The 72,089-nt window shown below is 41.0% G+C and overlaps 2 protein-coding genes across 3 annotated transcripts; both read left to right on the top strand.

The window, feature by feature from the left end:
- The first annotated feature begins 21,260 nt into the window (after positions 1–21,260).
- LOC308506639 (fatty acid-binding protein, adipocyte) lies at positions 21,261–26,324 on the top strand. 2 transcript variants are annotated; one of them, XM_081070363.1, is made up of 4 exons: positions 21,261–21,505; positions 24,285–24,457; positions 25,089–25,190; positions 25,624–26,324. In XM_081070363.1, the coding sequence occupies exons 1-4, from the start codon at positions 21,433–21,435 to the stop codon at positions 25,672–25,674; spliced, it is 399 nt and encodes a 132-aa protein (XP_080926489.1). In that variant the 5' UTR covers positions 21,261–21,432; the 3' UTR covers positions 25,675–26,324. The 2 variants fall into 2 exon arrangements, with proteins under 2 accessions (XP_080926489.1, XP_080926490.1); XM_081070364.1 differs by lacking the exon at positions 25,089–25,190 and having other exon boundaries at positions 21,314–21,505; positions 25,624–25,852.
- A 2,363-nt stretch (positions 26,325–28,687) lies between these two features.
- Positions 28,688–34,423, top strand: LOC308506640 (fatty acid-binding protein 9-like). Its single transcript, XM_081070365.1, has 5 exons — positions 28,688–29,915; positions 31,325–31,564; positions 33,360–33,532; positions 33,986–34,087; positions 34,236–34,423. The coding sequence occupies exons 2-5, from the start codon at positions 31,492–31,494 to the stop codon at positions 34,284–34,286; spliced, it is 399 nt and encodes a 132-aa protein (XP_080926491.1). The 5' UTR covers positions 28,688–29,915; positions 31,325–31,491; the 3' UTR covers positions 34,287–34,423.
- Positions 34,424–72,089: the final 37,666 nt, after the last annotated feature.

Genomic DNA, 72,089 nt, shown 5'->3' with positions numbered 1-72,089 from the left:
TTGTAAACACTGGGGCCTCTGGAAATCCTGCCCGCTTTTTGTTGAGCGAGTTCTCCACCTGCCATCCTGTCTCTAGATATTTCCAGGCATGGCTCAATCTGGCAACTGGACTACATCTGAGTCTATAGTGACAATAGGTGGAAACCCAGCACTAATCAGCATGGGAAGTGCATGGAACAATGTGGCAGGAGGTTTCCAAGAAGCAACACTTAAAATCCCAGGCGAGCTGGCGGTCAGTAGGAGAAGGTCTGCGGCAGGAAGCGGGTCCTAAGCAGTCAGGGATCCGACACAAAACAGCTGTATTTCAGGAAGAAAATATCTCCCAAACACAAGAAAGCACTGAGCCTCTTCGGAAGCGTTACCATGTAAGGGCTGAGCCCTCGGGAGGGGCGCGGGAGCTTAGCGGTAGGTGGAAGCCGAGCCTGAGGTATTAGAAGTAGGCAAATGCTAATAATCGAAACGGGTGTGTGTTTCAGGCCTGGACATGGTTGAGCTGCTGTTAAATCCCAGGCTTGTGGTAAAGAGCGGCAGTTTACAAATTTTACTCTACGTGAAACGATTCACCTGACCGATGCAGGTTCTGATTCAGCAGGTCCAGGGCGGGTTCTAACAATCTGCGTCACTACCGAGCTTCCAGGTGGAGAAGACGCTGCTGAGCTGGGGACCACTTTTGGGGGGGACTTAGTTTTTAAAAGCTTGGGTCTGGAAGGTAAAGGACTGAAAAATTGGAGACAAGTTTGGCACAGAGGAATATGGATGGACGGAAAGGAGTGGGCATGATGTGAAGATTTTTGACTCACATGTGAACAGACCTCAGATCAGAAAGCACCCATCACAAAAAGGCAGTGACCAAGTAGACGCAATGACTAGGCCCGTTGACATTAGCCAGGCTTGGAACTGACACAATGGGCCTCTGACTGGTAGGGCCACAGGAGCAGGGACAGAGGCCAGGCCCAGGCTCTATTTCACGGACACTCTGAAATCTAAGCCGCCAGTGACGGGAACCAACAATGACCCTCCACTGGGACATCTCCTTTCAGGAGACAGTTTTCAGTCAGTGATTTTCCTGAAGTGAGATGATGAGTGGGCACCAATCATATGAGGCAGAGATACTATAATGTGCTTTGTGGAATTCAACTGGGTATGAAGTCACTCCAAAGCTTGTTCTAAAACAATGGGAGTGAGCGGAATTCTCTAAGAATAGGGAGAAACGTTGGCAGATAAGTGTGTGATCATAAGTCTTATAAAATGTGCATACGCTGAGGAACTAGAGAATTAAGTATTGTCTTGCCTCATTCTTTGACTTGTGCATAACCCAAAACAAGCATGGTTTTGTGCAATGAAAGATGTCAACAGAGACTGAGGGCTGCTCACCGTGGGCCCCCTACCAGAATGCATTTCTCACTGTTTCCCAGATCCACACAACACAAAAGAGGGAAGAGGTCATTTCCACGGAGGATGCGAAGCTTCAGTGGTGTGTGCTTAGTGTGTGTACGAGCTGACACATGAGAAAAGACGAACATTTACCTCAAATCTTGATGTTGTCACATATTATTTACACAATCCTATCCTCATTTCTTAATGTAGGCATTTCAACAAGGAAGAGTGCATTTTCTCATAAAAAAGTGGAGGACTAAGGACAATTGATTTGATTGCTTCTGATAATGACACGAACCCCTAAGCAGTTAAGTTGTAGAGTTCACGAGGGAGAAGATTAGATTCAGAATCCAAACCGAGGATTTCGTCTCTGCCATTCAGTGCCTAGTGCCTTTGGCCAACTCATTCATCCTCTCCACGATTCCATTTCCTTGCCTTCAAATGTAGAAAGTGTTTGCATGATTTTTCCAAAAGAATTAAATACCATCGTGTGTGTGTGTGTGTGTGTGTGTGTGTGTGTGTGTGTGTGAGTGCTCGGAAAACCATAAAATACTAAGTTATTATTATAAAGTTATAAAATAATAAGTTATTATTATTTGAGTTATAAAATAATAAATAATAAAATAAGTTATAAAATATAAAATAAGTTATTATTATTATTTGAAAAATATGGAGTACGTAAAATAGTAAAAATCCTCCAGTGTTTTAAAAATGTTTTAATAGACTTTAAATTCCTACACATATGCCCTTTTGTATTTATACAAATATATACATACACACATTATATATACATATCTATGTCATATAAACACCATGTATCCCATGTATAATATATAATATACCATATTGTATGGCAAAATCAGCCAACAAATAAGGACTGTATGTATGGCTAGTACCTAGTTCGCATTTTTCTAAATGTAAATTGAACCAGCAACGCTAACATATCTCATTCTCCATTCATCTTCCAGGAAGGGGGCGTGCACAGTGAAACCTGCATTCGGACATAGGAGCGAGTACAGACCAACTCAGTCTGAAGCTCTTAAGCATTCCCAAACTGTGGTCCAAACTGCTGAGGTCGTTTAGCTGAAACTCCCAAGTGACCCCTCCTGACTGCTGGTATGAGAGAGCCTTAGCCAGGCATCAGCAACGTGAGCTGCTGTGTCCAGTTGGCCTGGATCCTGTGGCACTTGTCATTGCAGCAGTGACAGACCCGGATGGCACGTCCGTTCAGGGCTGCTGTCATATAATAATATATTCAGAGAGGCACTTGATGCTGATGTTTTCTCACGGGGCATGAGAGGTGATGTTTTCTCACAATCCTCTACATTCCACACGAGCTGCACTATATGGGGAAAATTGTATTAAATTTTTAATAAACTAGTTGGGACAGAGTGTGCCTCGCAGGTTACGCCTCAGCTGTGTGTGAAAAGATAGTAAACAGGTTTGGAGCTAGAACAATACCTGACAATCTAATACAATAGCAAGTTACTTCTACAGAGAAGATTGTAACCACCCCCGCCACAGCCACTGTTGCTGAAGGACAACACCCTGGTTTACCAGCAACAAATGTCACGTAACGCCACTCAGGCCTGCGAGAGGTGTTGGAAACCGTGTGGAGTGATCATTTTATCTTGCAGATGGGAAAACAGGCCCAAGTCAGTTAACCAGCCATTGCAGGATCAGCCCAATGGTTTCGGGAAGAACTGGACCCACAAGCCACGTTTGCTAATCATTAGCCTCACGACTACAACAAAGGGAGTTAAAGCTCAGAGGGTACACTTGTCTCTCCAGAAATCGATATAAGCAAGATTGGAGTTTCTGTTAGAGTCTTTCTATGGGTAAGAAGTATGATAAATAAATGCATAGTTAGAACCATTCACAGGAACTTGTAAAGCCTGAGAAACCTGCCCTGCCTAAACTCTCAGGCCCTACACTGATGCCAAAGATTAACTTTTGGAGCTGACGGTTTAAGAAGAACACAACAGCCAAACCATGAGTAATCTATCGCCTGGATGAGACAGAATTGTCCAGAATGTCTTGCTCAATGCGCTAAACCAAAGGAATACAATCTAAGAATCTGAGACCAGAGGATTTCGATGAAGAGAAACAGAAGGTCTTAGCACTGACTGATGAGAATTACGTTTAGGAATAAGTTGAGGATACTGTCACATGTTATGAATTTGGGAAATTCTCATATTGACAAAGTGTGGAGATGCCATGGAAATACACTTTTCGCACGAGGCCGGGCTCTGAGCATAAGATAGACTATAAATATAAAGAAATATTATTCCAATGTCTATAATAAGAATTGGGACTTGCTGCTTTTTTCGATGATGGTGTTTGTGGTCCCACTTGAACGCCAAACACAAGTTTATCACATGTGGAACACACGGGCTTTTACACGCAAGGTGGAAGGAACATCTTGTGTTTGGCAATCTTTATTTTGTCTGTTCCCTTGAGGACAGGCTAAAATGTGTTTCAAAATAGTAAAGTCCTGGGAGGCCCCCAACCTGCAAACACTTGGCTGACTTTGAACAGCTCAGGCCGGCATCGTTTTGAATCTAGTTTCCAGCTCCTTACTTCCCTTGCAGGGCTGTGCTTCATTTTTGCTTTTTCCTAGAGAGTTAGTCTTTCCTGTACAGATATGGAGGTGTAGAGTGTTAGCACATGTGGCATTGATGAGTATCAACATTTCTTCTCAATTCTCCATGCGGAGCGCTGACCTCCACTCCACTACCCAAGGACTGGCAAAGGGGAAAAGCTGTGCCCTCCCCCACAGTGGGACCCCAAATACGTGTTCTTGAAGAACGGTGTTACAAAAATGAGGGTATGCATTACTGAAATGAGCTTGTAGTCACACTGTACTGCACGTGCTCATGAGATAAAAAAGAAATTTGGGACTTTACTTCTAGCCAGGATGTACTGACGATAAGTACATCATAAATGGCTGGACCACTGGGCATGTATATGAAGCAGCAATTTTCAGATAGTGGAGTACAGGAAACAGAGGGTCACGGTGGCTTAGAGAAGTGAAACAGTTGCGTTGAACCCCATCATTGTCCAAGCCGTCTGCCTGGGGACATGTCCCCAGTGGTAAAGCAGGGGGGTGGATCCCAAAAGGAGCTTGGATCTGGATTAAAGGTCTCCTTTATTCTTGGCAAAATCTTTGGCCACACATGCAGAGTGAAACTTCAGCGGCCAGTGAGAGAAGGACCGGAGGGCTGAATACTGAACTATTCACAGGCTACACAGTGCAGAGAATGGTCTAAGCTCTCCACGAGCCAGAGTGGAGATCCTCAGAAGAAACCCCAAAAGGGTCCTGTTTTGGGGTAAGCTACCCCTGAAATAAAGGTGGGGTTAGATCCACCTTGACAAAACTTCAACACAAGCCTTGGAAGGATTACGCTGTAAGAACAAAGACCAATACTCATCTTTAATACTTTAGTCACAATGAGCTCCAGGTGGGAGCAGTGGGGAACAGTTTTGTAGAGACCCTGGATTGTAAATGAGAGAAGGGGCTGAAGAAGGGAATTTGAAGGAATGCAGTGCTGTAACCACAGGGGAGCAGGAATGAATCATCAGTAATGATTGATGAGAAAACTGAATAATTAAATAGCAAGTTTTCCAACCATAAGAGACAGCAAGGGATAATCAGATCTAGCCCCCAGCTTTAGGGAGCTCTTACTATCCCATTTTGCAGATGAAACAACTGAGGCCAAAGTGTCTGGAGAGGGTAAATGAAGTGACTAAGTCCTTAGTCTGGTGATTTTTTTCAGACTTTCAGAAGAGATTTTTAAACATGCAGGTTTCTGCGCTCAAATCCTGGGGAGTGTGACTCAATCAATAGGGTGGGGCTTGGGGATTCCCAGTTTTTTACAAGATACTTATATGGTCCTCAAATAAAGGAATCTCATTTGGGAGACAGTGCTTGGAAGTAAGAGGCAATCAGGGAACATCCTCTTCCATATTCTTATCTTAAGACTAATCCTGATACATTTTCATCAACTCTAGGTAGAGGGACAAATATTTAGTGTACCCCATACCTCTTTTACTCTTTACCCATTTTCCTAGTTCCCAAAAATTCCTTCACAGGAAGAAAGAGTCCAGCCGTCACTATCCAGAAATTTGAAAATATCTACGCATGAACTGGTTCTAGGCTCTTCAACAAAACTGTCATAGTATGTGTCCCATGGAAGACCTGGGAATGTCGGAGAGCGCAGAATGCTGATCAAACCTCAGGGTTTGGGACCTGGCTTGCCACTTACTGCTTGTTGGTGCCGGTGAAGTATTTTAACCCCCATTTTAGATGGTCTAAAGGGGGGACTCTTACTGAGGTCCCCTGTTTGTATTACAAGGTTATGGAAAGAACAGACAAAATCGTGAGGAAATTCTCTAAAATTATGAAGACCAACAGAACATTTTAGAAAATAATTATAATGTGGATTCAATTCAATTTATCGCAGATAATAGTAAAAGCTTCCATATCGATGATACATAAATCACTGTAGCAGTTACAGGGAAGTGTGGCCCCCAGCCCTGCTCCCAAGAAACCAAAAGTCCCATAGATGAGTTATCACTTTCTCATCCCTAAGCATCTTTTGGTCCCTGAGGTTGATCAGAAATTGGAGGCACCAAAAGCTGAACCCTGACGGTCCCTTCCTCCAAGGCTAGACCTGGAGTCATTAATGGGAGGGTGGAAGGAATTATAACAGTTGTAATCTTTGCTCCTTCTTTTTTCTCTTCCTCTGTAAGCTGAAGAGGTCTGGGGATTTGTGTGTCTTCTTCTTGGCAAGTTCTACACTTTGGGAAAGTTTTAAAAAGGCCGTGGTGGGGGCCTGGGGAAAGAAATGTGGAGTTGCTGGTATATCTCTCTTGGGGTCCATCTCCTTGGGAGAAGGAAGGGGTCTTTTGGAAGTTTTTGCATTTCATCGTTTATCTCATTAAGACCGAGTCATGGTGGGGATGGTGGACGGGAAGAATGTATGTTTGGCTGTCCTTAATGCACGTACCTTTTTGGATCTTAAGGAGAATGATAGTCAGCTGCGTTCAAAGCTAGATTCGAAGCAGGGTGGGACATTGTCTACAACAGATTTACAAACGACGCAGGTCAGAATGTGAAGACTGCAGTGGTACTTCAGAGACGGGACACTGCTATCAGCCTTGTGGGAGCAGGAGATAAGAGGACACATATTTTGGAAAAAAGCGAATGGCAGCAAACGATGACACAGTAGTACAGATCATAGAGCAGGAAAAACCACCGGGCAATCGACAAAGAAAGCCTCTCTCTCTCTGTGATCCTTGGGCACATGGCTTTAAATGTTGGTGCCCCCTTTCCTTCCCCATCCTAATTCACCCTCCCTTCGTTTTTTCTTTAATTAGCATAATGGCATTAGCCTTCTAATGATCTCCCAGTCACAATTACCAGTCACTCCCTAAACTAAGCCACTCAGCAACTGGAATGACCACCTTAAAACTTGAATCTGATTGCGCAACCACCTCCGCTACTGGAAAGTCCTGAAGGCTTGCCTGTTGCTGGCAAACACCTTCGTGTGACCTGCAGCTCCCGCCCTCTCAGGTCTGCCGTCCCCAAAGAGACACCTTACACACTCATCTCCACCCGCCAACACACTTTTGTCACAAAACCACGTGCTTTTTTCTTTTTTTAAAAATCACTCCACGTCTACGCCTAGTCACACTCCTTGAATGCCCTTACCCTACTCCTTTCTCTGGCAAACTTGCATTATCCTGCACTATTCAGTTCAACTGACACCTTCTTAGCTAGTCTTTCTAGACTCTGAGGATGGATTGGTCCTTCCCTGACAATTATGGACTAAGCACTTCTAGCTGGCCAATGGATTTTTATTTTGAAGATTTTTCTGGAATTTCTAGGCCAAATGGGTGGGCAGCCCTGTTATTGGCAGGTCTGTGCTTCAAAACGAATTCTCCTCGTGGTCTCCCTGGAGGTAGAAAAGATAGTTCATGTGTGTTCTTCAGCTATTCTCTTTACATGAATGATTAAACAGTAAGAATTTTGAGAAGGCTCACATTTTACCTTAGGCAAAAGCCTATCCTCTTTTGTACTTGCAAGTTCTTAAAAGACCTCTTGCTGGAAGCCTACCTACTTGTTCAACCATGGTAAATTAAAGCAAAATTTTGAGTTGTTACCAATCTTATGTCACATAAACTATCTCATTATACTTGGATTCTGATATGGTAGACAAGAATGACCCAGGATCCATTGTTCTATCTTTTTTTTTTTTTAACTTAGAATTATTATTGCATTCATCCAAATTCCTTACCCTATCTCAATTCTTCTCCCACTTCAAGCAGGCCCATTATTAGATTAGAGGGCGTTCCTCTCCATTCTCAGGCAAATGAGAGAGGAGCTGGAAAAGGGCTCTGATGCAAGTGATTAACTCAAAGGTAATTCTTTGTCACTCGTCTGGTGGTTTTCTGCACAAGGCACGCCTTGTAATGCATCAGGTAAGAAGTGCATGGCCGTCTGTAGCCAACCCTTCTCAAGGCCATCGCTTATTAGCGATAAGTTGTGAGAAAGACCTTCTTTCATCTTAGCCTCTTCGTTTTTCAAAGCCTTTCCACAGTCATTCAGTTCAATAAAATGGCAATGCAGCCATCCCTTTGTCATTACACCAGGAAAGGTTTGTGACTAATTCATTTATCCCAGCAGCAGAAGGCTCATTTACCAGGAAAATGATATAGGCAATTGTTTCCAAATCTGATTAGCATCCAACCCAGGAAAGGGTACTCGTTCTGTCCAGACTTCCGCTTGACCCAGACCTTCAGAGCTCTGGAGGGATGAGGCCTCAAAGACTATTTTTCAAAAAGTTCCCCAAGTCAGTTCGATGGTTAGTTGAGTTAAAGAACCATGTGTCTAGTGGTCTCCGCAGGGGTTGCCAGAGCCAGTCTTCCCTGGGGAGATTGTCAAAAGTGCAGAATTGACCTCTAGGGGGTTCTGATTGCTAGGTGGGGTCTACAAATTGGCGTTTTTAACCAGGCTGTAAAGGTGCTTATGAAACAGGTGGTCAGTGTACCTCACTTTAAGAAGACTGCTCCAGTCAGGGTTTAGCAAAAAGGGTGCGGAAGGGGCAAAGAACTCAGCAGTGGCCTGCCAGGGCCAGTTCCAGAGCTCTGCCACATAAAGTGTGTATTGACAACACCAGGACAGGAGAAGGAGAGAGCGGAGGTGGGAGAGCATGGCAGAGCTGGGATTCGGGCGTATCTTGCTCAGGACGAAGTGGGCAGAATCCCAGTTAAAAACCACAGAACCAGACAGCCGCTCCCCCCCTGCACCCTCTTCCTGACCTACTTTAGCAGTTCCTCATTGGCCCTTGCCTTTGAGGTCTTCCTGGCTTGCCTGCCTCAGTTTTCCCAATTGGGTTCCAGCTTCTACCGTTCTGCTAGGGTGATTTTTATAAAAGGAAGTTCTGTTAGGTTGGTGCAAAAGTAATCGCGGTTTAAAAGGTTAAAAATAATTGCAAAAACTACAATGACTTTTACACCAACCTAATATTTCTCCATGGCTTAAACAGCATCAAGTCTCCAAGATTAACAGTCTTCTCAATGACTTACCCCTTCCGTATCCTCTGCAAAGGGTCTCGCGCTGTGGGTCCTGCAGCCCATCACACGTCTCCAGCTTCTCCTTCCATCCTGATTCACGTGGGATGAAGAAAGCCTCAGCCTGTGGCATCCTTTCCGTGACTGTTGGCTGGATTCTTCATCTTTCAGCCTAAAGCTAAAACATGACTGGTCCTGCCAAGGCTTCTGCGACCTTTCCAAGCAAAATCACGGTTTCCTCTGAATCTTGTGCATAACTGGGCCACAGCATCTATGAATCGATGTTACTATTAATTTTAAAGTCTAGTCTTCCGCCGCTACTAAAACTGTAGCCATGTTTTGATGTTATTATCATTAATATTAATAAAAGTAAAAGTTACAGTTGTAGCTGTTACATATTAGCTAGTTACTGTTTGCAAGGTTCTGTGCTTTACGCTTTATGTGAATCGTATCTCAATCCTTTTAACACCCTGAGAAATAGGTACTCACTATAAAAACACCAAGCTAGTGTAGAACACAGGCTGTCTGAGAGTAGGCACTTTGCCTTCAGCAGGCAGTAAGGATTCGTTGAATGAATAAATCACAGACATACTCATACACACGGGCAAATATGCCAGCTTCTCAGAAAGGTTGCTGATGACTAAGTTATGGCTGCTGCCAATTACAAAGTAATCTGCAAAGCGTTTCCTGGACAGAGTTTCTGTTCATGGAGAGAGCAAAAGACAGTGCTACGAGTGTTTTTGATACTCTAAAAATTGCTTCTTTAACAGCAAGCCTCAAAACAAAATCTGGAAGACGGACATGAAAAGAAAATACATGTGTGAAGCAATACTCAGGAAAAATGACCTTAGAAGCCCAGCTGGGGGAGGGAGGGTGGGACCCGTGCACGGTCACGGTAACCTGTTTCGGCTCTGCTGGCTCCTCACACTCCTCCTGGGGGTTGAGGCCACTTCGCCTTTTCCCAGAGCCTCAGCTTTGCTGTCCCCACGAGCACGAGGTCCGTCTGCGTCCTCACTAAAGACGGCAGCCTCCCTCCCCCCAGTTTCGCCGCCCTGACTACAGAGTAGCCGTGTCCTTATGCTGGTCATGGGGCTTCCTTGTTTCTGGGACCCAGTGCCTACGTTGTGGGTTCGTCCCAGTGAGGAAATTGTTGTCTTACCCCCGTGGCTGAGACTCATTACTGTTCATCAGACTCCTGGTCAAGTCCCAAGTCCCCTGTCCTGGGGACCCTGTACCTGCCTGGGAGCCCCACCTGACAGCTCAGGGGGAGCCCTGCCTGTGCTTATCTGCTGCAGTAAAAATCCCACAGCCGGCACACCAGCCTTCTTCAGAGGGCTCACTTGTCCATCATCATCAGCCAGGGTCCAGCTGGCTTCTCCAAGGCTAGACAGGCAAGCGGGATAGGGATAGGGTGGGGACCCCTATCCTGCATTCTTTGGAATTCCTGCATTCTTCAAGTCTTGCATGGTGATACCAATATCGACAGTTATTCTAGGAACGTAGTGTGATTTATGAGTTCCTGTGTTGTCTGTTGTGGAAGCCGAGGCAGAGAAAATAGCTGAGAATCCAAGAGACCTCCCCACCCAGGAGATCCAGAGATGCTTAAATGTCCAGTCCTGAGGGTGAATATTATCACTACTAACAAGGTATACATTGGTCGATACTTCAGGTAAACTAGAATAACATTGTGAAAATACAATTGCAATATGGAAGACAGCATACATATAAAACGAAGTCAACATTGGTTTGGTGCTTGTTGAGTTTTTATCTGTGTGAATTTGGATAAGCCGTGTATATTGCGGACTTATTTCCTCACCCATGAAATAAACAGAATTCATTAGGGTTCAGTGACAGCCACACATTCTATGATTTTTCTAATTTTCTTGGGGTTGTAAAATCACAGGAATTGAAGGAACCTAGGAGGATAACTAAGAAGAGTAGATTTTTAAAGAACAGTATATCCTACATTTCATAAAGGATAAAAATCTATTTTTTGATAAAATTAATATCAGACAGTAGGGCCTATATACCACATGTAAAATTATCATATGCCTTCTTCTAGATACTTAGAATTTTTGCATTTGCATTTCCAAATTATGTCAGTAGGCAAGTATTCAACAATTAACAGGCCTAATGTACTTTTAAGAAGATTTGTTCACTAAGGTTTTATGTTCGAAACATGTTTGCAGCTATGAAAGAGTGGAGTTGCCCTCTGGACTACTACTAAAGAGTGTTGTTTTTGAGTAAAGACAATACATGTGTCAGAATGGAAACCATGGATGTGGGAAGTGAGACTGTCACGTTGACTTGATTTAAAATAGTCCGTTTTCTGTAGACCCGAGGAACTCAGAAGTGTGTCAAAGGACGAGAGGGGGAAAAGGACCTAGAAAGAAATGAGGGCAATGGCCCTGGGTGTGCTTTGGGAAGGAGCAAGAATGACATTTGCAGAATTTGGCAAGATAACTAGGAGAAAGGGCAAGAGCTGGAATAGCTGCTTCCAAGTTCTGGGGCTATCGGGAATCAGGACCCTGGAGAAACTCAGTGAAGGGAAATTCCATTCTGGCATCTTGGGAACGCTCGGGCTCCTGGTACTGCCCCCGATATTGTTGAAAGGATGCTCACTCCTTCCTTTGGCTACACCAGGAAAGAGAACACACATACATTTTATAAAATCAGACACATTATGGCAAAGCTAAAAGAAAAAAACAAACATATCAGATTAAATGTTTCCCCTCAGCCAGAACTCTGTTCTTTGAGGATCTGAGAAATAATTAGGGAAAATTTTAAGGAACGTAAGTATTAAAACTATAAACTCCGACGATTACTTGAAAAAACACAGGCTTCAAAGTATATCTATGAATTCACAACCACCACAATTTTTTTTTTTTGTTTTTTAACCAAAACATTAAATGATTTCTCCAGAGTGGGGACAAAAGAGATAAAGGAGCTCCTTGAAAAAAAGTCAACTCATGTCAAAGTAATTCATAATTCTTCACACACATACATACTGGTACATCCACTCAGAAGTCATCAAAGGTTTGACTTTATTTGTATTAGGTGAAACTATTGCTACCTGAGGTTTACTTTGCCAATACCTGACACCAGTGGTAACTTTCAAGAGTGTTCAAAGGGTGTCAGCATTTGCATTCGCTGATAGACCTCTGATGAGTGACCGGTGTCTTTGTGTAGGCAAAACAATTATTCTTGGATGAATCCTTGTTCTGTGCCATACGAATGGGGCGGCAGCTTTGTGGAGATACAGCCATGGAAGGTCACGAAAAGGGCAAACGGCCCAGTCCTGTACCCTTAGCCATGGAAATCACAATGACAACAGACGCAATCCAGTTTCCTGAATTTTATACCACCTTTTATGAGAGATTTTTCTCTCTGTGTCGTTTCACATGAAAGAAACTTCTAAGCTATTTAAATGAACTTTTAATTATCATCACATACTTCCTTCAGATCTGCACTTAATTTCCTTAGTCTCTCTGTCTATGTAGTTCTCTGTCTAATAAACAGATTCATGCAGCACAGGCTTTATATGTGCAAAGCACTCTTTAATATTTATACGTTAAAGAACATAAATGTTCTAAGGGAATTAGCACCACAGTAAGTCTTTTTATCCCCGAAAAGTACAAGATTTCAAACCTTCCTCTTGTACTTACTAATAAAGAAAATCAGCTCCGTTGAGAACTATAAGTGTAAATGCTCATCCCCCCAGAAGGCTCAAATGGAAAACCATATTTTGTAAGATCTTGATTGGTCTTAAGAGAAAAGATACGACCGAATTATGGTCACTGTTATTTTCTTTCTTCACCTCTCTCTAAACGAAATTTGAAAAGGTCCAATCGTCTCCCCTAAGCCTTCTCAAGAGAAGTTGCTTCAAGCTCTTCACTCACACACTGGTTTTTCGTTTGTTTGTTTTTCCAGCAGAAAACCATGAACACTAATGTTTGTACATAATGGCACTTATTTCTTCATTCAATTCCTCTGTCTTTCCTAAGCCAGGCACTTGATGATCTTGGTTAGATGGCCAGATACTCAGTCTGCCACCAAGTACGTGCTGAGTGACTAGTGACTGTGAGTTGGCCCTACGACTTGGGCCGTGTGTGGCGTCCTACCTCCGGTTCTAGTACTCCAGGCTCAGTTCTACTATCTACTTACCTTGTGCCTATGCTGCTTGTTTCAAATGGTAAGTTCCATTGCGAGCAAGCCCCATTATAAGCCAGTTCCACTGAGAGGAAATAGGTAACCTCATTCACTATTGTGGGAGTTGGCAGAAAAATTCAGGGATGTGTATTGACATTGAAAATGTGTACTCCTGCGGGCCCTTTGGTTTTGTCTTCAGGCATTTATTCCACAGACATATAAACACAAATAGACGAAAGTACGTATGTACAAGAATGTATAATAAAAATTTTCTTAACAATGAGAACTGGCGGTATTGGTTAAAATATGCCACATATGTCAATGGAATACTTGGCCACAATTTTGAAAAATTAGGTGTATTTGTATTCATTGACATGAAAAGAGGACATAGTGTATTGCTAAGGGAAGGTTAAAGTTATGGAAAAGCGTATATGTACAAAATCTTGGCATATTATACAATATCTTTCACAAAACTGTAGGTCCATACTCCACATGTTTGTTTGCATATGCAGAGGTAAAAGCCTGAAAGGATAGTCTCTGAATCACTGAAAGTGATTCTCTGGAAAGTGGAACAATTGCTTTCTCCTCTATGTCTCCAGTGTTTGAATTTTTGTATCAAGCGTATGTTAATTTTTTAAAAACATTAAAATATTACCATTTGGGGAGCGAAATTTTTCCACAGTGAGAGGAGAGAATATTAACATGGTATCATCTCTTGAGAAAAAATGTCTTGTTCTGAATCATGCATATCAAGAAAACTCATTGTGAATTTCATGAATTTCTATGGTCTCAAGACTAAATTTTCACTTCAAAATCATTGCTGGAGAAAGGTCAACCTTTTGAGAACTCAAAAACCAAAGATGATTGAGAGTAAGTGTATTCTACACGAGAGAAAATGTTCCAATTCTTCCCAGCCCAGGATTCACACCCTCAAAATATGGCTTATCTTCTGGGAGTATGTTATTGTTATTATTATTACTGCTGTTATCCTAGCTGCCACATGTGGTGTTTGGTACATACTAAGCAACATGAAAAATACTCAATATTCCAGATTGCTGATGTGAAATCAGAAATCATAGAAATTAATTAGCTTGCCAAAGGTCAGAAGCTAGCGAATAGTGGAAACAGAATTTCAGCGTCTTCACTCCAGAGCTCATGATGTTTCCATTATTAAATGCTGTGTGTAAGCCCACCACAAAAACGTCATGAGGATGTGGGTGTTCATCGAATAAAACTTTTAAAGTAATAGCAAAATGATAAAGAATGATAGTATCATTATAGCATAAAATCATCAGGAATCTTGCAGCAGGGGCAGAAATGTCTAGATTTGGAGAACCTTGGCAGGCGACCGAGTGCAGGAATGCACATTTCACCCAGTGAGAGAGGATTTTCGTCAAGAGGGAAGTTGACACCCACATGGCAAATATAATTCACAGATGCCTGACATTTGTGTTTTTTACTGGATCAGAGTTCACTGGGGGAAGTCCCATGGCAAAAGTGCCTCCCAGAAAGACTATTGTGTTTCCTTGGAATCAGAATGGTTCTTGGATTCACTGCCCCTGTTCTGTCTCTTCATCAGCGTCAAGGGACAGTGAGGGGCCTTGTGGCATCTGCTACTAACTACATGGTGTTTTCACTCCAGCACAAGGTTCTTACTTGTGTCTGCAACCTGGGGGTACCCATACATTCACCCTGAGCTCTCTCTCTCCTTCCCTGCTTCCCTCCCCCTTCTCTCCTTTATTCTTTTCCTCCTTCTTTTCTTATCCCTTCATATCCCTGACCTCCTTTTCCTTCTTCTCTCTCTTAAACATCGTTTCTGAAGTGCCCACTGTCTGCCTGAAACAGGCGGCACTTCAGAAACGATGGGGTTTCTGGTCTTCCGGGAGTCCTGGCTCTCACGTGCCTCCCTGCTGGGTTTACTCTTTTCTGTACCATCCAGTGCAGTGACCGGCACTTACAGGACATTTAACGATGACCAGGCTGCATATCTTCTTTGCATTTAGTTCTCCTGATGTCATTTAAATCGCACGACACGTGGGCAACTCTAAAAAGTATATAAAATAGAAGTGGGCCAAGACTGGTGAAAGCGAGGTTATGCACAGAAGTTTGGAAGAGGCAGGCGTGCTGGATCCTTGTGGACTGAGAGAGTTCTCGCAGGCACGTAAAGCAGTTTCCAGAGCACCACACCCTCGGGGGCCAGACAGGGTCTTCCATTCCACAGTGTAGCCCCCACACCTGAAGAATTTCCCTTGACTCTGTCACAAGCAATTTGGGGGGTTAATCAGGGTCTTTGCATAAAATGCGAATACTTCCAATAATACGATATTAGTTGTCATTTATGCCTTAATGTGACCTAAATCAATCTGGTTGATTTCCTCCTAATTCAACAACGAACAATACAGAACTACCATGTTGTGCAGAAGGCTACGTCGGGACTCTCCAAGCGTGAATGACACACCCCACCCCCAAAGACTCGTAGCCAGGTGTTAGAGGGGGAATGAGTCATGTAAAGTTAACACAAAGGAGAGAGCAAATTTGGTATGTGTATGTGTGTGTGTATGTGTGTGAGTGTGTGTGAATGTGTGTGTGAGTGTGTGTGAGTGTGTGTGTGTGTTCTGTCTGTCCCCTGGATGTTCTCTTGGTGATGTCTTCTGATATCACAACTGGTTCGTCTGTACATTCCTCTCTGGTTTTTCTAGTTCATTTTTTTTTTCACTTTTGCCAGTCAGTTCTTCATAACGATGCATCTTTTGTTAACTGACAACAAATAGAGCATTCGCTACATTCAGAAAGTGCTTTGCCTGCTCTCTTGTCAGTTCCTCCTTGCAAACCCTCCAACGTGGATGCAGAGTCCCCTTATGGGTAAGAGGGCAAGTGAAGAAGTTACATAACAGGCAGGAAACCACAACACAAGTCTGTAATTAGCCTCCACCTTTCCCACTGGCTTACTCATCCTTTCCAAAACCACCACCATTTTGAGGTCAAAGTGTTGGTGACCAGTTATTGTGCACATGTTTCATGAATGGTACACAAACGAACGTGACTTTGCCTCTTAAAACCAGGATAGGAAAAGGGAAACAACCCTCAGGTGCAATGTTCTCAGTCCTCCATGGGGGCAGAGAACCCAATAAACTGCCTGAATTTCCTGCCAGCCTTTCATCTTAACCCTCTGACAAACCCCCAAACCTTGGTAATAACATAATGCTTTAACATAGTGTCAATCCGAACAGAGCCCTGTAAAGAACCTTGACTTCACCCACCACACACATACTGTGAAAATACTTCCTCTCATCACGGCTTTGTCATTACCCAGAGATTAGGTATGTTTCCTCTTCAACTTAAAAAATTGTTAGAAAAATACCTTCATTTCCTCCAAAAGAAATAAACACATGCAAAGGTCAGGGGACGCATTCCATGGCGTCTGTCTGCAGTGGGGCAAAGAGCAAGGCGGTGGCCGGGACCCGAGCGAGCCTCTCCCAGGGTTTGCAGCCACATCTCCATTCTCCACGTTGCCAAAGCAAAGCGAGACTCTAGCCTCTGAAACCCCCTTCCCCACAGCTCTGGGGAAAGAGGCTGGCCTGGCATGTGCATTTTCATGCTGTATTTGACTACCTGTGAACAAAATTGTAGTTAGCCCTGTGGTAAGACGTACCTTGTGTAGGGGACCAGTTTCCACGTGAAGAAAGGAGCTTTCCATACCCTTCCTATACCATGGCCTAATTTCTTTCCCTCTTTCCCATCGCTCCCTGCCATTCTCTTTGCTCAGCCTCTCACCCTCTCTTAACTCATGCCTTATAAAAGAATTGACATCTGCGTGCTCTACCCTTTATCATCCACCATTCCTTGTGTACTCCATCTTTATCACACACGGATTTGTGGTGTGGCAGTGTTCGTGTAAAACTCATACATGAACATCAAGCATGATTATGTCCCCAAAACCCATATGTCATTCCTTCTGTGAATTAATGCATTAATCCAGCAAAAATTGGGGGAAATGAGGTGCTAAGAATTTTAAGCCATGGATGGGATAAAGTTCAAGATGGAGAAGGGAGGTCAGGAGTGATGGAAAATTGGGAGAAAGATATCTTTTATCCTTTATACATTTTATGCTAATAAAAGATACCAAAAGTGTGAAAAAAAATTAGGAGAGCAGCAAGTGCCCTTGTAGGGGGAAAAAAGAAGGAAATGCTTATGGTAAGATGACTGTCAAAATAAAACATCTGAAAAGGCTTTGTATTTTATTCTGGCCCCGAGCTGGTCACTAGACAAGAACTTGCGTCATTAAGGAGAGACAGAAATCACACATTACTTTTGATTATATTCTCTCACTGCACCTAGCACAGTGCCTTGGATATACAGTAAGCTTGCAAAAAAGATTTTATGAAGATTATTTGCCAGTGTGAGCTTTCTACAATGAAATTGGGTTTGAAAATGTATGCGAATAATGCCATTTCTACTGGTTTTCAAGAAAGGATGAGCACTCAAGTCTGAATTCTCTTCGTTAATATGTAGGGAGGATATTCTTCAGAATGTTGAAACAAGGTCGTATAACATTGAAGTATTTTTTCCTTAGTGTGACTTTTCTTATTATATTCCACCTTATTCACATAGCAGCCCACTGACACTGTGGTGAAAGATGGATATTTGATGAGGGAACATTCTCTCTTATCCGGGCAGTGAGATGAAGTCTTAGGAATTGAAATGAGGATAATTTATGGAGGATCTAGGCAGTAGCTTGTATTCCCAGTTGGACTGCAAAGCTGATGCGGGCCTTTGTGCTGAATTTCTGGACAGCTATTGTCTAGAAAAAATTCTCTCCCTTACATGATACTTAACTTAGTGGACTTGTACATGGAGAAGGCTTTAGCATTTCACAGGATGACCCATGTGTTTGGAACAAAATCGAGCTGCTTTTGACGTCCCTTTGAGTAAGTAACTCTCTGGTTAGCCTGTAGAGGTTTTTGTTCCTCTACACAACTGATCACACGACATTTCTTCATGTGGACTCGACTACCCTTCCATATCATGATGCGTTCATTGCAATTTATAACAAGTTACCAAGGCCCTTTCCTAGTGTCACGGTAATTCTCATTTACCTAAAATCGTTCACAGGCCTGTGGTTGTTTGTAGAAAATCTCAACTATGGCATTTCTCCAACAATGATCAGGTAGTAAATAATGCTGACATAAAAACAGGAGGCCACTGATCTGCAAACATAGTCTTGCGGAATGTTACAGGGGAGTTGGTAGACCCCCCTAATCCACCTAATTAGGATTTCCTCCATGCGTTTTATTGAATACTTGATTACTTGCTATCCATCAGTGAACAATCTACAGGCAAGCCCCTGCCTTAATGGAGCTTGGACACTGCTCAGAAGGAACACACGTTTGTTTGCATGTATGTGTGTGTGTATGTATGTATGTATTATGTATGTGTGTATATATACAAGTATGTATGTATTGTGTGTGTGTGTTTGTGTGTACATCTGTCATGATTTACTGTTGGAATCGAGTTTGGGTGAAATTGTTATAAACAGGAAGTGAACCGGCAACTCCTGCTGTGCCCTGTGTCTGGATACTCTTTTCTGATCCTTCCATGTCTATTTTCTTCTCATCACTCAATTGTGCACCTCCTTTGGCGGACCTTGCTGGACCGCCCCATCTAGAATTTTAAACTGAAAAATAGAGTCATAGATAAGCCCTAACACACAGTATGAGGAATATAGAAACACTATTGTGTTATGATCATCAGACTTTCTGAGACTAGAACTTAATTATTCCAACTGCTAAGAAAGGATAATTATATAATAATTATAATCATTGTAGAGGTGCTAATTATTGCTACGGTGGCAATCATATTATAATACATAAATGTATCAAATTAACACGTTGCACCTTAACTTTGTACAATGGTATGTGTCAAATATACTTTAATTAAGAAAACCTGAATAATAAGAAAACAAACTCGATCAAAAAATGGGCTAAAGACCTTCACAGACACCTCACCAAAGAAGATAAAAAGATGGCAAATAAGCACATGAAGAGATATTCCATATCACATGTCATCCAGGAAATGCAAAGTAAAACGACAGTGAGATCCCACTGCCCACCCGTTGGAATGGCCCAAATCCAGACACTGACACCACCTATGCCGGGAGGACCTTGGAGCCACAGGAACTCTCACTCAGTGCTGGTGGGAATCAAGTGGTGCAGCCACTGGAGGACTGTTTTAGTGGTTTCTAACAAAACTAAGCATACTCGTACCATATCATGCTCCTCAGTTTTCACCCAAAAGAGTTGAAAACCCATATCCACATGGATGTTTGTAGCAGCTCTATTCATAATCGCCAGAACTTGGACACAATAAAGATGCCCGGCAGTAGGTGATGGATAAACTGTGGTCCATCCAGACAATGGGATATCATTCAGCACTAAACCTAAATGAGCTGTGAAGCCATGAAAAGACAGGCGAGAACATTAAATGCATGTGACTAAGTGAGAGAAGTCAATCTGAAAAGGCCACACACTGTACGATTCCAACTCTATGACATTCTGCAAAAAGCAAAACTATGGGGACAGTAAAAATAAGTGTTTGCCTGGGTGAGGAGCGGGGGTGTTTGAGAGGTGGGAGGGAGGTGAATAGGCAGAGCACAGAGGTTTTTAGGGCAGTGAAACCACTCTTTGTTTGTCACTGTAATTATGGATCCATGTCATTATACATTTGTCCAAACCCACAGAGCATACAACACCAAGGGGAAATCCTCGGGTAAGCTATGGACTTCGTGTGACTGATGTGTCCATGTAGGTCCGTCCTTGGTTAAAAATGTACCGTTCTGAGCGACGTTGATAATGAGGGAAGCTGTGCACGTGTGAGTGAGGGGCAAGCGATGAATCGGAAATCTCTGGACCTTCTTCTCAATTTCATTGTAAATCTAAAACCTCTCTCAAAAAATAGCCTTCACAAAACAAAACAAAAAAGTAAACCATTAGTAATTTAGAACGTTGTCAGAGTTGTCCCCGTATGAAGATTGGCCATTTTTATTTCCTGTTCAACGGGAAACAGAGGAATTTATTGTCGCAAGCCTTCCTGGGCTTCACCCACCGGTCTTGTATCTGTGCAGCAGACCAGAATGCATGCACATGTCACTGTGCCATTAACAAATGCAACGATTAAAGATTACTATTGTATCCTCGGCCCCAAACATGCTGGGAAGGTCTGGGTCTGCCAGTCGATGGTACACTCAGCAGATACGGTGCCATGGGACACATAGAACTCATTCATCCTGCCACGACACTGCAGTTTTTCTTTCCTAAAATCTGGGTATGTTCACGGGAGTTTGCTGCACACGTGAACATTTTGATCATTCTGGAATAGAGGGGGTGCGAACCGAAAACCATGATTTCTTTAGAAAAGTAATCTCAAGAATTATTCACTATGGAAAAGCAGGAAATAAGATTTTGATAGTTCGTGACCAGATCACTTGTGATTGTTTTCAAGTAAAGTGGCCCCTTTAAGTTCTGGATAAATTTAGAGCTTAGAATATAATTTAGGAAATGAATAAATTGTCTCAGTATGAGGAGTATATTTTGGATAGGGGCCTAATTTTTAAGGAGTTTCTGGAAATCAGTTATCTATGCTCTCATCGAGGGGTTGGAAGAGTGAGGTTAAATTATTACTTATCAATTAAACCTACAGTCCAGATGCCTGAATTTACTTTTGCTTCTTTATTCATGCAAAACATTTTAAATGAGAAACCTGAGGTACTTTAAAATGCCATTAGTTATTTTGTTTTAATTGCCAGGTAATTCCTGAGACAGTGCTGTCCAAAAGAGCCTTTGCAATTACTTAAGAATCTCCAAAATAAGTCGTACATTTCTCTGTTTAAAATAACCACAGAACGGTAATTGTAATAGAAAGTCCAGAAAAAGGGATCAAAGTTCATCTTAAGATAATTACTCTCCTCTACACTGGGGTAAATATGTATGAAAATAATAGAGGGAAATTCAATGCACTGAGTCTCAAACCATCACAACAGGAATGTTTCAAATATTCTGTTCACAGTTAAAAATAATTTGTCATCTATGTCCAATGACCATTTGCCAGGGAGAACCAAAGTTGAGAGATTTCTATTATAAACATGACTCAGAGGAAAAAATGCAGAGGCTGGTAATGAAGGAAATGGTCTGATGTCATTCCCAATTGGTCATTCCTCAGATCATGTGTTTTGGGCACCTTTAAAAGGCAGTTATTTGGCCTGAAGACGGCAAAGCACCTTTTTGAAAGCTGCAGCTTCTTTCCCACCTTGAAGACTCATCCTAGAAAGCCCACAAAATGTGTGATGCATTTGTAGGTACCTGGAAACTTGTCTCCAGTGAAAACTTTGATGATTACATGAAAGAAGTAGGTAAGAAAACGCTTTGTGGGGAGCTGTATCTATGACTGTTTCTCTGGGGGCAAAAGGGCCTTATAGCTGTTTTTCATACTGGAAGCCCCAGCCAGATACGAAACGCTGCTTTCTATACAGAGGTTATAAAAATAGCACGTAAGAATCATTTGTTTGTAGAAACTTTCTAAACCAAAGTCACGAGTACAGGTGAACGATTATGAAAAAGATTCTAAATGGAATTTTTATGGTGTAGAGCAAGGACAAGATTTTATTGGATTGCTAAACTTGGGTATCTTGGGTTTACTTGGCTTTTTGCCTGCTTTTCTTTCATTCCCTCTTGCATATAAAATATGCAGTATTTATTTCCTAGCATACAATAATTTCCATTTGAAATGGAAAGCTTTATGCTTCTCATCTTTAATGTAATTTTTTTTCAGTAAACATATGCCAACTAATTATTTTATTGTCTTAATGTCAATGGATTAAAAATGTGTGGTTGTGGTATGGGAGACCAAAAAAAAAAAAAATCTTAATTTCAGAGAACTTGTTCCTTAAAGGGCTTAAATATTTCTTTGACTAGAAATTCCGTGGGAAGCTATAGAATTACTGAGTGATTTAAAAGGAGAATTTAACATATGTGACACACCCCCTCTCTGATAATGGAGGCTTCCAGGGTTTTAGATTCTGCTAACGTTGCTGAATCTTAAAATGTTCCCCAGATAATTAAGGAGGAAAAGCAGGAGTGTAGAAAAGCAGATTCTCACTCAGGCACCTTGTACCTTGAAAGCTCCTCTTTTCACAACCCCCATGCATGACCAAGTGGTATCTAGGGGAACGAATCAGAAAGGAGCTTTTTCACAACATCTTTATTAGGGGATATGATTTAAGCCCTAAATCGCAAGACTTAACTTTCCCCTAAATCGTGTAGCATATTTTTGCTTGTGTGTAACCACTATTTTTCTTGTTTATAGACAAGAGGGAAATCAGGGACCTCAGACGAGTGAGATCTAACTTTCTAGAATGTCAACTAGTTGCTGTTCTGTGACCTACTGTGTGCTGACATAGAAATGCCAGGATCTGAGGCGATTTAGCGATTGACTCTCAGAAATGCTTTACACTTTTAATAGTTACAGTTAGATTCTTGTACCACTGCATTGTAAAATTCTAAATGACTGAAGATAAGGAAAAACATAGGACGTCTCCTGAAATTAGATGCTGTAATTAATGAACCATAAGCAGGTATGGCGTTCAGCCGTCAAATAAGGAAGGAATCAAGCAAGTGGAGAATGTGATGTCCAAGGTGGTCCACTCTGGGATTGCACTGGACATTGCACCCACCTCTATCCTGACTCACTCCATGCATCTGAGGTTATTGTAACCGAGCCAGGACTCGAAGCTACGTATTATCTTCCCACTTGTGGCCACTTCTCAGACAGGGGGCGAAATCAGATCCTCGGCACCATTTGTTTTGTACAATATTTCTTACTCTGATCTCTTCTATACCTATATCTGGTACCTGTAAGTAGTTTTTTGTCAAAAAAAGTAGCTGAGATTTATATACGTGTGTTTTTCAAAAAATCCAACACATCTATGACAGTCGTAAATTCTGTACAACCTCTGCCTTGAGAGCAAGTTACTGTTGTATGTTGTAAATTGTTCACCCCATACCTTTCACGAGAAAAATGTATTCCTCTTCAAGGAAAAGAGGAGTTTGCAACTTAGGTGGTTGGCAACCAAAGTATTGATTTCTAAACTTACTAAAATGGTGATTTCTTAAGTTTTGAAGTTTTCACACTTGATTCCTAGACCCTCTTTAACCTTTCCTATAATTTATAATATATGAGCAATATCCTCATTCTAAAACACTGTGAATGTAGGAAACATTTTGCCTTTGCAGAAATGCAACAAAGTCTTCATTTCATCCTGGAGTAAGCTGGAAAAGCCAAGTAAATGAAACTGGGCAGCAAATGCTATAAAAATGTGATTTTTGTACACCCAAACAGATGATTTTTTTTTAAACTGGGTCACTCTATATTGGCCCCCAAATCCTACTGAGAATTCTGTCTTTGACTGTGGGTTAGATCATTTTTTAAAAATCTAAGCTAAAAGGGTCACGGTGCCCCAAATATTTCGTGAATTGAGTAAAATGACGGCTGCTGCCCTCATGGTTGAGGGTGGCCAGTGAATTTGAGAGTGCAGTGACTTTTTAAAAAATATGTACCTCCCCAAAGACTTAGCCGTTGCACATATTCTTGTTGAAAATTAACCATGGGTCTCCTGAGGAGCTGCATGTGAGGCCCTGAAGAGGAAATTCAAAGGACAGATCTACAGCTAGTTGTGCCTTGTGTTTCTTTAAATATTGGCCTCCCTTACTTGCCTGCAGGAGCTGTGTAAGTGAGGTGATAAGGGAACTCACCAGTGGCTTTCCCTTTAACACACACACACACCCACCTACACAAAAACACCTACACACACATATACACGTACACACACGTACACACGCGTACACACATGTACACACGCGTACACACACGTACACCTACACACATATACACGTACACACGCGTACACACACGTACACACACGTACACACATGTACACACGTACACACACGTACACCTACACACATATACACGTACACACGCGTACACACGCGTGCACACATGTACACACATGTACACACACGTACACACACGTACACACACGTACACCTACACACGTATGCACACCGCAGTTCTTTCTGAAAGGTGAGAGAGAACATTGCACATGTGACGCTGTTTTCTTTTCCCACCCGTAGGCGTGGGCTTTGCCACCAGGAAAGTGGCCGGCATGGCCAAACCCAACATGATCATCACTGTGAACGGAGACGTAATCACCATTAAGTCAGAAAGCACCTTTAAAAATACTGAGATTTCCTTCAAACTGGGCCAGGAATTTGATGAAGTCACTGCAGATGACAGGAAAGTGAAGGTGAGGAATAAGACACCGGAGCAGGTAAAAGCGTGGCTGTTAGACGACCGCTGCCTCCAAGAAGCCTTCTAGATCTAACCCGTGTGGCTTTCCATATCTAGTCAGCAAATTTCACTCCTTTTTATAAAGTTTTCCTTACTATTCAAAGAAAAAATTAACACAATTTATTTGCCATCCCATATACGACAGTAGGACAATTAAGTTTGCGAACTTTCCACTGTGCACTTACACTATCGAAAGTTCGCCGACTTCATTGTCTGACCTTTCGTATATAGTATTTGAAATGGACCAAAGCCATATAATGTTAGAGCAATGTATAAAAGAGCGGAAGAGAAAAATGGGGGAAAAAAGTCACCTATAGTAAGACCATCTCAACACAAACTTATCTATATTCCTTCACAATATTTTTTCTAATGCATGTTTGCATAATATTCTGACCACAACGCATATATAACTTTGCATGCTGTTATTTTTGACACTCATTTATTTTCTTGTTGCAATCTAGTCTTGCAACCTAGACTTTCCCATGACCCCACAAATGTTCCTTCAAACAAAGGCAGTGTACTTTTCATTTTATTTCCCTCCATCCACTGTGTACAAATTGTAATCATTTTTTTTATCGCTCCCACAGAGCATCATAAACTTAGATGGAGGAGCCCTAGTACAGGTGCAGAAGTGGGATGGGAAATCAACCACCATAAAGAGAAAGCGAGTGGATGATAAGCTGGTGGTGGTGAGTACCTTCTAGCTCCTCGATTCCACTGGTCGGCCACCTTACAATCATTACTCTACCTAAAGAAACACAATTGCTCTTGCTTCTGTAGAACAAACAGCTGATTCTGTTGGGTTATTGTTCCACTCTGGCAATTGCCCTTCGTGCTTTCAGCTCAGCCCTGGCGTGCTGCCCACCAGGAAGCATTTCCTGACCCCTCTCAGCATGCACCATGGTGTATTATGAATTTCTGTTTATATTTATCACTTCCCATATGGACTGTAAGGTTCCTCGAGGGAAAGGCTTGTCTCGTGTGGGTCTTCACAGCTCCCTAACTTAGTACAGTATTGGGTATATATAGGCGCCCAGAACAACTATCTTTCAAGTGAATATTGTTTCCTTCAAGCCAGTGGTTTAGTCCCTCGATTGACCAAGAATTTTTGTGTGTGTCTAGGAATGTGTCATGAAAGGCGTCACTTCTACCAGAGTTTATGAGAGAGCGTAAGCCAAGGGACACTGAGCTGGACTGAAGTTTGCATCGAACTCTATGCCATCCTGTTGGATGTACTGTTTCTAACATGAATTGTTGTTTTCCACTAATTAGCAAGCCACTAATTTTGTCACAAACTGATTTTATTCAATATGGTCGTGTTGGTTAAATAAAATGTTTTAGAGCTAGAAGGTGATGTAGTTAATGATTTATTTGTTGTGCCAGATAATTTCTTACTCCCAATTCAGTGGAGGAAATAGAAAATTGGATTATCGCTTTGTTTCTGGTATCAGTAATACAATTTTTTCTAATAATAACTCAAGGTAAACAAATTAACATTCATGTATTTTCCATGGTCTTAGGAGGAGTTGATAAATACACGTTATTACTGAATATGAAGTTCTCCTTTAGTGTATCTTTGGTCAAGAAACTCTCAGAGACCTAAGGTAATTTTTAAAACACAGTAGTTCCCTCTTTCATACAGAGGATACATTCCAAGACCCCCTCTGGATGCCTGATGCCACAGATAGTACTGAACCCTACATAGACTATGGTTTTTCCTATAGTACATCCCGACGAGGTAGTTTCATTTGTAAATTAGGCACAGTAAGAGAGTAACAACAACTACTGGTAATAAAATAGAAAATTGGTAACAATGTACTGGCAGAAGTTGTGTGAATGTGGCATTGTTAAGGAAAATAAGGGTCACCTGAACACAAACACCACAACACGGGGTCACTGATCTGATACCCGAGATCGCAGCGGCGTGACTAATGGGTGGGGAGACGCTGCACAAAGGGGGAGTCATGTCCCCCACGGGATAGAGCCGGAGGGTGGGAGATGTGGTCACGTTCCTCGGGACAGTACGCAGTTTAAAATTTAGGAAGTACTTATTTCTGGAATTTTCCTTTTTAATAATTTCCTACTGCAGTTGACCTTGGATAACTGAAACCGTGGAATGAGACACCATGGTTATGGGGGGGAACTACACGCATCCCTTGGACATGGTGTGGGTTCCGTGCCAGACCACCACCATAAAGCAAATATCACAAGAAAACGGGTCACAGGGATTTTTTATTTCCTGGTGCATATAAAAATGATGTCTACACATAATTGTAGTAGTCTAGTAAGTGTGCAATAGCATTGTCTGAAAAAACAATGCACACACCTTAATTTAAAAAAACATTCTTTTCTTGCTAAAAAATGCTAACGATCATGTGAGCCTTAAGTGACCTTGTAATCTTTTTGCTGGTTGAGGGTCTCGTCCTAGTAATATCAAAGATCGCCGATCACAGATCACCATAACACATACAATTATAATGAACTGGCTTGATGGATTGTGAGAATTACCCAAATGTGACACCGAGACAAGAAGGGAGCAAATGCTGTTGGAAAAATGGCGCTGATAGATTTGCTCAGCACAGGGTAAGCATGAACCTTCAATGTGTAAAAACGCAGTGTGTGTGAAATGCAATCCAAGGAGGTAAGCCTGTACCATTGTGGAATTGTTCACAGCCAGCTGCTCAGGTGCCATCATGTCACACCTAGGTACCTGCCTTTGAGTGACGAGACAGAAGGAGAGTGCATGTTGTAGGAAAAGATTTCTAACCTGAAACGTTATTGGTAAACCAAGCTCTTTCCGGAATCTCTCCAGAATTAAGTGCACATAAACCCGTAATTTTCACTCCAGAAAAGAGGCGACAGCCTTAGGAAGAGTCATAATGCAGACGTGTCCCATAGTGGTTTCCAAGTTCTTCTTTTCCTTACCAGGGGAACTTTTTATGCAAAGAAAATATTGCATATATTCTGGAACTTTTTCTCCAAGTGAAATCGCCATAGAATTTCAGTATATAAAGCAAGACAAAAATGATGGTGAGGCTTTCCAGGTAGGAGTGTGTGTGCGCGTGTGTGGTGTTTCTTCTTTCTCGTTGAAGCTCTGAAGCTCCTCTGTAGACGATCGCTGGCATTCCATGTACGTACACTGACATTTCCAAACCACATCCTTACATTTTATAGTAAGTCAAAATCTGTTTAAAGACTGTGCTGCAGGTGATATAATTGTGTTTATGTTGCTTCTTTCAAAAATAAGCCCATGATGTTCTGGACACTTATTCTATGCATAACACCAGCATAGGGAGAGACCAGAAGAGGTGGGCTAAGTGCCTGATCATAAGAATTGAGCTAAAATGTAGAGGCAATTCAGTGTCCATCGACAGGTGAGTAGATTAACAACAACAAAATGTGGTCTATTCATGCAATGGAATTAAGTGTTAAAAAGAAAGGAAATTCTGACACATGCTACAACATGGATGAACCTTGAGGACATGCTAAGTGAAGCAAGACACACACACACACACACACACACACACACCAAACAACAACAGAAATACTGTGTGATTCCGCTTATATGAGGTACTGAGACTAGTCAAAATCATAGGGACAGAAAGCATTTGTCAGGGGCTGGTGGAAAAGGAGAATGGGGAGTGAGTGTTTAGACAGAATTTCACTTTTGCAAGATGAAAAGAGTCCTGGTGCTGGACAGTGGTCAAGGCTGTGCAGCACAGGGAATGCACTTAACGCCACCCAACTGTACACTTACACAGAGTTAAGTTAATTTGATGTTATGTCTATCATACCACACACAAAAATTAGAAAAATATCGAATGTGGCTCCAGCTAAAATATTATAGGTACAGCAGTAAATTATCAGACGCAGTGCTGAAAACTTTTGTAGCTTCTGGTATAGGTTTAACTTGACCAGTGACCCTTTCCAATGGAGAAGGTAATATCTCAAAATGAAAATGTGTTAAAAACTACTTAACATCTAATGTCAAGAGAAAGTTAATATAGATAATGAGATACTGGAGAAGCATATACAAATGAGGTACTGGAGAAATAACCATTGAAACAGTCCTGAAAACAAGAAGTGTTACTTTACTGTTCTATATCACCAATTACTGTCGTCTAATTACTGGACGAGATTCACACTTAAGAACATTCTAACTTTAAACATTGTGACTTGAGAAGATGGTTTGTTTGGTTTGTTTATACTCACAGGCTAGTCGTGGTAGCAGCAGGGTGTCCTGGGTTGAGTGGGGAGACTTGCGTGGTCGTCATGAGACCTGAACAAAGGTGGAGAGAGTGTGAGAACCCCCTTCCATCTGACGACCAGAATGAAAGCCCTGTCATACAAGCAGGTCAGGAGAGAACCTTGTCTCTAGTCACGGTCAGTTAAAAAAGCAGTAAACACTGTTTGTTCGTTTTGTTGTTCACTCATCAAACATTTATGGAGCACCTACAATGTCAGGCACTGCCTTAGGGATACAGATTGTGAGTAAGAAATATTCTCTTGGCTTGGTACACTATTAAAATAGCTCAGGGGGCAGCGGGAGGATAACGAGTTGCAATACTCTGAGAAAAGTTCTCTAGTATACTTCTACTAAAGTAGAATTGTGTCACATAATAGGAATCAACTAGCTCTGACCCAGTGTCACAGAGGAGGAGATGTTTTTGTTGGACCTGGGAAGGTGGGAGAGGCTGTGGGGCTGAGCACACGTGCCCGATGTGCTATGTTGCATGTAAATCATTGCTCTGAGAGCCCAAATTCGTGATTCAGGTGAAGCTATTTACAAAGACATGTTGAGTACAAAGGCTTAAGCTGCAAGTCACAAAACCCTCAAACACAAAATTGGTTAAACAGTAATGGAATGCAGGAATTGACTAATAAAAATACCAGAAATGAAGGGGCCTTCAGGTTGTCCCCCCTGGCTGCCCTGCCATCCTCAGTTGTGGCTTCATTTGAGTGGGTTCACTGGTTCTAAATTTCATGCAAAAAGCTACCTGTTCAAGAGAAGCAAGACCATCCTTCTGGCTCTTTCTTAGGGTCAAGAACATTTTATAGAAGCCAGAAATTTGGCTCTCCCTTTTGTATCATGGGACAACTGAGTTCTGAAATGGAACAGAGGATTGATTCCTGAATCCATCAATGGCAGGGGAATTGGAACAGGATGGCTACAGTAATGGGTCGTTGTCACACTAGCCCACCGACAAACACGCACAGCCATGCATGAGTACGCATGCTGTCATCCAGAGGAGAGCGCATCTGCGTCTAGAACCGTGAAGCAAGATCCAGTCACGTGCTCTTCATTTGACCATCACCTCTGAGGACATTTTCAACTGCTGAGGCACTTATCTTGAGCCTGATCTCAGTTTCCTGAAACTGACTCAAGGGTTTTTGCTTCCCATTTTGCCTTCCAGGTATGTTAATAACTATTACACCTAAACAGATATTGCAATATAAATTTCCTCTTTCTATAGTTTCATCACAAGAAATTCTTTATCCCACTTAAGTTATTATGCTTCCGAAACATAAACCTCTTTTTTTTTTTGTCTTAGTCCACAAAGAGATAATTTGAATAAACATTTCTTTGAATTACAGGAAGATTTCACACAGGCAGATAATAGGATGAATATTCTTCTGGTGCCTGGCACTCTAATTTTCCAGCCTTCTTCAAAACATCTGTGGTTCAGAGCTATGACTCAGATCTACAGCCTCTGAATCTAATCCTTCTTAGTAAATACAATTCTTGCAAAGTCCACTTCCCTTACTTTGTTTTTTTTAAACATTTTTTTATTAGTTTCAGGTGCACAGAACAATGTAATAGTTGGACATTTATCAGTTATATCCCTCACACAGTGAAACCCCCCTCACCCCATCCACTACCCCTCTAACATTGCACACAGCCATTACATTTCCACTGTCGCTATTCCTAACGCCGTACTCTGCTTCTTGTAACTATATACATATATACATAAAATTGTAGTTGACATTCATTATTGTTCAGCTTAGCTTCAGGTGTACAGTGCCGTGATCAGGCATCTACATCATCCCTGAGGTGGTCTCCCTAATGAGACAAGTGTCCATCGGATACCCTACAAAATCTTTACAGCTTACTTTGTGTCACAGGAGATGATTTCAGACGTAACTGCACAAAGATTTAAATTATCTGCTCCTTTGTCTTCCTTTAGAATGCAGATATCACAATACGCATTTCTCCCTAAAACTTCCCCTCCCAGTTTCAAGTGGCATCTTTTCAGATCAAGCTCAACTTTGTAAGCCTAAAGATGAATTTTCCAAGTAGGAACTCGCCCTCTTTGGAGGGCTTAAATCACGGAACAACTAATCAGTGAGAATTGTTACTTTTCTTCCCAGTCTACGCTCTTAATGAAAGAGCAGTGACAATGTTAATAACAGCCCACACCTCACTCCAAGTGTAGACATTTCATTTACACTAACTGGTATCAGTTCATCAGCCCTGCAAGGAAGGGCGGAGAACATATTATTTTAATGAAGAGCGTAGTCTGGCCCTGTGACGTGTCCAAACGAAATGCAGCTTTCTGTGGCCGAAGCAATGATGTCCATGTGTCAGGTGGGAAAACCCCTCCGTCAGGGGTGCGTTAGACATCTGCCAGGAGATTCCTTCCAAGGTGACTAAGCATTCGTACTTCAAAGTGCTGATCTCTACCGAAAACTGTCTCTATTCCACAAGCCATATTTATAATATGGTGGCCCTTGGGTGTATATCTCTTTGCTAAAGCTACTCATGTAATCACTGACTTCAATTCACCTTCACATGTTAATTTTCTGTGTCTTCATTTGGAGATAGATAACGTGAGTCAACGCTGGTGCCTGCACTCTTTGGTGTTGCCCATTGGCCATTTCAGAAGAGTCACATGATAAAGATGACTCTTAAATGAAGATACCAGTAATTCTGTATTGCCTAAGTTTCTTTGGGTTTCGGTTGCAAGCTCCTGTTCTCAGACGCTTTCCATCATGGTCGAGCCCTTCTTGGGAACCTGGACACTGGAATCCAGTGAAAACTTTGAGGCATACTTGGCACAACTAGGTGAGAACTACCACTGAAAGATTTGGAAGCTGGCCACCCATTTGGTGATGTGGTTGGGTTTGCATTTTACAATGAAAGCTCATACCATTCTCTCTTTCTTTTGTGATCCTAGGGTATCTTCATCTGAGAATAACAAAGTTTATGTACCAACTTTTGCTTTTTTTATTACTAGTAATAATTGTCTCTTTGGGAAATACTAAGCTCAAGTATACTTTCTTCTAATCATTATCCATAGAGTTAAGTCCATTTATCCTTTTGAAAATATTTCATCCTAATGCCTTGATAGTTTTTCTCTTTAGCTTGGCTGTTTCATCAAGTAGCTTTCCCCAGCTTCAAAGTTACAAACACTAATAACTATTTATGATTAAATGTATTGACTGAATATGTTTCAACGGTTTCTTTAAGTTATAACTTCAAAAGGGTAATAACGACAAATGAAGTTTCTAGTTGGTTAATTTTAGAACACCGATACATGTGGGAGGCATTTTTAAAACAGCATTTTGAAGAATTTCAATTCTTTTATTGGAGAGATGGAACATTTTTACTCATTGAATGTCTCACCATGGGATATTTCTCAGAAGTATAAAGTCTATGCCTCCTTCAGTTCTTACCCATGGGGCATAAACATCAATTATAATGGCTCAGGTCTATAACAACTAAACTATTTTTTGTAATGCTGGGAGAACAGTAATTATTTAATATCTAATTAAGTTATTTTTAATATTTAATTAAGAGAAACCTTTGCAATAATAATCTATATGTAAAGTCGAGACCTTTTTAAACTTTTTAAAAAATGTGGCTGAAGTGATCAAAGCATAATAAGTCAGTGTACTCATAACATCATTATTTGTCACTTTTCATAGTATTGACTTCTCAGGGAGTAAAAGAATCACCAGTTTTGAGTTTAAATTTGGGGGCCTCTAAGAAACTGGGGACTGATGGTAAAAGTAGCGCTTGCTTTGATTGGGAGCTGGGCCGAGGCAGAGGGAGGCCAGAGGGCATAAGAGCTGAGCACCTACTGTGTGCCATGACCACCTAAGCCCTTTCATTGATCTCACCTCTACGAGGTAAGTACTACAGTGCCCTGTATTTGACTGTTGATGACATGCCCACACTAGCAGGTGGCATGCACAGCTGGAGGCGGGCTTAGCCCACCTCACGCCTCACTCTCCCGTGCGCCACGCCTGACACTGCTTCTCTGTGGTCGGACCAGTCCTGTCAGTGCCACGATCTGCACGTGAAATCGGGTTTGCTCTCAATGTTGCAGGAGCATGGACTTCACAAGTCATCATCTTTTAGAGCAGTTTCGATGCTTTGAAAATTGTATGTCTTGTTTTTTGAAGAAAGAAATGCGTGCCAAAATTCTTGGGCACTTGGAAAACTTGTGTTTAAATCTCAGCTCTGCTAATTAGCAGACACACCACCTGGAGTGAGCCTCCCTACATTTCTGGGATATCATGTCCTCTTGGGTAAAATGAGGGCAACAGCACTTCTGCCCTGTTGTAACGCTTGGTAAGGTAAAGCAACAGCCTCCATCAGGTGCCCTGGATGAGGACCACGCAAATATGAATTTCAGATGAAGCACTGAATCTCAAGAAGTGACTAGCTTTTCAACATGGCAGGTATCATTCTGATTGGGAGGGTCTGGTTCATTCCAGCTATCCCCGAGAGCACTGAAGAAATGACCGCACATTATCCAAAACTTCGACAGGGAAGAAGGCGTCCTTTCTGAATTGCTTTCTGAAATGATTGTTAGCACGTCCTAAGAAGGTATGTTAACTCCTCTGCCTGCCAGGAGTACCCGCCGCGTTCCGGCATCTGGCCGCATTAGAGAAACCGAGAATCACTATCAGAGCTCAGGGAGAGAGAGTGAGCATCAGAACAGAGAGCTCCCTCAAGAACACTGAGATCTCCTTCCGGCTGGGGGAAGTGTTTGATGAAACCACAGCTGACAACCGGAGAGTAAAGGTGAGGATCAGGCTTCCTGGTATGTTACAATCAGGGAGAAACTGAAAGGTAGTTTGGCATGGTTTATTCATTTCTCGTTTGCTTAATGACTGAGTTCATCAGTGTTGCTCATCTCCAAAGTCGAGCTTGTAAATTATTCTGCTGGTTGATGGGGCCAAAAAAATTCAACGTGTTTTCCGGTTTTCCCTGATCTTTCTTTGTACAAAAGCTTCTGTAGAGGAGAACATTATCCACGAGTAGTTTGGATATCGTGTGCGTGGGGGAGGAGAGTGTTAATGAAACAATTTCTGGAGACTTTTCTGGTCTGAAGGTATTCAATGCTGACAAGAACTGAGGCGAAGGTTTTTGGAGGAAAAAAATTCAAGACAGAAATTAAAAAGTAGATGTCTAGTCTTGCGTAGGCTTGAAGGTGGCGAATTCCCATTTCTAACGGATTCCTTTATACATTCATAGAGTATCGTAACATTAGAAGGGGGCTGCCTGGTACATGTCCAGAAATGGCACGGTAAAGAGACAACAATCAAAAGACAAATTGTAAATGGAAAAATGGTAGCGGTGAGTTTTCCCTAAACGGGCTTTCTTAGACGCCCCTATTCGATGCATGCCGTTTGAGTCACTCAGTTGTTTTGCATCCTGATTTGAGGGTCTTGGGAAAGAGGGATCTGTCAACTGTCAACTCTAACAGATCCCTTTTTGCTTCTAGAAACATGCCATGAATAATGTTGTCAGCACACGAGTCTACACAAAGTCATGAAGAAAGTATCTGCATCAGTGAAAGCTTGTTCACTAATAAGAAACCGGGGCTTCAAGAAGATATGGCTTAAGGCCGGTGATTTAGAGAAAAAAAATGCTCAACATAAATTTGCTCAATAAAACCATCAAATTCAGTGCAGTTTTGGAGCCATGTGATATTGAGAGTTGGGATAATCTGATACGTTGGTGAGACAAGAAGCCCCTTGCCTACAGTGTGATGATAAGAGCACCAATGTCCCCTTCATCCGCTGCCCACCTAGCTTCTGCCGTCCTTGAGTTTCCTCCAGGGAACCCATTCCATTTAGGTTAAGGTGTCTGTCACACAGTGTTCTGTTGAAGTTCAGGTGACCTCAAAGAGGGTACATTACAATCATGGGAACCTACTTTGGGCAGCATAGATGCTGAAAACCAATATTGCTGGCTTTTTATTTTTTGCAGGAGGCTGACCCTGCTTAAACTAGTGAGGATGGATGGATAAATGATAGATTAGATAGATGATAGATGATAGATAGATAGATAGATAGATAGATAGATAGATAGATAACAAAAGAGAACCTGGACATTATACGCTGTGGTCGAATTACTATAAAAGAACATGTCTTTCAAGGGGACTCTCATTCTTTTTAGGGGGGGTGTCTACAGCATAAAGATGCTGGACAAAGGGATAATTCACATACCAGGCAGGACAGAGAGGGATAGCACAAGATTTCATCATGCTACTCAGAATAGTACACAATTTAAAAGTCATGAATTGTTTGTTTCTGGAATTTTTTCTTTAATGTTTTTGGACCTCAGTTGACTGCAGGTAGCTAACTAAACCCATGGAAAGTGGAACCACAAATAAGGGGGGACTACCATATGTGTACAAGCATGTGTTTCCTAACTCTACCTGCCCAAACAGCTTAGCAGGAAAGACACCTCAGTAGGTGGAGCACAGCTAGCGCCCAGACCTTGGCATCTGATATCATCATTCCCCGCTAAAATGAATGAGAGTCCCCTGGACAGATGGTTGATTCCAATGTGAGGGCAGTGCAGGTACAACCTGAGTCTGAAATATATTGTTATGCCAGAAAGTAAGGAAGTGTTAAAAAATAATAATAATTGAGGTACGTGACCAAAATATGGGGGTCAGCTTAAAGGTGCTGCCATTGGCCCAACTGGCATTTGGCCCAATTTGGCCCAAACTGGCATTGGCCCAATTTGAGAAGCAAAATAATGGAGAAAAATGATAAATTATAAACCATTGGGGGGACAATAAGAATCCTTGAGTATATTCTGGAGAGAGATTAAGAAGGGGTGGGGGAGGAAAGAAGTGTCTTCCTTACAGTAGAATGCCGTGGGCAAACCAGTAAATGTGGAAGGCGTTGATAGAATTGGGAAATCATTTTTTACCCGTCACAGTAGATATTGGCTCAGGCAGGAATTATCAGTGGTGCTCAAGCTAGAAGGAAGTTTTGATTAGGAGCAGGATATTAGTTTGGTCTTAAAGTATCTCCATAGGCTGTTTATTAGTTACAAGGGAAAAAGTAGTAACCATGCACTGGAAAAATTAGACAACCTCTTGACTGGGAAATTGAAATTAACCTCGCACAGTGAAGGGTGAACGAAAAACACATGGCTTCCAATGTGACACTCTGAGAAGGAAGTGACATCACCTGTGTAGTGTTTGGCCTAGACCCCATGGCTGGATCTAATCACAAGGAAACATCAGACAAATTCCACCTGAGGAATGTTCTATTAAAAAAGGGGGTGGGGGTGTTGATTGAAGTCTTCAAAAAAGTCTGTAGAAGACAAAGAAAGGCTCTGAGGAAATGTTTCAGCTCAAATTATACTGAAAATCCATGACAACTAAATGCAGTAAGTGATCCTAGATTGGAGTCTGTACCAGAAATAAAATAAATACTCCCAAGGACAGTATTAGGTTGGCTGACAAATTGGACTATAGATGGCAAATTAGAGGTTTACTGAGGTTACGTAAGAGAATATCCCTATTCTTGGGAAAAACTCACTGAAGTATTTTGGGGTAATGGGCCATAATATATGCAATTTACTCTCAAAAAATTCAGAAAAAGGTATTGTGTGTGTGTGTGTGTGTGTGTGTGTGTACACATTACATACATACATATTGAAAGAGGGCAATTGATAAAGCAAATGGGGTAAAATTTAACAATACATACGTTTCAGTAAAAAACAAATGTTTTCTTTGACTTAGTCTGATTCTTGAAACCATTCTGCAAGTTTGAAGTTATTTCCAAACAAAATAAAAAAATAAATAAAATGAAAACTAAACTTGCCAAGTCCTTCTCTACCTCTGGGCATTCAGTCAGCATGTATCTGGGAGTCATAGCTAAGGTGTGGTGTTTTTTTTTATTTGTTTTTTTGGCTCCAGCCAGATAAGCCCATAAAAAGGAGAGTTTTAAAAACTGATGCACTATTTTTAGAGGGTTGTGGTAATAATGACTTGCTATAAAATGTATTCCTCAATAAATATAAAAATCATGGGTACTAGTATAAAAAAATCATGGGTACTTTTTGCTTTCATAACAGGAAACATGGAACTACACTGATAATGAGAAAGATAAAATAATTATTTTAGCAGATGATACATATTGCTAGATTTGAAAAAGGTTTGCAGTGAACTAGAAAAGGGTAGTAGTACTAGAGTCCTGCAGAATTCAAAAGTTGTCTCAAATAATATTTTTTTATAGTAAAAGTGATTTTCTTTTCTTTCCAGTTTTCCTTTCAATCTTTAAAAATTTATTTTTCAATTACCGTTGACATACAATATTAGTTTCAGGTGTACAAAACAACATAGTGATTAGACATTTATATACCTCACAAAGTGAAAAGCCCAATAAGTCTATTACCCATCTGACACTGTACATAGTTATTACAATATTATTGACTATGTTCCCTATGCTGTACTTTACATTCCCGTGGCTCATTTGTAATGACCAATTTGTATTTCTTAATCCCTTCACCTTTTTTGCTCCCCAACACCCTTTCCCTCTGGTAATCAGCAGTTTGTTCTCTGTATCTATGGGTCTATTTCTGTTTTGTTTGTTCACATATAAGTGAGATCATATAGTATTTGTCTTTCTCAGTCTGACTTATTTCACTTAGCATCATGCCTTCTAGGACCATCCATTTTGTAGCAAATGGTAAGATTTCATTCTTTTTTAATGGCAGAGTAATATTCCAATGTATATCTGTATGTAGCACAACTTCTTTATCCAATCATCTATCGATGGGCATTTCAGTTGCTTCCATATCTTGGCTGTTGTAAATAATGCTGCAATGAACATAGGGGCCCATACGTCTTTCTGAATTAGTGCTTTGGATTTCTTCAGAAAATAATTTTGATTTTCTGGTTCTTTCTGTAGCATGGTGGTTAAGAGCAGTCAGACTGCCTAGTTCAAATTCCAATTTGTTACTTCCTAGCTGTATGTCGTTGGGAAAGTTACTTAACCTCTCTGCCCCTGAGTTCCTTCATCTGTAAAGATAGGGATAATAATAGAACATACCTCAGAGTTGTGAAAAATAAATAAGTTGAAATATATTAGGTTGGTGCAAAAGTAATTGTGGTTTAAAAGATTAATTGCAAAAACTGCAATTACTCTTGCACCAACCGAATATAAAGTGCTTAGAACATTGCTTGGCTTAAGAAAAGCATTGTAAGGACAGCCAGTTAGCTCAGTTGGTTAGAGCACGGTGCTTTTAACAACAAGGTTAGTGGTCCGATTCCCAAATGGGCCACTGTGAGCTGTGCCCTTCACAACTAGATTGAAACAACTACTTGACTTGGAGCTGATGGATCCTGGGAAAACACACCTAGAATAAATAACAAAGTTTAAAAAAAAAGAAAGAAAGAAAAAGAAAAGCATTATAGAGTGTCTTGTGTTATTCTTTATCTACTAATGTACATAATGTCCAAATAGATCATTTATTATAACTCAAAATGAAGAGAACTTCACAAGATCTCAGAGCTGTTGATGTTAATTTGCATACCAAGTGACTAAATTTATTAAGAACATAATTTACACAAACTAAAAACAATCAAGAAACCTATTAAGATGAATCCACAAAAAGCTAACAAACATTGCTATGTAACTGCTAATCTAAGCAACTTTTAAAAGTGGCAGCTAATGAATATCTTCTCTAACTTATGTAAAAGCTCAATAAATACATTTAATCCCCAAAGGGTAAGGAACTTATCTAATGTCTATCAGATACTGATTGGTGTACCTGATATAGTTCTCTTAGAAGCAGTGGGGCACTGATCTGCCTCAAATGTTCTCATATATGCTGATCGTTAGATTTTCAGGAATTTGCAAGCTGGTTGTTGAAATTAGCCATATTGGGAGAATTTACACCAGGGAAATGGGCAAAACACAACTAGTTTAGGGCTTTGTTTCTTGAGGAGATCGTTTTCAACACTTGCTAGTGCACTGAAGCCTAGAAAAAGCGCAGTATTTGTATTCTATTAATGAGAGTCTTAGTTTCATGTTGACCATATATTTCTAATTTTTGTAATTTCTTAAAAAGTCACTCTGCGTGTCTTTTATGATGATTTCTTCTAGAGCAGGTGACACCTCTTTAACTGTGGCTGCACAGGAGAATCACCTGAAATTTTTCAACACCCCAATACCAAGATTGCACCACAGAACCATTGAGTCATATTCTATGGGTGATGGGCGAGAACCAGGCATCAATGTTTTTCTTCAAACACCCAAGATAATTCCAATATGTGGTCAGTTTGAGAACCACTGTGCCAAAGTCTTCCAAAGTTAGAAATTTAATGCAGGCTATTATCATATCGCTGTCAATTAAAATGGAGAGAAACATCATCAAAGTCAGTAGAACCAAATGTCTGCAACAAGACATTAAGTAACAGTAGGCAGTGAAAATATGACCATCAAATCAACTCAAATGTAATCAAGTCCTTTGTTAAGGAAGCAAGTGTTTACCTCTTTGTAATTTCCACGGGAGGCAACACAATCAGCCATTATCCGTGACATATGGAAAAGTGAAGTTTTAAAAATAGCAAAACTGGATCAACGGGAAAACAAAGCAAGAAGATAATGCTAAATTTTTGCAAAATATATGTCCTCCTTCAACAGACTTTAGAAAGTAAGGTCAAATTACTTAAAAAATGTGGTATGGGACTCATTTTTGAAATAGCATTTCCCACATTTTGCTATCTATTAAAAAAAAAACAAGGGTCTGTGATGGATTGCAAAAGTTCAGGTCCCAGTTATCTGGACTGGAATTTTGGCACAAGTATTGAAGCATAAAAGCCTCCCCTTAGTAATTGGCTGTTGTGCAAAAATTTAATTACGGTGGTAGTGCAAAGTGAACATCCCAGCAGCACCAAACGGTTGATGCTTCTATAGTAAAAGGGTCTTGAAAACCTGTGACAATTTTAAGTTTCACATCAATTTAAAAAACAAACACAGATAATACTATTCCCTTGTTGGCATCTAAGATGGACGTGAATTTTTGCACAACCTGGCATTTGGCTTCGAGTACTATTAATTTCAATCTTTTAAAATTGCATTTTTTTCCAGATTACTAACTGGATCGTTAATGCATAGGAACTGTATTACGTAAGTTAAATCATGTAGAGTAAGTTGATGATAGATTTCAGTTTTAAGATTTCCAAAAAAAAGAAAAAAAATCATCGGTGGGCTTGCATTTCCTGGATTTAATTTGGCATCTGGAGACTGCACACTGCACTTAAAGCCAGTACACATTCAGATTTTTACTAAAGCCTATCTTGCACGATGCTGCATTTTATTTATTTCAGTCCCATCTCCACCAGGTCGATTGTACACAGTTGAAGATAAGACCACATCCTACTTTGCTCTGTATCTGTGAAAGCTTCCAGAAAAGTACGAAGTCACAGCAAGTATTCATGAAGTGACATCCACCCCATGCCTCCACTGACCTGCCTCCAGGCAGGAGAATTTCACTCTCACCACTGGGTGGCAGCTGCAATGTGACAATGTGTTGACATCTCTAATTTTAGATTGAGAGCTCAGTTAAAGAAATTTAAAATTTTTCAGCTTTTAAAATTTCCAGCCCACAGTGTTTGATTCCTCAAAGAGGCTCTGTAAATGTTTGCTGAATGGATGCGTGAAAGAGAACACCACTTCACTCGTTCTGACCACTGTGTCCTGAACACGAAGGCCCCCATCCATGCTGAGCCTGAAAACAGACTGATGGATAGATTTCACACCGGTTAGTCAAGGTAAATCCTTTTGCTCAGAATTTCACAGATAATGGAGAACAATGAGAGGCCATTAATACATGCTGTCATCACTAACTTTTCCTTCTTTCCTCTTCAAATGGTTAGGTCTGGAATGTTAAACTGTAAACAGGAAACCTGTCCTCTTCTCTGTGTCTCTGTCAGTCACATGCATAACCCAGGGATGGTTACCTACCTGATTTACCAGGATTCCTGTAAATTCCCGATTCCACAGGAAAGCCAGGGATCTTCTTACTTAGAAATTACACAAGACAGATGAATTCATGAATTAGTTACAGGATTAAGATCTATTTCCACACGTAACATGGAGTATAAATTAAATCTACCATTTGCAACTGCACACTCTGGTCTGTATTTATGTCGTGAAGAATTCATGTGGATTTTAGATGTGTGAGTTGTTGGTGTGAGTGCAAAAACGTTCAGTTGGAGAGGACACGGCATTGTGAGAAAAGCACAGAAAGGGCCTCCTTTCAGTTCCTTGTGTATTTGTGAACTATATTTAAGCTCATTGAATCTAGAATTGCTGCAGGATTCATCAGAGATCCACAGTGTTCCTGCCGATTTATTTCTGTTTTGCTGAGTCAGCTGGTAGATGTGTGAGATGGCTTTTGGTCAGACTGTCCTACAGAAGCCTCTTTGCCTCCTTTGGGTCAAAAGTTTCGGGTCATCAGTAGGCCATGGGTTAGAAACAAAGAGAAGGTATGTGAAAGATTTCCTGGTAAACACTGAAGTAACTCCCAGGTGAACAGAAAGGAATTTATGAAACCGGCTCTTCTCCCTAAGAAAGGCAGAAAGAAGGCAATATCGTCAAATTTTCAGTTAGGTCTGTCACTCTTTGCAGCACTCACTCCAAAAAGTAAAAGGATGGTTCTTAAGCCACAAGAACACCAAATAATTATCCCCACCCAGCGTTCAATGCATGTTGTGCAAATATGCCTACACAGTCATTGTTCTCATATTAAACACCGCCTTCAACAAGTATCCTGTTCAGCACATTACAATCTGAATTCGGTCGGCAGTCACTCAATCAACAAACACTACCTGTAAAAACGACGAATGAGAGAAGGCCCGGCCTTCACGGAACTAAGTGAGCCCTCAGTGAGGGGAGGCTCACAACAGGTGAGGACAGAAACATGTGGAAGATGGTTCACCGAGGACAACACACAAAATGTGAATGAGTTTTATGTAGTTCTTCGGGGATAGGTTGTAAGATGTGATATTCTTAAGCATAAACTCTGAGCCATCCTTGCTATATTATCCACTCTCTTTCATTCAGAGTTTTAGCAGAAGGTTCCCCTTACGGGTGATGTCCTTGGCTTTTCTTTTTCTACCAAACTACAGTGGTCTGGGAAGCCACTGAAGGGCAAAGGTCAAATTCTCCTTTTTCTTTTTTATATAGTCTACATGCTTAATAAAAGACATTGACTGAGAGAGTCTGAAGAGGACGCCGGAACCAATACCAACACATATTTTAAAGGCTTAAAAAAGAAGGCAATTAAAATGTACAACTGCAGCCTTACTTGAAGTCCACTCCTTGCTAAGCGTATACCTTATTATAGGGTACGTTCTGGAAATAAAATAAATCCTTTTTATAAAACAATACAGCCTAAGTTGTTTTAGCTGGTGCTTTTCAAAGTTTCAAAAATATTTTACTTTACTTCTCTTGCCAAGAATCTGATGGAGCCAAGGAAAGATTTCTTTCTGTTAGTACCTCAGAGTTTAAAGCAATTCGTGTACAAATAACTTACAGAACCCACCCCACTTTGGGAAGTCACAACTCCCCCCAGCTGCTTCACTCAGATAATTTGGTCCCCTCATGCCCAACAAATCAAAGCTCTTCCTCCAGCGATTCTATCACAAGATGTTAAAAGATAAATGGAGGCATATTAAAAATTTTAAGAGTTTATTTGAATAAAATAAGGTTTGAATCTGGCAGCACCAAACCAGAAGTTGGTTGGACTTCTCCTCCAACTCAGGGAGAGCCTTTGACAGAAAAAAGGTGGAAGCAAAACAAAGAAATGATTTTATTGGCTGCAGCTTAGCGTTTGCCTTATTTGGCAGAGTCCAGTGGCTCTTTGTGATGGGTTGTCCTTAGGTTTTGCTTTATTAACCTTGAGGCATCTGTAAGCTTAGGTTTCAGTTAGCTTCCATAGGTTGCACAGGCATTAGAACCACCTCTGTCTAGTGGCCTCCTTGCATAATTAATTTAACAACGTATATGGAACGAAGGAGAAAGAAAAAAATAATTTAAAAGGCATTGAAATGTTTTTTAATAGTTCTTAGGGGGAAAGTTGTAAAAACTTTTATCACTTTTCCTAAATTACATAAAGATCAGCATCAAGAGACAATTGCTCTCTTTTCTACTTCACTTTGCCTATGTGAAAAACAAGTTAAATAATATTTACTGAACTTTTGCTGTAAGTTACGCACTATTCTTAGTGCCTTATATACATAATCTTACTTTGTTTTCATAATAACCTATACAGTAGGTCTTTAAAAAAACACACCCTATTTTATAGATAGGGCAACTGAGGCACTGAGTGGCGAGGACCTTGTTGAAGGTCATGCAACTAGTACTAGAAGATCTAGAATTTCAGGCAGGTTAAACCTCCCCAAAGCCTGTGCTCATGGCCACCATGCATACAGCCAAATACCAGGTTTCTCTCACTTACCTCTCAAATGGGATTATTAAATTGCAATTTTTAGTCAGTTGAAGCAGCTTACACAGCTGACGCGGAGCTATTAAAAACACTCACTTTAAAACGTGTTGTATTGTTTGACGTGCTATTTCACTTCTAGGCAATTAGTTTAAGGAAATTTGCAAAGATGTGCCAGGGAGGAAGATCAAGGAATCACCAGATGTTTCAAACATTTGAGTGCGTTTGTGTAATAGAATATTTAGATAACGGCGTAGGCCTGTATTTACTGACATGGAAAGATGGCCTCCACCTGCCACTGGGTGAAGAAAATTTATAAAATAACATGCAAAGTTTTATCCCGTTTTTGGAAATAACATGCATACTAGTTGTAAATATGTATATCTAGTGATTATACTGATAAATGTGTATTAACCCTTTACGGTCATCCACTACGTGCCATGTTTAACGTATTAACTCATGTAAATCTCAAAAACAACCCTTAGGGGGTAGGTACCATTTTTGTTCCCATTTCATAGATGAGGGAAAAGTGAAAGATTAAATGCCTCTCCGGAGAATATGATGAAAGCAATTTTGTTCAAATAAACGTTTACAGTGCTCACCAAAAAATAATGATTTCTGCATGGTGGGATTTTAGAGGACGTCTGCATAGTTTTCTGTATTTTAAACTATCCCCAACTGAATATTAATTGTTGATATACGAGGAAAATATTTTCATTTTGAGAAAAAAAAGCTTCTTTACGTTGACCACTTTGCTTATGCTCCAGACCTCACAGAAAACTTTATGTACACACCAGATGACCTCCGCTGAAAAGACAGCTAGTCACAAGAAAGTGTTTCCTCTACTGGGACTCACACTGCTGCTACTCCACTGAGGTCATGCAATGAAAGCAGCCTTCGTAGGAAGGTGAAGGGGCAGGTGTAGTGGGTTTACCCAGACTTTGCATATCACAGCAGAATAAAAGAGGGCCTTTTCAACGTGGAAGCAGCTTGGACGTTTCTCTTTCCACCACCTTCAGCGTGGAGGCAGGCGCGTGGCTGGATTTTGGAAACAGGTGGCACATTGAAAGGAAGAGGCCACGCAGCTAGTAAACAGTTGTTGGCAGGCAACCCCTATGCGTTTTGGAGGCACAGGCACCGATCTCAGTTCTGGGTAGTTAGCTTCTGGGAAGTTATGGAGATACACCTGGGAGGGGACTTGGCAAGAGCGCTGTGAGCAGGTACAGACTGGGAGACTGAGAATTTGCCACAATCGTGAAAAATCCTTGTACATGGACATGATCAATCCAGGACAATCCAGTCTAACAGTGAACTTGAAACGGATGTGGGTGCCGGCAACTGCCGCCTGTTTGGAGATGGGCTGTACCATTGCACAGATCTGCCCTTCAACTACGCCCAGCTAAGAGCTTCCAGGATTCCTTTCCAAGGAAATAGGAAATGAGTGCTGGAACTAAAGTACTGAGTATGTCTGCTTTCTGCTGGTCTCCGTATTAGTGATTTTAAAAACTGTACAATGCGGAAAAGTATAGAACTAGGGTAGAGTACTCATCATATTGAGATTCTCTCCACAAAGTGCGTTCTTTTCTGGTTTTCTTTTTTTAAAAAATACAAAATAGTGAGCTAAAGGATCTCATCAATTATTGGTGTAAACAAATGTTCCTCTTTTACCCAAGATTCTGGTTATCCAAGCAACCAATCTGAGAGGATGTTACCTCCACAAAGTTTATGCCTAGTTAGCACATTTTAAGGAGTGGTTATTTTGGTAAAAACCAAACAAGGAGCCAAGACATCGCTGCATCTCAGAAAAAAAAGTGTGATATTTGCACATTTGAACTAGGCCAGCAAGAACTACATATAATCAGCCTACACCTTTACAGAATTATGATGGTCTTTCCAGAATTTCACCGTCGGCTTTTGTTGGCAGTGGTTTACTGTAAAGTTATTTTCATGACTCCTCCACCCCTTAGGAGAGCCAGCTTTCACAAATAGCTATACATCGGGAGAATCCACCGCAGTAACATGGAAAATTGTTCTGAACAATGCATAATGTCATGGCAGGCTACCAAATCGCTGTGAAATGCCAGAAGGAAGTCATTTGGTTCTAAACGTGAATGACAAGGATGTGAGCTCACAATGTCCAATCGAGACCTGTTGTGCAGGGGTCCCAAGAGAATACACTATAAAGACGGCTGAGGTCATAGGAGCAAACGATCTTATCACCAGACCAGTTTCCAGTTGGCAGGACACAGACTGCTTCTTTTACAAACCCAATTCCTCCAGTTTCCGACCGTGTGTTTAGACGCTCAGGACCGGGGCTGGCATGTTCTGAGTCTGGCCACAGTTTCTTCTATGTTTTTGTGGCCCGAGGTTCACTCCCCCAAAAATATGCTCGATTAAGAACAAGCCACATTCAGATCGTTAACCGTACTAGCAGGAAGATTTCTTAACAAGGTAGTGTTCCTTCCGCTAGCTCGTGGCACGGGTACAGCACCAAGATGAAGGGACAAGAAACAGGAAGGCTCAGTCTTCCTCAGTTCTTCACCTCTGTCACCTCCTCACTCTATCCTATTCTCTTTGGTCCACTGCTACTTAGTGTGCAGCCCAGGGACCAGCTGTACACGCATCCCTGGGGAGCTTTAAGAAATGCAGAGTCTCAGGCCCCACCACCTCTGCTGAATCAGAATCTGCGTTTAATGAGACCCTCCAGGTGACTTCTGAGCACATGTAGAAATATGTGAAATTTCTGAAAATATACAGGACATCCTCCTAAAGAGGCATTTGGGAAGCTTAAGACATCCATTTCTTTGGGTATTTTCATTTCTACATCTCCACAATCATCCAAGGAATTAACAATCTGGAATCGACCCTCTTTCCCCGAGCCAAAGTAAAACTAATACAGAACAACTGGCATGTGTTTAACCCTTTGCCAATTGACAAAATTTTTTCATCCTCTCCTCCGCTTGAACCTCGTGGTACCCTTGAGAAGTTCACTGAGCACATTGGAGAATGTAAACCTTCTTGATAACAATTTTCAAAGTGTTTTTCTCACTATTGGAAGAAAGGCCAGCACACCCAAGGGCTGGTCCAGATTCCAGGCCATATCTCCAGCATCTGTGCTCTGAGGGGCTGCGTTGAAAGCCCGGAAGGGCTGACACCACACAGTGTGCTCAACACGATGCCATTTCCCAATATAGCCGTGCATGGCTCCCCGGGGACCAGAGCTGGAAGGCAGCCCTAGGCCCAAGATGGAGAAAACAATCCTGCTTTGCAGCCCGCAGAATCAGAAACAGATAATTCTTCCAGTTATAAAGTCAACACATCCCCAGCTAAATACGAAAGAGATAGCGGGCCCATCCAATTAAAGTGAAATCTGTTCCAGGGCCACTCAATTCAACACTGGCCACAGCCAGGATTATCTAAAGAAGCTGAAAGCCTGTCATGTTCTAGCATGTTTACCCTTCACACCAGCGACTTCTGTGTGTGCATATTCTCTCTTGGCCATCAAACTGTAATACTTAGTATTTGTTTATTTTTAAATTCTACTGTTTAACTAATAAAAATTCATAGCTATGACGGAGAATCACACTGCAGACAAATATATTGGTTCTTGCTGTTAACCGTAATTATTGATGCTAAATATGCCTGGTTGTCTTCTGCCCTAGACCTTTGTATTCTCTGCCTGGAATTCTCTCTTCTTCTCTTTTCAAATCCAGTGTCTTCTCCTTTGGCTCTCTGCTTTAATGTCACCCTTTTAAAGAGGATTTCCTTGACCACCTTATTTAAAATAGATGACTCTTGTTATTTATCACAATATACCACTTATTTATTTTATAGCATTTATTGTTATCTGTTATTACATTATTGAATGTCATGTCCCCCAGCAGCGTGCAAAGTCTCCAGGGAAGGGATCTTGTTTGCCTTTATTTTCCTTGCATATCTAGCTTCCAGCCCAGAACAAAGTAGGTGCTCAGTAAATATATGTTGAATAAATGACTGAACGTTTGGCTTTTCATTATGTGTGTAGTCCTAACGGCAAGGCTTTAAAGATTTTCTGACTCCATTTTCTTTATCATTCTTTAAACCAAACCGACATTTTTCATCTATATCTCTTTCACCTATACACACATATTATCATACAATGTGGCCATTGTAGCCGGAGAAGCATCTCCTAAATTGAGAAATAAATAGTCCTCTTGATTCTGAAATCTGACTTAAACATGGAAACAGCCACCTTTCTCCAAGAGATAAAGTTATTGATGAAAAAGAAAACATTTGCTTTTTTAACCACTGTCTATCATCACTGACAAAAAAAAAAAATCAACTATTTTTAAAAATACTGCTAACACCATGATTTAATTGATTTTACAAACTATGTCACTGATTCTGATCTAAGATTCAGCCAATCAACAAATATTTCTTGATCCTTCCTGTAGTTGAAATGATTCCTCCCAATTTGCAATTATGGAGGTTTAGACAAGACAGCTTTGGTGACTCCTCAGATGAAAGTGACACAGCCCATCAGAATAGCTTTCCTTAATTCACGATACACATCCATCCACCCACAAGCCTGGGATAATTTATAAAATACTGACAGTATCAGATTTATATAGAGCTCTCACCCAGCGTTCTGTCTGCTACGGAGGCAGAGCTATTCTTTCTCTTCGTTATGTGTTCTTTTCTTTCCTCTCCTAGTAAGAAACTGATTTTCAGTTGTGCACATGACCACCAAGAATAAAGAAGATGATATTTGCCAGCTCCTGTGTAGCTCTGTGTGGTGACATGACCAAGGTCTGGCAAACAGGATGTGAGTACAACCTACCTTTCCTTAGTGAAAGGAGGCGTACAGTTAAAGGAAGGGGTATATATATGTGCTCGCTTCTGCAGCACATATACTACAATAGGAAGGGGTTAACCAGCCTTTCCCTTTAGCTTTTCTTTCTCGTCTGGAATGTGGTCTTGGTAGCGAGCCATTTTGTACTATAGAGATGAGGGCAAGATCCTGTAGATAAAGGAACCGGACAGATGAAGGCTCGCGGGAAGCCTGCTATCCGCATGGAGGAAAGCTGCTCTATGCCTTAGACTTTACCACAAGAGAAACGAATGCCCACTTCTTTAAACCACTGTTACTCCAGCTGCCCAATCTACATTCCAAGTGAAGTGCCTACTAGGATTCTCTTGCATATCTTTTCCAAAATTCTAAATAAAAATATTTATTCGTTTTAAGCTCCAATTGCTTTTTCCCTTAGTTTTCCATTCTCCCTGGAATTCTGTGGGGTATTTCCAAGGAGATGAAATAACTGAATACACTTCTAATGAGAGCTCTCTCCAGAGCAGTCCTGGATTGACTTTGTAGTCACCTAGGATAGCATTCTAAGTAGCTCAGGCTTTATGATGAGGAGTTGTTTCCACGCGGAGGCCAACTCTTCAGCAAGGAAAAATTCTTTTCTCCCAAAGACGGTTGAGAAGAAGAGATTGAGACAAGTGTCTGAAACGTGATGCTCACGTTTTAGAATGCAGAGAATTCTGAACTGGTCATAGAGCACAAAGCTCTGAGTTTCAGAACACAGAAGCCTATCGAGACGTCTGAAGTCACACCTCTGCACAACGCTCTGGGGTGGCAGGGGGAAGTGCTAACATATGGCTTGTTACCATGTTGAAAACCTTTCCGTTATTCGCAATTAGAAGTAATATTGCTGTAACGGTATCAGATGCCTCAAACACCAATGGTTTCTGAACACACAGTTAACATGCGTAAGGTACTATGTGCTTTGCCTGTAGTAATATGTCTATTTATGAGGAAACTGAGGCACAGAGAGATTCCACCCCATTGTCCAAGGTCCTACAGCTGAAGGCTGCAGAGCCAGCCTATCAAAGACGACTCTAGAACTTCTAGTCAAAGACGAAACTTTTGAACGATACAATCCTAAGTCAGGAACTCACTAGATTTCAGGAACTTGAAGACCCCAAAAGAGGCCAGAGCCAGTCATTTGCCCATTTACCAGAGTGTGTGACATTTGTTTTCTGTCATTTCCTGCTCATTCCCATTCCTTTGCTAAGCAAGCACAAAGGGAAGACAGAACTGGACATTACATATTCCTGGCTCCCACGGAAGCAGCCATCTTTTTGCTTCGATGTACGGGCTTAGGAACTTTTGCACAATGAAGCCACAGTGTTTTTCAGGTTGGACATCAATCAGTGAGCTTCAAATACCTTACACCACCGTCAAACAAAGATGCCTCTGTACCTGGTTGCAGGCTCAGCCGTCCACTCTGAGTTGCTGGGCAATGGAGGTAACTGGAAAATTGGCTGCTGACAAATTATCTACTGTGAGCGCTCGTCGACACATGGGACACACACCGCTGAGCATGCTGTGCCCTTTTCCCAACCCTGACTTCAGCCTTCATTGGAACTGACTCCCTTGTCCCAGGGAAACCATGGCACACTGCAGCTAGGGAGGTGTGAGCTGAGTGCAAACAGACTTAGTGCACTTCCTGCTAGAGTCGTGATTACGCAGCCTTATTCAAAAGTGTCAAAATTGCACAGCCCTTACAGATCCAGGAATGTTTCTTCAAACGTCAAATTGCTTCATGCATGCCTAATGACTACCTTGCTGTGGCCTAGGGTTGGCACCCAAAGATTTATTTGAAATATAGTCAGAATGATACCGCCATGAATTTTATGACTGCAAGGGACCAGCTTCTCAGAGTCCTTGGTGCTTTTCATCCAAATGGCTGCGAGTTGCCCCTTTCTGGTCACACGGGAATCCCCTTGGGTGGAGTTCTGTGACTTTTTCTGGCCGATTAGAAGGAACACGTGGCGCTGTCATGCTGTGTATCTAACGGCCAGTGTGAGGCCCTCCAGAGTCAGCTCTGCTCTGTGGCACACTACCAGCCGTGTTTGGCATGACGGCCATGTTTTGTTGAGTTTGGATCCTTGCGAGGCTGCAACAAGTAAACAGCCAACCTATATTCAATGTAGTGTTTTCTGAGTGAGAAAGAACGCTTTGTTGTCTTAAGCCATTAACTTTTTTGGAGGTTATCTGCTACGACAGCACCATCCATACTAACCTGATGGGTATAGAAGGTAGTGTATATCATTAGGGTGGTGCACCAAACTAGATACATATCAATGGTCCAGGAAGCGAGCAATGGCTGGTGAGTTAACTTCTGGTGGAAGCCTAGAAGATGGCCCTCCTGTGATTCTCAGTGGTAAAACATTTACTCAACCCTTACCTGAAATAAATTGGAAGTCTGTAACATACTTCATAAATTCAAGGTCTTGGGAAGAGGTTTGAAAACCGAAAACTGAACACATGTTGGTTGTTTTCAGTCTGAACGCCCGCGTGACTACCCAGACCCAACCCCTCTGCCCACCCGTGACAGACATGAAAAAACCTTTACTCAGGTATGCAACTGAAATTGAGGGCATGTTTGTGACAACAACAGTTAAACCAAGCCTATCCTTACTGACATGTCATCCAAGGAACTTCATTTTAAAAAGGAAAAGCTGAAAGAGATTTGGTGGGTAGCCCAGTGTTTCAAAGGAATTACAACCAGTGTGTTCTGTCATTGCGAACCAGTGTGTGTCCTTGTTGCACCAAACAAAATATTCCTCAGACAGGGAGACCTTTCTCTTTTAACGCATCAGAGCTCGTACACAAATGGATTAAATACTCTTTGACCCTTGAAGACTCTCCTGAGGAGACACAGGATTTGCTCCAGAAAACCAGAACAGGAGGTGCTTGTCCACTATTCCAGTTCAAGAAGAACGACAATGATACACAACACCTTACGTCACACACAGGAAATATACCCTCATTAATTCTTCAGAAACAAACATCTGAAAAAGGCAAGGAGAAATCTGAACTGTCTACGTGACTTTCAAAATCAACACTGATGGGTGGAGGCTTTACATACAAGAAACAAGTAAACATCCAAACATGACATGTAAACCCTCTATTCAACAAGCAGCATGTCAGACGCTGCTGGGTGTTTGAAATGAACTTGTGCCTCCCCATGTTTCCACGTCCTACCTCCTGTGGAGTAAAAGCACAACACATGCTTGAGGTCAGAGGAGCAGAAATATTGCAGCTCAGTCTGCCCCGATTTGTGGCTAATGGGAATCTTGCCATGAGATCAAAGGACTACTCTGAGGGGCTGTCTGCTGGTTTCTCCCACAGAATGTATGTTTCCCATGAGAATGTTTAACAAGGTCTTCCATGGAACATGGTCCAATTACTCCATGTGTGGAAGAGTCTGTATACCACTCAGGAGCTAGGCGGCTGTCTGTCTGTGCATGTTCTCCACATCAGTCACACAGATTATGATTGTACACTGCAGTATCTGTTTCATGCAGTGCTGTACCAGGTGACATTATTACACTGTGTTCATTATAACTTCCTCCTTTCCAGGCGTCTCCCCTCAGAGCTGAGTCACCCTCTCAAAGCTTTAAATCCACGATAGTTCTTAACTTTTCTTAGGTCGTGGTTCCATTCAAGAAGCTGACGAACAATATGAACGCTTTCCCACAAAAAGGGCATGTATATATACTCATGAAAAGCTCAGTATCCATAAATCTGTCCTCGGCAGCTGGTTCCACTGAACTGCTTCTACCTGAGGGAATTTCATGCCTGACTCCATTTTAGGGAGAGAATGAAGGCCTAGCGAGAAGGCAAGTACACACCTTCTCCATCCATATATATATATATGATCCATAATAATATATAATATATATATATATATATCTGTGTATATATATATATATACATATATATATATATATATATATATATATATATATATATATATATATAAAATTCTTTTTCAGTAACTAAGCCGTTTCAACAGAACAGCTGGGTGGAGCTCATACCTGATAATGAGCAGGAAGAAAGCTGTCATTTCTGGAGCTTTCCCATGACCTGGGGGGAACTAGTGGAGAGGCAATGAACTGGCTCTTGGCCAATTTTTATCTGCACAGAACCTCGAGCTCAGCAATGCTTTTTCAGGAGATAAAATAATGCCGTAGCATTTCATTACTATCCCATACTGATAATCCCCAGATTTGATATCACAGGAGCAAAAGTTGATGATTTCTCCCTCTAAGTCGATGTCTCCCTCTCAGGCTAGAATGTAAAATCCTAACATTTACATTCACTGCAGAGTTATGGAGGAGGTGAAACTATGCCAAACCATTCTCGTAACCTTCGAGAGTCCCACCCACTTCCTGTGGGACCACAGTTCCCTTCCCAGACCATCCTGTGACCCAGGGCCCACCCCCTACAACAAAGCTTGATAATGTCTTGCTTTCTCCTAGAAAGTATTCTCCTGTGATAAACGGTAAAAGAGGCAAGTGGCCGGATAGAGATGATGTACATGTCTAATTCATTATTATTACTAATATTGGGGGTTTACATTTGGTGGGAGAGTTATTAGGGGGAAGGTGAGATTGCTGGCATTTTAAAATCCACTGAGCAGCCCCACATGTGAGACGAGCTCTTACTCTTGCCAGCTGTCTGTGGAGTGTCTCATTCAAAGGGGGAAGGGGATCAAACTATTGCTTGGAATGTTGCATTTCTCATGCCAGGGCTGAGAATAAATCTAAGTCACATGGAAGACGTCTAGGGGGCTTCCTCTTTTCCTACCATTTTGAGAAGAAAAAAAAGGATTGCCTTCCCCAATATAAGAGAAGCCTCAAGTTCCTAGACCTTATTAAGTATTTTTAAGACTGTTCATCCGTCTCATTTTGCAGTAACATCAGAAAGTATTTCCACATAATTTCCGTTTTTTACAGCAACACGACACGTCAGTTTCTCTATTTCCCTCTGACGACTGCCCCATCTCTCCTGTGTCTTCTGATCAAACAGCCCATAGCTCTTTCGATACCCAATCATTCTTGTCGTTCTAGTCCCTCTCTGTATCCACTACAGACCATTTTCCCAAAGGTGAGGTGACAAAGCCTTGACTCGCTTCCACTTGGCTCAGAAAATCATGTCCTGTGTCACGTAACTCCCAGGGTTCTTAGTAAAGCTGCCTGCCAGAAGTCGTCACATCGTCACCATTGAACGTTCAGTGTCTATCGTTACATCAAGTGGGGCAGAACAATAGCCCAGCAGCTGCACACTCAAACACACCCCCAGGGTGTTTTGTTATTGTTCCAAAATAGTAAAATGGAAAAAAAAATCTGTGCAAAGTATAATTTATCGAGGGGGGGAGGGAAGTTTGGGAAAGAACTGGTAAGAGACTGTCTCAGGGCTCCTCATACAGTTCTTAAATTACTCAGTCTTGTTACGTGTTTAAATAAGCTTCAGAAATGAGAATCAGTTCATAGAAAGTGCGTCACCAGGTTCCCACTTCCCACCGCCCCTCTCCTTTCTAACCAGACCCACTCCTCTCTGCTGCTTTTCACTGTTCCTCATTCTTTAAGCTCATTGTCTAATCTATCAGTGAAACCTGTGAGTTCTTTGAATCACTTCATTTCACCAGGAGCACATAATCCACTCAGTAAACGTTTCCTTAGTGCTTCCCACCTTATATATTCCCCCCAAATCCAACTTTCAAGAAAACAGAATGACAAGGGAATAAAAACCCCTTTGAAACAGGAATCCTTGTTTAAGGTATTCCATATACTAACATGTGGTAATAAGTAGTAAGACGTTGGTCTTGGTAATGTAAGATAAACTGATCAATAATTTTGGTGGGTTTTTTTTGTTTACTAGAGTATAAGTTAACAAAATCAGTTTGTATTTTATTATTTTGAGAGCTTCAAAAATGAGTTTTACGACAGTAAGTCACTGACTTTCAGATGGCAAGATGTGTTCCTGGAGTTAGACAGCCTGGTTGTTGTTGACAAAAGAACATCCAAAATGGTAGAAAAATTTTATAAGAATTTATTTGAGCCAAAATTTTGAGGACATGACTGGAAGCAAGATTGAGAAAATGCTCTGGAGAACGGCAGTTTTGCAGCTCATTTTATACATTTCGAATCAAAGAGACAACATAAGCAAGGTATGAGAAATCCATTGGTGGTAGATTCAGGAGGCAGGAGGAAATGGAATGGGGAATCTGTAGGATTGGATAAGGAGTAACATGGAGACACATAGTTCTTTCACACTGGTGGGTACAGGACAGCTAACACGTGGCATTTACAGCACGTAGAGATGGTATGCAGGGGACGAGATAACAACAAGGAGTTTCGTGCCGGAGGTCGTGACTCTGAAGGGTCTGGAAAAGAAAATGACTCTGCCATTTCAACAGCCTGTTATCCTAGATGCGTAAGAACACTGCGTAAGGGCGTAAGGGCTCGCTTAGGGTAAAGAGTGACCTTCGCTAAGGAAGCTGTAAGCCTGGGATGTGACAACCTGCCATGACCTGTCTGGTTAGGAATTTACCGTCTGACCATCCCGTGTGGTTACTTGTGGTCACTGAGCTTGTCAGGCCTGCCATGTGGCTCCCCGGTAGCTTGTCAGGTTTATTACATGGCTCCTTTTTATTCACATTATAAGTTAGATAAATTTTATGAATTTTCATCACATTCACTGCTAATTTTATTTAGGCTCTCTGGATTTATTAAAGGACCTACTAATGGAATGGATTTATTTTTTATGTCTGGTTTATATTTTTCCCATCACATCAGTTCATACCAATTTTTGATGGAATTCTTAGCAACACAATTTCCGAGACTTTTTTTTTTAGTGAATGTCAGCAGGGTTATGTGACTTTTGTGAAAAATTCATTGATTCTTCCTTAAATGCTTTGAACATAGGCTATTTGTGAGTAGCCCCAGAGACTAAAATCACCTATTCATGTTTTCAGCATCAAATGAAGGAGAAGTTGTCCTTTTTCAAAGTGGATTTTAGCCCTTGACCGATTCAAACTCCCCTTGCACATTTTCCTTACAGAGTGACGATGGCCATATTATAAGGACTGTTGTAAGTGTGCTAAGTGTGGATGCCGGGGATTCAAAAATAAATCAGCCAACTCTCCTGAATCTTCAACTGAAAAAAAAGCATCTTTGTGGACCTGAAGTGGTAAAGGAATCTCTCTTTCTGCCAATACCTGGGTTTATTTTCTTCAGCATTGTAGAGAACTGGTTGAACAATTTGGCTCTTTCTTTCTCCTCCCCACACCCATGCTTGAATTATTGACAGGAGGGGCGGGGTTTTTCTCAGAATCAGAATAGGGGCTCAGTTCCATTCCCCATTATTTCCTCTGCTCATTGTATCCCTAAGAGTTCCCAGAAAACGAAGAGGCGAAGACTAAGGAAATTCAGAAGAAAAGAGCTTTAAGGAGCCAGCCGTGAGCATACACAGCATCTGTACTCAACTTCTGAATGAAATTGGGAAAACATCAACAACTGCCTGGGGCTGAAACACCAGGATGGTTCCAGTATCACTGGGACTCTTAGTTTAGTCCAATAAACTGGGCTATTCGAGAGTGACAGGAAGGCAGAAGAGGCGAGAGAGAACTACATCACCCTCTCCTCCTCTGGACGCAAGAATGGAAAAGCCTGGGGCAGTTGATGTGGGAAGACTAGTCACAACGGCACTAAATGCATCTCTCCATTTACAGTGTTGAGGCACACAGATTATTTGAAAAAGAAAAAAGAAAAGAAAAAAAAACCCTAATCCAGTACCACATTTCACCTGTCTTTGGAGAGAAACAATTGAGATTTTTTTTTAAAAGACTTCATGAGTATGTTTCAATCAAATAATCTTCTGATACCAATCAAGCTAAGTTGACTGCAATTTTAAGGAAATGGATGACCGGTGACTTTACTTACTGCAAGGAGTAAACCAAACTCAGAACGACAAACAGATGACTAAAGGTAGCGACATGCAGGAAGTAACTTTGTGTTAATAAAAAAACAAACAAAAAACAAGGTTCTTCAGGGCTTGGTCTGTGGAAGTATAAGAAACAACTAATTTCCTGCTATAATTTGGTGACATTGTATGGAACGGTGGAAGGTGGTTTTCTCTAAAGCAGTGAACCAAAAATGTAACCAATGCAAATGATTCTGCAAACTTGGGACGTGTAACTTGTTTTTATATTGGAATAAAGAAAGAGTGATATCGTAATAATCAGTGCCCTCAGAGGGCACGTGGTCCTTCACGTGAAGACCACGCCCACAGAGTTCCGTGACAGAAGCACCTGTGCCGTGTTAGTACAGCCTAGGCATTTCCTAAGGGGCATTTGTCCTACCTCTCCGGTCTGTTGTCTGAGACTAGGGAAGGTCAGTTGGTTCTCTCAGTGTCCCTGCCTTGACCCACAAAGCATCCAGCTCCCTGTGGTTCCTGGCTTGCCCTGCGCTCTGCTAACCTGATTTTCTTTCTTAGCAACTGTTTCATTATGGCAATCTCCTTCCATGACACTTTCAATAATTCACAGGTAGCATTTATCATATTGTAGTTATTGCATTATAGTCATTTCCTTTTTAAAGTAGCTATTGTAAAACATATCAAATATATGACAAATCACATAGATTTTTGTAGATATAGTTTAAAGAATAAATATTTTGTAAAAAAGTACTCACCACACAGGTTGGAAACCCTGTGATCATATCGCACTCTATCCCTACCCACCACAGAGATAACCGTCATTCTGCATTTTTCGATGAACCATTCCCTTGCCTTTCTTTATAACTGTCACCTCTGCATGGATCTCTAAATCATCTCTCCTACACACTTTACATTTGATGTATTCTTCAGTGCCTGCTTCTTTTATTCATGGTGTATTTTTGCGATTCCTCCATGTCGGTGCAGGTAACAGAAGTTAATTCCATTTTGCTGTGTGTTTTCCATGCTATGACTATAACTTAAGTTATTTACCGAGGCCATCGGGGACAGGCATTCAGTTTGTTTCCAGGTTTTCAGTTAACAAACAATGCTCTGTAGCATTCTTATAGATACCTCCTGGAGTACAGGTGCAGGAGTTCTTTTGAGGAATAGATGCAGGAATTCCATTTCGGAGTCAAAAAGTTCAAATTCACTAGGCAATGCCAAACTTTTCTAAAATAGTTTCATCAGTTTACACTTTCCCCAACTTGGGTGAATACCTCTATTGTTTCATATCTGTGTAAACACCTGATATTATCTGGCCTTTTCATTTTGCCAACTGGGTGGATATCAAATGGTTTTCATTTGCATTTGTATGACTCATGAGGCAGGCATCTTTTCATAGTTGTATAGGCCAGAATCGAGAACCCAGGAAATAGACCCACACATGTGCAGAAACCTGGTTTGTAACAGAAAGAGCATTGCACATCACACTGACTGCAATAATGGATTCTCCTTGTGAGGGAATAAATCAATACATGAATGAATGAATGAATAAATAAATAAATAAAATCCCTACCTCTCATCAAGCACAAAATCTTAGTTTCAAGTGAACTGAAGATATAAAGAAAACACTACACATGGTCCCTGACTTACAATGGCTTGACTTAACGATTGTTCAACTTTAGGATGGTACAGAATTGATCCGCATTTAGCAGAAAGTGTACTTTGAACCTTTATCTTTTCACGACGAGCAATAAGCAGCACCAGACTCTCTTGTGATGCTGGGTGGGCAGCGAGCCACGGCGCCCAAATCACAATCTCAGCCCCGAGATCATGAAGGTCAACCACACCGGACACTCTACAATGTTCACGATGTCGGGTGATTCTGCCCACTTGTAGGCTAATGCACGTGTTCTGAGCGCATGCAAGGTAGGCTAGGCCACGCTGCGACGTTCAATAGGTTAGGTGCATGAAATGCATTTTCAACTTAATGATATTTCCAACTTATGATGGGTTGATGGGTATCCGAACATGACGCCATTGTAAGTTGAGGAGCACCTGTATAAAACTTTTAAAAGACAATGTATGAGAATATCTATATCATGACATTCTTAAGGATTTCTTTAACAAGACACCAGAAGCACAAATATTATCAGAAAAATAGTGATAAATTCAACTACATTAAAATTAAGTATGTCCTTGACTCACTGAATGTTCTCTGTGCTCTCTCTACCTTGGGAATTAATCATAATTTCCTTTGTAGCAAAGTTAGTGGTTAATTTTTGTAATTATTTCACGGACTTAAGTTTTTCATATCCCCATTGATTTTTTGATAAGTTGCTTGGTCATGTGCTGTAAGAGCTTATTACTACTGCATTTCTATCTATTTCTCCTTGTAGTTCTGGAACTTTTTAACTTATGGTTTATGTGATGTTATGTTAATTAGCGCATATGTATTCTTTGTTGTGGATCATAATGTTTATCACTATAAAATTCTCTCCGTCGCTTCATTTAATTCATTTGGCTCTGAATTCAGATTTGACTGACATAGACACGACAATCCTTGCTTTTTTCTCTTGACACTTGCTTGGGTTGCCTTCGTTCTTTTACTGTCGGCCTTTCTGAATGACTTTGTCACTCTCTGCTCAAGGCAATAGATTTGCCTAAGGTAACATATTTGAGAAGAAATAAACACGTATGTTTTAGTTACTAAAACGGCAGCCTGAATTCTTGAAAAGATTTCCCAGTTCAGATTTCTTCTTTTGAAGGAACAAAGTCAAATGGCCCAGAGCCACCAAAAACATATTTACTATACCCCAGAGGGACAGCAAAGCAAAAGGTTACATGATTTTCCCACAAAGAAATATGGAGGAAACTCTCCTCATGATTGCCTATTTACTTATTTTTGAGCAAAATTAATCATTCTATTTCCTTTCAATTACTGCAGAGGAGAAAACGAATTGTCAGACCAATTTTGACTAGTGGGAACGGACCAGTTCTGTGAATTAAGTGGCCCTTCTCATGGTCTCTCCTTGATTAAAAATATTTTTGAAGAGAATAAACCAAATTCTGTGGCTCTGTTGAAATTGTGGTATTTAATTACTATTCTCTACCCAATTCTGTCCTTCAGTCAGTATTTTCCTCTGTAATAAAGGCGCCATTGCCATCATCATAATCCCATTCTGCAATCGCCCATTCACTTAAAACTATTTGTTGAGCTACTAGATCCTGTATATAAATTTCTCACTTACACTTATGTGCAGCTTTCTGTATGTATATCACACTTCAATAAAAAGTTTATGTGTGTGTCTTGTTTTGTTTTGCTTTTACAGCGTACAAGGAAAAGGTATTGCTTACATAGCTTGTTGATAGAACTCACCTCCAGGGAAATGACGCTCTTACCTCTGAATGACTAGCATTTTGCCTCCTGATGACTTAAGTCTCCATGATTTTCAATCCCATCATTCAGGCAAATACCCAATGGCCTTGACACTTGCCTCACGAGTAATTCTCACGACACCTCTTTCCTCCCCAACCATGGCTCCATCTTTACCACCACCTGCCCCTCCATATTGATATCTTGCCCAGGGGTGATACGGACACCTGTCAGCTCAAATAGAGATTAACCCACGAGTCCTTTATCAGCCTCCTTTGCTCTGAACCTACACGTTCAGGCCTAACACCTGCCCGCACAGCTTCTCAGCAACTGCTTGAATCCAGCCCCATGGGGTCTCGTGTAAGCCCCCAACGACGAGCCAACTCTGCCTGTCTCGCTGTCATCCCAGGCCCCTGCAGACCAGATCGGAGCCTGTTACCCCTCCCTGTCCTCGCAGCCAACACAATAAAGCAAAATAACTACGAATTCTGGATCCAATCACATGCTGCACACAGCTCAGCGTTCAGCATTTATAAATGTGCTGATCTATGATCAGATACTAATCTGGGTCTCTTCTGTATAAAGAGAAATATCACAATAAGTTCCATGACCTTTTATGAGACTTGCCCAAATCAAAAAGCTTTTTGTTTCTATTTAGATGCCACCCTGTTTTATAAACTAGCTGAGCTAAGCAGTGGCTGAGCAACTGAACTTTGATTCATGGAAGCCTGGGTTTGGCTTATGATGGCTCTGAACTAGGGTACAACTTAATTCCTAGACAGTTCTGAATCCCCCAACTCAAGGGGTGATATTTTCCAGGGGGTGAGGGAGAGAACAGAACAGTAAGTACCATCTAGACACTCCACTGCTGCTTTCCATATATGAAAAGGACCACAGATGTGTCCCAGCTGGCGCAGAAAGGGTGCTCGAGAGTTAAAATAACTAAAAATAAAGAAGCCCAGTAACTTTGTGCAAATAAAAGTTGGGTGTCCAGTTCTATAATTCCCTCTATCCTTCTTCCAGCAGTTACGTAGGGCTCAGATCTTACCTGACAGCTGATTTTAACAAATGGATCATGGAGAGAATAAACAATATAGAATTACAATGGTTGAGATCACCTTTGTTTCCTAAATGTAGACTTGATTTTGTTTTTATTACCTTTATCTACAGGTTAAATTACTTCAACAAACACAGTTAACTATAAACATGTGTATAATGAATGACATATACCTATGTTCACGCAGAGAGAATGACTCTCAAAGGGCACACTGTTTAGATATCACTACTGCTCACACATGGAATTGCTAAAGATAACCAACCAGGTCTATGCCCAAACCTGTCAAGTCCAATGTTTCTAGTCCCCTCATGATAATTTAAATAATCCTGGCTTGATATTAAGCCAGCAAGGCTAAAGCTTTAGTTTTCAACAGAAATAGAATATGAAATGTGTTTTTCTGGGGAGTGATGCATAGGCTTTGGCCTTACTCCCTGGACCTGGGTCTTGCTATGGCAATTTTCCATGAGTATCAGCACCTCTAGGACAAATCCTGTTCTCTTAGGATGGGAGCCTGACCCTGAGTCTCTACGGAGCTTTGTCCTCCATCGTCTCCTAGCAGACTCTTCCCTAATTCCAACATCCTGAATTTCTAAGCACTGCTATTCCTGGATTTCCCCATGATTGTAGTGTTCTTGTCTGTAGGGGTGTTCATTACCTGGTCTTCGTTGAATCAATGCATCATTTTCCAGTAACTTCTATATGGACTGAGAATGATGCCTTATACTAGGGACAAAAAGAGGACAAGTCACAACCCTCAGGTAACTGGGTGTTCTTACTGCCTTAATATCTTTTTGCCTTTCAGCTGAGATCTTTAGTTCTTCCTGGATAGCTCTGCTCGTCTTCAAAGATGAGGCTCTTTTTGCAGGTCCAAAATCTAACTGTGCCGCATGCCACTGTAACTAATAAGCCGTGCCCCAAAGAGCCTGAAATTAGAAGCCAGCCCTGTATAATGTATTCCAAAAAAAAAAAAAAAAAAAAACCCCACAAGTACACCCAGAAACCTATATGGTTGATTTTCCACCCAATGATTTTTTTCCTTTGGCTTATTTTCAGAAATACTGACCACTTTAAAAAAAAACAAACAAACAAACAAAAAAAACTCAAAACATTTTATGTACCAAACCACTATTTCCTTCCTCTTCTCTTTTAAGGCATTCTTCACTTAGAAGCTTAGGCAACACCAAGCTTGTTCAAACAGCCGAGGGTTTAGCTCTTATAAATCTGAAACCCCCCTGTGGCCTAGAAGTAGAAAAACTTGAACCTTCTACGCCTCCCCGCTTTGTTTGTACAGGTTACTGCTTTGGTGGTTTTGATATTCATCGGGTATTTTAATTACTGAAAGTCATTACTTTCTACAAAGAGCTCCACTTAGGGAAGCACCAGTTATTCTGAAAAACAAAGCCTAATCTAACATGAAGGTCATGTCACAGTCTATCAGTTAACTCTGTCCAAACCCCTGTCTTATCTTGTCATTGCTAACTACTAGTGTCTTGAGTTCACAAGTCCTCTACAACCAAACGTATTAATCGAATGCAAATATCACCAACTTCTTTTCCCTGGCCTTTCCCAGGAAGTTTGCTGACCACGTCCTCCAACATTACCTGCAAGCTATATGAGCGCATTTATTGGTCCAGGAGCTAATTTTCAGTCACCGCGTTCATTCATGCTGCAGTATTACCGTGCCAAGTTTGCTTCACAAACCCAGAAGAGACGGGTTCAGGATTTAGTTCATCTCCCCAACCACAGCCTGCCCACCAACCATGAGTAAAGTATTTTTACAACCACATTATAACCAGGAATTAGCTTTCTTCTACTGAAGGGCCAAGCTGAATGGACTGTATTATAAATAATGATTTCCTTAGTCTAAGAACTGAGGTGAGAAGTCCAAAGTGCTCATTCTGCCAGCCCACAGAGCAGTCCTAGCTGCTGACTTCTCGTTTCAGGCCAGACCTAATCATGTCCCCACGTATCCTGAGGTTTCAGCCCTAAACATCAATCAATCAATTAATCAATCAAGCCTCGAAACAAGACGGTTACTTCATAATTGTAACCTAATAAATATCCCCTGGAAAAGCTTTATGGTTCTTGGACCTCAGAGAACTCACAATTTTCATCATCTGAAAAGCGAGGGAATAGATTTATTCATTTTGAGGACCGAGAGATAGGCCTCACTTCCTTCTTTCATGGATTGTCCCATGAGTCATGTTTTCTCTCTGGACTCTCCAATCTTTTTTTCTGATGATTAATTTTTCTGGACAATTTTCTCTGCCATCTTAAAAGAACCTTCTCAGACATGGCTACCTCATCAAGCTCTCAGTGGATCTTCCTTTCCTTGCATTGTTAAACTCTTCATAGAACAGGCAAAATGCTTTGTTCCTCACCTCCTGGTTGCTCTTAACTCCCTTTAATTTGAATTCCATCGTCACCAATTAACTATAGTTTCTAAAGTCACTAATGAAGCTTTAAATACCGATGGCTTTCTACTAAGTCATCAGGCTTTTTCAACATTTGACACCGTGTGATTTCCCCTCCTCCGTGAAAATTCCCTCTCTTGGTTTCTATACTGTTTTACTCTTTTGCTGACAGCTTCTTCTTTATTCCTTCATCCATTCTCCTTTCTCCATTCCCCCTTAAATAGAGACATTTCCGAAGATTCAGTCCTCTTGTCTTTTTATCAGGCGTGCTCCACCTTCGTGATGCAGCGAAGATGTCAGCTGTCACCTCCAAAGCAAATCACTCGCAACTTTGTGTCTTGTGTTCACATTTCTCTGAGATCTGAACCCACATTCCAATTGTTTGCTGTTTGTCACCATGAAACTATCAGAGCTGGCACCAGCAATAGTCACCTTATAAAGCGAACACAACAGTTCCCAGAAGCTGTTCCTATTCTCCCATTTAGTGCCTTGCTACATGTGACCTGATACACACATCACCCCATAGAGAAACCTTGGAGTAATGGAGTTCCCACTTCCGATCCGTCAATCAGTAGTTAAATCCTGTTAGCACTACCACCCAGGGCTGCCCATAACTATCTTCTCCATCTTATCCTGCCCACTGTCTTCTCATTTGGGCCCTCCTCTGCTCCCTCAAGCACATTTGCAACACCTGCTACACGCTTGGCAAGGGTGCCCTTTCCAAGCATCTCCTTCTATCCAGCCACTCACTTTGAGTCAGTCATCTTCCTATGTCAATAATCTTAGATGGCTCCCTCTACTGGAGGAAGTTCAAATTCTTAGGCCACCTTCCAAGCCTTGTTTGCCTCCCTGCCTTCACGTACAGCTTATCCTCTGGTCACACTTTGCTCTTGTGGTCCCCAAATGCACCATCACACCTCCATGCCTTTTGTAATCCTATTCTCTTTTCTAGAATATTCTTCCCACTCCCCCATCTTATCTGGGGAACTCCTACTGGTCCAAGTCCAGCACTGTGTCTTCTGCTCCTTGTGTTTCCCTGTAGCTCTTTATAGGCTGTGACCATCTTCAATGTTGAGACTTCATTTTATTAGAGACCTAACTCAGTGTTTGACATATCATGGGTCCTCCACATCACTGGAAGTATTTATGGAGTGTTTGGAATACAATGGGCACCATTCTAAATGTTGACAATATAATGGTGGAAAAAGCACACACCATCCCCACCTTCACAGCTCTCATCATTTAAGGACAGTTATAACAAGCCACCACAGTAATGAAGAAATGAGTGTTTCTTTTGCTTCATTGCATTTCCTACGCCTTGTATAATCTTTATTAACCCAAGAGAGTTACTTCTTATATAGGAAGTTGCTAGTTTCCTGAACTACCAGGTTGGTGCAAAAGTAATTGTGGCTTTTGCAATTATTTTTAATCTTTTAAACAGCAATTACTTTTGCACCAAACTAATATTAATTAATGCATAATTATCTACTAGTAAGTTTAGATATCAATAAGAAAAATTAACATTTTAATGATCTGATGCCTAAAGCTTACCTTTTTTTTTATTTTTAGCAAAGGAGGGGGACTGAAGAAGGGATAGAGAAATCTGGTAGATGTGTAATTATTAAGGTGCATGTGTGTGTACGTGTAAGTGTGTCTTTCTGAGGCAGTGGGAAGAATGTAAGTGAAAGGGAAAGAAGAGTATATTAAGAGAGGCTGAAGAGGCAAGATGCTGAGAAAAACAGGGTGCTGAGCCACAATCTGCTGTTACATCTTTTAATACCCTTCCCTATGGTCCCAGAAATGTGTCGAATATCCTGCAACATTACTGCGTTTTCTAGCAGCTTTCTAGATTCTTCCAGGCACTGGTGAGGTCTGCCGTTGCTTTGCCAGGCAAGCTGAACCAAGGGCAGCCACTCAGTTCTATTGCAAATGAGGACAGCATTAATTAATTTAGAAACAAGGAGGATCGAGGCAACCCTTAAGGGCACTTTGCATTCACAGTCATTGATGATAAAATTTTCCGTAGCGTTTCCCCTTACGAGCAAGATACATGAAAACATATGTGATGAAGAGGTCATTTACTCTCACCGTGTTTCACACCTAAAAACACCGAACCCATAGGGTCGTGAAGGCTGAGCTGAACCTTGGGGACAGTTGACGGGGTAAGCACACTTGCAAAGTCCCATCAGGCTTAGAGCCACAGCAGACAGCCCGGGAACATTCCCAGGCATGACAGGAAGTCTCAAGGAGCCCTTTCTCAGAGCTCCTTTCTCTTGTACAAGCTGGAAGGCTCTCAGCACACAACCAGCTCATCCGCTCCTGGTGACTGTTAATGAAAACTCTGAATCAAGAAGGAACCAACACCTCTTTGCTCTCCTCTCCTGGTCTCCACAGTCCCTTCCACTTGGTCAGGTCCCCTCCTAGCATGACGAATAGCGTTGGTAACATTTCCTGACCGGCGTCCCAGTTAAGGCTCTTTCAAGAAACCCAAACACTAAGCCTTCTGTCACCCTTCCAACTCCACTGCACCCCACAGTTGAGGTTTCTTTGCTGCAGACACAATTTCTATGCACACAAGAGATCGGAAACAGAGTGTGGTACGGAGAGGAAATGCAGGATAACCACAGACATAAAAACACAAACATTTCAAAATGGAGACCAGAGAAGTGATTGCAAATGAGAAAAAGATGAGGGTTGATACATCCTTAGGATGTGCCAGGTACGGTACTAAACATTTTGTGTCCATTGTCTCATTTAATCCTCAAACCAATGACCTATGAAGTCGGTACTATCATCATTCCCATTGTACAGCTATAGAAAGAGAATCACAGAAGTCGAGTAACTTTAGGACATCTAGCTTAGTAAGTGAAGGAATGGAGACGTGAATCCGACTCTAGACGAAGCCAAAGATTCGGCTTTTAACAGTTTTAAATATGCTTTCATTAATTGTAGAATGAGTGATATTTCAGTAATTATATAAACAGATGCATGAACATCTTAGGTGCTTGCATACTTATGAACCCCAGAATGGTACCCTAATAAAAAGAGAATGTTCTTTTCAAAAGCCTTATTGAAAAGCTGTTTCCTCCTCTTTTTTCCTTTTTCCCTTCCTTCCTTCCTTCCTTCCTTTCACAGTAACAACTGATGGAAAATTTTGGTGAAGATTTCTCAGGATACCAAAGAGAGTTTTTAAAAAGTTATTTTCTATTCCCTGCTTTTTGTTGTTGTTTTCTCAATGGTCATTTTGAAGAATGAGGCTACTGATTGACAGGACTGGGTATGTGGGTTTGTGGAACTTATCAATCGTCATACCTAGTTCTGAGATGACTGGGCAAGAGTCAGCGATCACACTGGAGACACCTCAGAGCCCGAATGGGGTGGACGTTATTTGGGGGGATGGGGCATTGGTATCTTTATAGAAAAGCCCTTTACTCTGGCCTGGAGCAGAAGTAATGCCCATGGGGTGTCCAAACCCAGAGACAATCTAGAGATCTGTAGGGATGATCTCAGTGTTTGGACTAGTGTTCTGTATTCTACATACTTCATTGGTTTCCACTCCTCCATCTGCTTCCGACGTCCTTGAAATCTGTTTACGCCCCACGTTGGCAGGTATTCTTACAGGGTCATTTTCACTGTAAGTGCGTGTTCTCAGTCTGCTATTTGTAAGCATAGCTATGCTTTTACCTTTATTTTTACAACTATTGGTGACAATGCTTTGCATTTACTTGTTTTGAAGGCACTTCCACATTTGTTATTGTATTTTATCTTTATAGTGCTCTTCAAAAGGAAGTACAAACAATAGGTATTTTCATGTCTGGTATCTGGATGATAGGATTAAATGCAAGAGAAATTAAGTATTGCATGCAATAATATTCAAGGAATTAAAGATGAAATTGGAAATAGGACCTGGGTCTCTTAGTTTCTAGTTTGCTTTCCACAAAGCCAAGCTGCCTCATGTAAGAAAGTTGCATTTGGTGCTGGGAAAACACAATTTAAATTCTGGCTATGCTGTTTCCTTGCTGGATAACAACCAGAATTTTAGTTTCTGTGACTGTGATTGGAGAGTAATAATTGCCCTACTTATACATTCTTCAGAGTCGTCATGATTAATAAAATGAGATGACGTTTGTGAAGTTGTCTCCCAGACTACGTAGTTCTACACACATATCAGGTATAATTTTCCTAGACAATAAACTAACTTATATATACTTTAAACTTTTTTTTTTCTTTTCAAGATACACTTGCACAAGAGGTGTTATATTTATGGAGTATTGCCAGTCTAAAAGAGATGGAAAATAGTAATCATGGTTGCTTTGATTTTCTAGTGCGATATTTCAAAAAGTCAGCCCTTCCTGGCTTAAAACAAAACAATCGTTTAATTGACTCACAAGTCTTCAATTTCAGCAGAACTTAGTGAGTCCAGCTTATCTCTGCTCCACGCAGTGTTAGCTGGCACAGTTCAACTGAAGGTAGACACTGTCCTTCCAAGATGGCACACTCACACGGCGGGCAAGGTGGTGCTGGCTGTTGCTTCCTGTCCCTGTGGGCCTCTTCACTGAGTGACTGTGCTTCCTCACGGCAGGGTGGTTGGGTTCTAAGAGAAAGGACAGGAAGTAGAAACCACCAGTCTGTTGAAGACTTGGTCCAGAAACTGGCATGGCAACACCTTTGTTACAGTCTGTTTGTCAGAAGTTACAGACCCTAGATTGAAGGGAAAGGGACACCTCCTGATGGGAGGATTGCCACATAATTCCGGGACCTTGCTTTGAAACCACAAATGTAGTAATGTTTGAATTAGCATTTCTTTCATTATGAGTGCCGATGGGCATCGTTTTACAAATCTGAAGGTCGTTTTATATTGCCTGTGCTGAAGTCTGCTCTATCGTTTTTTTCCTATCTCCCCCACCCACCCCTAGTATTTAATAGACTTTTTCTTATTTATTTCTAGAATATTTTTATAGGAGGCAGTGGAGCCTTTCCTTTGTAATATGAGTTACAAATAATTTTCCCAGTTTGTCATTTGTATCTTTTTAATGTGCTTATAATATTTTTACCCCATGCAGAAGTTATTATTTTTTTAATGTAGTTGAACTTTACAGTCTTGTTTTACAGCTTATGGATTTGAGTCTGTAATTAGAAAAACTTTCCCCCTTTATAGGAGTTTAATCATGTTTTTATCTTGAATTTTTATTGGTTTTTTTAAAACAATAAAACATTGATTCATTCAGAGTAATTTGCCTTGATATATGTAAGATGTGTGTTTACTTTTCAAAATGAACTTGAGAATCACCTCTATGGGATCTCATCCCCCTAAAAAAAAAAAGACAAAAATAGCCATTGGCATTTTTATTGCTATCATGCCAAAATTACAAAATGAACTAGGAAGAATTGTTACTCATAGGGTGAATGGGCCTATCAAAGAACATGGTACATTTTCTCATTTCTTCAAGCATTATTTTGTGCCCTCAGAAGTGTTCAAAATGTTTTCTCATATAGGTTTTCATATTGCTTTTGAATTTTTTCTTATTTCTTATTTTGATTGCTACTACAAATAAAATCTATTCGATTTCCTCTTTGTACATAAAGCCCACTGATTTATCATTATTAATTTTATGCCCTGTTATATTATCAAATTTCCTGATTGTTTGAGGTAATTTCAGCTTAATATCTTGCCATTTTCTAAGTACGAAGTTAATATTTTTAGTTAAGGTAATCTTAACTCCTCCTGATATCTGAACCTCTAATTTCTTTTTCTTTTCTTAAATGCATTGGTTGATATTTTAGTCCAATGTTAAACTATAACGTTACAGTGGCCATTGTTTAATCTTTCCTGATATCAAGAAAATGCTTCTTGAGTTTTCCATTGAAACATAATGCTGGTTCAGTGCTGCTTTTCAGCATTGTTAATGATGATTATATGCTTTTCTTCTTGACTTATGATAAGTCATAATAATGACTTATGGTTCATAATATCGACTTAACTTACATTTCTAGAATAAGTCCACTTGGCAATGATTTACTATTCTTTTAAGGAACTACTGTTTTATTTTCTAATCTTTTATTTTGGACTTTGCACTCTATTAATAAGTGAAGTTGGTCGATAATCTTCCTTGTTGGTGATATTTGTCATTCCACATGTATCGCTCTTATATCTGCTTCATAAAATGCACTTAGGGAGCTTCATTTTTTTCTATGATCTGAAACAATTTAAATCACACTGGAATTATATGTTCTCTAAAGATTTTATAGAATTTCCCTGGGGAAACATTTGAAGGAACAAAAGCAACTTTGGACTACTTTTTCTATTTCTTCTTTGGAAATCTATCTGCCTAGATTTTTTTATCTTTTGGTTGAATTTTGGTGTGTTTTTTTTTTCCAAATGACATTTTTTATTGTGCCCAGGTTTTCCAGGTTATTTACATAGAGTTAAACAAACAAACAAAGAAACCCTCTTATGATTCTTTTTTTCCCCTCTTTTTCTGTAAATGTACCTTAACATTTGGGTCCTGAGAATATTTAAGCTCAAGTCCATACCCTGAACGGTTATATTATTTCTATTTTTATTTCTAGTTTTTGAAAGAAAAATTTCCATTAAAATATTAAACTACTGGGCTGTATTTAATTTTTGCCACAACACTCTGCATGACAGATTTATTCAGATAATAATTCTATCCTCTTATGAATATTAAAGTCGACTTAAAGTGGATTTAAATGGAATTCTTTCCTTGAAGAACATTACGTAATCAGTATTTTTAACTGTTCAAGTAAGGTGCCAATCTCTTTACAATCCCACCTTGACAGTGCATAAGACATAGCTCACGCTAAAACAACATTTTAAGAAAATTCAAAGGTTTCTATTTAATTTGAAAGACCACAATAAAAGTTCATAAATTCAATCAATTTGCAAGTTATTTGCTTGAATGAAGGGTCTTAATACTTTAATTACACATTCCATGGAATTTAAGATGTGTTAACCACGCAGATTTATAATTCCCAATGTTTAGTTACTATACTTCAATAAACACATTCTTTTTTTTCCTTTAACTACTCTTGCTTGAGTCACAAGTAATCTCAAAGACACTAAATCCAATAGTCATGTCCTACTTGACTTCTCAGCCACATCAGTCATTCCTAATAGTCCCTTTTTTTTTCATTCCATTTTTTAGATTAATTTTATTTTTCAACCACAGTTGACATTCAATTTTATTTTATATCAGTTTCAGTTCCAAAGCATAGTAGTTAGACATTTACATGCTTTACAAATTGATCCCCCCCCAATTAGTCTAGCACCCACGTGGCACCATGTATAGTTATTACAACATTATTTCAATTAGCACCTTCTGTATTTTTCCACGAGGCTTATATTTCTTGGGGGACAATGATAAACTAATTAATTTACGTGGAATATTTGTTTTCACTTACATGAGGGAGAGAGAATATGTCTCTCTACTTTCAGAACATAGAAGCCTCAGGAGTTATGATTTCTTCTTGAGTCTCCAATACTTGGCTTTTTTTTTTTTTTCAAAAATGTAACAGATGAGAAACCAGGCCCCGAGGGCAGGGAGTGGGCATACTGCCTTTCTCTGGGCCACAGTACTAAGGTCTGAGCTGAATCTAGAGCCTTTACTTTCTTCCTTCCTTCCTTCCTTCCTTCCTTCCTTCCTTCTTTCTTTCCTTCCTTCCTTCCTTCCTTCCTTCCTTCCTTTCTTTTTCTTTCTTTCTTTTATATAAATTTTATTGGGGAATATTGGGGAACAGTGTGTTTCTCCAGGGCCCATCAGCTCCTTCAATCTAGTTGTGGAAGGCGCAGCTCAGATCCAAGTCCAGCCGCCATTTTCAATCTTTAGTTGCAATGGGCACAGCCCACCATCCTATGCGGAAATTGAACTGGCAACCTTATTGTTAAGAGCTCGCGCTCTAACCAACTGAGTCATCCAGCCGCCCCTCGGCAGCTCAGTGGCAGCTCATTGTCTTTAATACAGTTGTGGAGGGCGCAGCTCACTGGCCCATGTGGAAATCGAACCAGCAACTCTGCTGTTGAGAGTTCATGCTTTAGCCAACTGAGCCATCTGGCCTCCCCAGAGCCCATTTCTTGACTCCTTCCCTCTTAGATTTTACAGTTCAGCAGTATAGACAAGTATGTGAGGTGAATGCAAGGAAGTCAGTGATCATAAAAACCATCACGAAAGTTCTGACAAGATGAAAAGGGAGAGCACGGTAATTTCAGGTTCGGGGCATTCTGAAGACGTTGTCAGGCAGGTGTGACCTGAGGAGGCCCAGTGGCTGGGCCAGCTCTGGCAGTGGGATGGAGAGCAAAGACCCAAGGGTAGGAAACCCAAGAGCAAAGGACTCTTCCAGAACTCGGAGAGCGCGTACTAAGTCCCTTAAGTACATCCTTTCCTAGTTCCCATCTCCTTAGCCACAGCCCTCAGGAATATCCCACTTACTTCTTAATCAGTATCAAGCCGACATTAGAAGTAGATGGCAGCACTGAAGGTCAATGTAGGGAAACTGAGAAGAATTATTAATACATGACACAACCCAGACTAATCCTTTACTACTAGTAAAGGATTAAAGTGTGGCAAATACTGTAGTCTGTCCCCAATATGTGGTCGCTTTATTTCATGGTAATTGAAATACATTGCCAAACTGGAAACCTCCATTTTTCGGCTGAGCAAATGGTTTTGGAGATGAAGACTGCATTTCCCAGTCTCCCCTGCTGCTTGGGGTCCAATGATGGTGATTATGTTGGCCACTGGGATGTAAGTAGAAGCTTCTTTAACCCTCCTTAAGAAGAAGCTTGGGCACTCCTTTACATCTCTCCCCTGCCTCCCCCCGCCTAGGACACAGTTGTAAAGCTGGACCATGAGGATAAAGGCGCACACACGAGGGACGGGAGCCTGGGGGGCTGAGATAAGCTGGGTGTCCGAGCACAGTGCAGATCAGGGCTGCCCTACGAACCCTGCTTTGTGAACCTCTGGACTTAACACGAAAGAAAAAAAAAATTCCATCGTGTTTCAGCCATTGGTTTTCCAGGACTCTGTGACCCGTGGTGAAACCCAATCTCAACAAACATGGGGACCGGTCAAAGTATAATGGCATTTGGTAAAAGGTTGATGTCAAGCCATGTTTGACAGACCCCCAAAATGGCCCTGACGGTAGCTAGAATGAATTCTAGCATATTCCTAGTCTTCAGAATTGAGAGCCAGGAGCTCAGCTGTCATCCTGCAAACCATCCTGTGGTCTTCATTGGGGGCATA

The sequence above is a fragment of the Rhinolophus hipposideros genome (genome assembly GCF_964194185.1).
Source record: "Rhinolophus hipposideros genome assembly, chromosome: 13".
NCBI classification, from domain to species: domain Eukaryota; kingdom Metazoa; phylum Chordata; class Mammalia; order Chiroptera; family Rhinolophidae; genus Rhinolophus; species Rhinolophus hipposideros.
The sequence above is the reverse complement of the archived record's forward strand: the minus strand, read 5'-3'. Positions and strand labels throughout refer to the sequence as shown.

What these genes read in the sequence shown, in the direction of transcription:
- LOC308506639 (XM_081070363.1), top strand. Translation starts at nt 21,433, where the DNA reads ATGTGTGATGCATTTGTAGGTACCTGGAAACTTGTCTCCAGTGAAAAC. An exon ending in TGATTACATGAAAGAAGTAG is followed by an intron (nt 21,506 to 24,284) that starts GTAAGAAAACGC and finishes TCCCACCCGTAG; the next exon opens with GCGTGGGCTTTGCCACCAGG. An exon ending in CAGATGACAGGAAAGTGAAG is followed by an intron (nt 24,458 to 25,088) that starts GTGAGGAATAAG and finishes TCGCTCCCACAG; the next exon opens with AGCATCATAAACTTAGATGG.
- LOC308506640 (XM_081070365.1), top strand. Translation starts at nt 31,492, where the DNA reads ATGGTCGAGCCCTTCTTGGGAACCTGGACACTGGAATCCAGTGAAAAC. An exon ending in GGCATACTTGGCACAACTAG is followed by an intron (nt 31,565 to 33,359) that starts GTGAGAACTACC and finishes TCTGCCTGCCAG; the next exon opens with GAGTACCCGCCGCGTTCCGG. An exon ending in CTGACAACCGGAGAGTAAAG is followed by an intron (nt 33,533 to 33,985) that starts GTGAGGATCAGG and finishes ATACATTCATAG; the next exon opens with AGTATCGTAACATTAGAAGG.